This window comes from Chenopodium quinoa, unplaced genomic scaffold (assembly GCF_001683475.1).
Source record: "Chenopodium quinoa cultivar QQ74 unplaced genomic scaffold, ASM168347v1, whole genome shotgun sequence".
In the NCBI taxonomy this organism is placed as follows: domain Eukaryota; kingdom Viridiplantae; phylum Streptophyta; class Magnoliopsida; order Caryophyllales; family Amaranthaceae; genus Chenopodium; species Chenopodium quinoa.
Window position 1 is genome coordinate 5,365,221 of NW_018742309.1, and position 72,089 is coordinate 5,437,309.

General features: G+C 36.6%; 2 protein-coding genes and 1 long non-coding RNA gene across 3 annotated transcripts; 2 read left to right on the plus strand and 1 right to left on the minus strand.

Annotated features, from left to right (window-relative positions):
• Positions 1-11,650: 11,650 nt before the first annotated feature.
• Positions 11,651-35,835, minus strand: LOC110688553 (nodal modulator 1-like). The gene is made up of 27 exons (XM_021865325.1): positions 35,571-35,835; positions 35,341-35,406; positions 32,350-32,436; positions 31,766-31,822; positions 31,607-31,671; positions 31,314-31,483; positions 29,859-29,920; positions 29,667-29,750; positions 29,248-29,407; positions 28,353-28,468; positions 26,682-26,810; positions 25,035-25,106; positions 24,462-24,557; positions 21,782-21,859; positions 20,824-20,952; positions 20,317-20,487; positions 18,893-19,096; positions 18,665-18,778; positions 18,317-18,564; positions 16,495-16,567; positions 16,179-16,427; positions 14,857-15,087; positions 14,293-14,384; positions 13,344-13,572; positions 12,553-12,909; positions 12,378-12,451; positions 11,651-12,257 (listed from the first exon to the last, which is right to left on the minus strand). The coding sequence occupies exons 1-27, from the start codon at positions 35,748-35,750 to the stop codon at positions 12,161-12,163; spliced, it is 3,690 nt and encodes a 1,229-aa protein (XP_021721017.1). The 5' UTR covers positions 35,751-35,835; the 3' UTR covers positions 11,651-12,160.
• A 1,913-nt stretch (positions 35,836-37,748) lies between these two features.
• Positions 37,749-39,302, plus strand: LOC110687382 (syntaxin-125-like). Its single transcript, XM_021864030.1, has 2 exons — positions 37,749-38,227; positions 38,402-39,302. The coding sequence occupies exons 1-2, from the start codon at positions 37,749-37,751 to the stop codon at positions 38,835-38,837; spliced, it is 915 nt and encodes a 304-aa protein (XP_021719722.1). The 3' UTR covers positions 38,838-39,302.
• A 20,097-nt stretch (positions 39,303-59,399) lies between these two features.
• Positions 59,400-61,633, plus strand: LOC110687392. The gene is made up of 2 exons (XR_002504434.1): positions 59,400-60,745; positions 61,394-61,633. It is a non-coding gene; the product is annotated as an uncharacterized LOC110687392 (long non-coding RNA).
• Positions 61,634-72,089: the final 10,456 nt, after the last annotated feature.

Here is a 72,089-nt window from a genome sequence, read left to right on the forward strand (position 1 = left end):
TCACAAAAAAAAAACAGAGCAATTATTAATTACAGATATTCTCTCAGAATTCGAGAAGATACTTTACTTTCCGCACTCTTTACAGTCTCCTTACACGTTCTAACTTGATCTCGGAGGCGGAACTCCACCCAACCGGAGTCTCCGTTGTTTTGCAGGTACAGGCGTCCTGAAACCAGTCTTGGAATTGTAACTCTCCCGCAGGATATCAAAAAACCCCGAAACAATATCCTTAAAATATTTGTTTACCTATATGCCTCTATTCATATGATGCTAATTTTCTCTAAGATTTTCCTTGTGTGATTTAATGATTTAACTCTTATGTATATTATTTGGATACTTGTATCCTCTAAACTGTTTATTTACTTATTTTCCCTCATTAATGTTAATTGACTTTTTTAATACTCTTTAAAATAGTGTGCTGACATCTATATCCTTAAAAAAATTGTTTACATTCTTGTCCCCTTTAGGAGATTGACATATAACCCCTACACCACAACCGTTCAAAGTAGAGCTCCCGTCTACATACACTTTCCAAACCTGGTCAAGATTCTCCGGCTCAGCCGGCCTTGTCATTTCGATAATGAAGTCGGCAAACGCCTGACTCTTCACTGCCTTCCTAGGTTTGAAAGTGATTTTAAGACTTTGCATTTCAATAGCCCATTTGAGCATCCTACCAGATGACTCCAAAGTTGTCATTGGCCGCTTGAGAGGTTGGTCTGTATATACCACAACCGGATGTGCCAGGAAGTAAGGTTTTAAATTCTTGACTTCCATGAAAAGAGCGAGGCCAAAAGTTTCAACCATGGGGTACCGCAGTTCAGCATTTCGAAGAACACAACTAATGAAATAAACCGGAAGCTGAACACCGTCTCTTTCAGCCAAGAGTACAGCTGACCTTATTAACGAGAGCCTACAACAGAAGAGTACACAAACGACCCTTGAAAGTAGGGGACTTTGTGTTACAAAAAATGGAGGCAACCGGTAAGGCCATTGAACAAGGGAAGTTGACTCCTAACTGGGAAGGCCCCTACCGGATCTATGAAGAAGTAAGAGGCGGCACCTACCACCTGGAAACTCCAGAAGGCAGGCAGCTGGCCAGAACTTGGAACGTAGACAACTTGAAAAAGTACTACTTCTGAGACTTGTAAATTTTTTGTAAATAAAGTTTATTAATGAAAAAAGCTTTATTTTCACTTGGTTTTTGCTTTCTGCATATTTACCGTTTGTACAATGTACAGACGGGCTTATATAAATTGTTTGCGTCTGCTTCAACAAGAGCAGACAACCGGCGACGCTCATCCAGGTGAATTCGTCGAAGAGAACATCTCACATTTAGGTGGTACATTGTTCTATAAACTATAAAAAATACGGCGCTACCGATTTTCTAGATTTAAGATAACTCGCAGTTGTTTAAATGATCAATTGAGTCCAAGATATAACCAGTTATTGCTCAAAGGCAATACAAACGGTAACTAAAATCTTGGTTGGATATAACTGGTCATTGTTCAGTAAGAATACAAACGGTTACCATAATTGAAGATTTACGTTAAGTCAAAACCTATGCAGTAAAAGCATAACTTGGTTATGACACCTACACACAGTCAATGGCCGCTTGCTATTAGACAATTGTCAGAGACTGACTAACCCAAGGGGTAAGTCACAACCGGTTCATTCAAAAGATTTAAAGTTGGAACACAAGCGCCATAAAGAAAACTGCCAGTTATTCTAAGTTAGAATTAAATATTAAGAGTTGTTTCAGAGACGTCAATAACCACTTGACGACCATCCGGATGTTTATTGGACAACTGTTCTCTTGGGTAGGGACAAGTGCCAAGCAAACACCCGTCCAGGGGCAAAATACGCCTGTTGTACCTGATGAGCCGCATGCATTTTGGCACTTAACAAAAATGCCAGAAAACAAAGTGCACATCCGTCCAGGGACAAATTAGCCTATTGCAACCAGTTAACCGCCTGGACTCTGGTACTTAACAAAAAATAAATAAATAAATAAACCGCATGCATTCGGATACTTAGCAAAATTGCAAGAATTGAAATAAACCGCATGCATTCGGATACATGGCAAAATTGCAAGAACTGAAATTTTGAGGCGAGAGTGGACAAATACCGACACATCAGCCGGTAGAAAATTTCATTAAAAGCAAGCCAAAAGGCCGGGAGAGTAAGTGTTAACCGGATCCCCATCTGGTGGAAATACATAAAATACACGGCACGCAGGCCGGAAGTACGAATAGCATAATTACAGAGCCAGGGAAGAAGCCGCATCCTTGGCAGGCAGGGCTGGACCAGAGGTCTCTTGGACTTCCTCGTGATCCTCCTCCTCTCTCTCAAAGTCCGCCTCTTCCTCCTCCTCGAGGGCTGCGGCTTCCTTCTTCAGCTAGTCCTGAAAGGGCTCGGTCTCCGGCTGGTTCTCTTCCTTAGCCAGAATAGCGAGATCATCATATTTGTAAGCACGTTCCCGGGTGCTGTACTCCGCCTCTGGACTCAGGAGGGACCAGGCCATCCTCATGCGGTTTTCACAGTCGTGCTCATTCTCCTCGATGAGCCGGCTCTGATCAGCCTCTAAGGTGGCCCTGAAGTTTTTCTCAGCAGCGGCCATTTCCTTCAACAGGCGGTCATTGCCAACTTTTTAAAGAGATGTTCTCCTTCTTGGTTTCATCCGAGGACTGGAGAGCATCGTCTTTCTTTTTCAGTTCAAGCTCAGCATTATCAACAGCCGCCTCTAGATTATGGATTTTGGTGTTGGCCTCATCGAGGGATTTTTGAAGCCACTTGAGGGATTCCGCCTGTTGCAAAAGCTCAGACTTAGTCTCGAGGTCATGAATAATCATTTGATACTGAGCAACATCAGACGTGTCGATAGCGGCTCTTTTTGTCCGCCTTACCTCTTCATGTTTCCGGGCATACGACTTCTTCAGCTCCTCCACCCGCAGCATCGTCTGTAAAATCAAAGTGTTAAAGTGCAGCCGGCAAATACTAAGAAGTCAGAAACTAAAAGTGAAACATTCATACCTCTGCCAGCTGGGCCAGGATGCGGTCAACATTGAACGCATGTATACCCGGGATGGCCTCTTTGTCTTCCTTGGAGACGGATTTCAGCATGGCCTTGGAAAATTGCTGCACATCCGGCCATCGAGGAGACATATCTGGACCAGAAAGAGACGGTGAGAAAGCAGCATGACCGCCTCCAATAGATTGGCGACTGCCAAAGGAACCCTCTGACTGAAGACGAAAAATGAGACTTGACCCGCATGGGCCAGCCAAGCTTAAGAGAGTTGTAAAATTCAGCAATACCTTGGTGAGGTGGCTGAAGGCTCAAATCGCCTGCAACCCAAGGGGGCTGGACGCCAGACGGCGCCGCAGCAGCATCCGACTGGGAGACAAGGTCTACGTGTATTTGTAGACTCTTTCCTCCAACAGTTGCCCGGGAGGCCGTCTGAGTAGACGAGGTCCTCCTGGACTCCTCACTAGACCTTGGTCTGATGATCCTTGAAAAGGATCTAGGAGCCCTATCTTCCTCCTAGAAAACAAGTCAGAAATTAGACATAAAGTTGGGACCAGGCACAAACTATACAAGCGGTTTATCACCGTCTGTACACCAAGAAATAAATTAGTAAATTGAAAGTCAAGTCAAGCGTTAAATACCTTGTTTTTAGTCGCCTGCGCGGCTCTTTTCTTCTCCGCATTCTCCCTGCGGATGTCTGCAGCGAACTTAGCAGGCGTTTTGTCCACTGGAAGCATGTTAAGTGTAGTTTCTGCAAAAGAAAACCGTCTGTTAGATCATCGAGCAAGAAAAACACAAGTTACAAAAGATAGAGACGACAAAACGTTGCCGGGAAAACTATCAACATACATCTGTTAAAGTGGGTGCTCAACCCATAAGCGGACAAAAACGCCTCGTCCCTCAAAAACTCGTGTTTAGGTACCTAGTTTTTGGGTACATTAATTGATTCTCCGGTTGAGAGGGTAGTGGTTGTAAGCTCAAAAAACCCTACCTCTATTATTTTTTCGTAATCCTCATCCGGGATTTGAGGCAACTTGCACTTCTGTCCCAGAAGGTCTGGTTTTCGGTTGTATGTGCGAAGCTCAAAGTTTTCCCGCTTAGTGGGGGCAGAAACCAGATAGAAGCGAGTTTTCCAGTCTGACCACTAAGACGGTTTGTCCAGGGTCATCATGTATTTCGGGTAGGTGGTTAAGGTGTACCATGCCCTCCACCCGCCTGGACTTTGGCTTAGATAGTGCATCTTGGTAAAGGCCTCCCAGCCGGGATGGAGACCCTGCATCTCACAGGCGATGTAGCCCCAAATGTTAACCCAGGAGTTTGGGGTTAACTGCCACACGCCTAGGCCATATCCTCTAAGGATAGCCTTTATTGCATTATGAAGGGGGAAGTGGAGCCTCGCCAAAAATGTCGCCTCATAGCAGCCGAAATATTTATTGGCGCCTGTCTGGTCGTCATTTCAGGCTATTGTCCCAAACTCAGGCGACACCCGGATGGTGTAACCCGCACCTAAAGGACGCTTGAGTTTAACCGTCTCTAGGTGCCTCTCCATATTTGCCCTGTCTTTGGCAGAAATATAGATTTGAAGTGGATTGCTTTATTATTCCATGTTGGCCTCTCCTCTTCCTCGCCATCCACATCCGGAGTTAGAGAGCTGCTTGAGCAAGAACCAGAGGCGGATTCACTACCGTCTCTCTCAGAGGCACTTCCACCCGTCTCTTCCTGACCAGACACAGAGGCGGCCTCTCCACCGTCTCTATTTTCAGACTCTAGATCCCATCACTTGGTGTGATGGGTGTGCCCATGGAGGATCCTCTTGCCATCTCAGCCTAATCTCCCTCAGGTGGCCCTTCTTCGGTGCTCTCCTCCCTATACTCCAAGAAGACACATTCAGAAATATTCATACAAAAAAAAAGAGCAATTATTAATTGCATATATTCTCTCGGAATCCGAGAAGATACTTTACTTTCCGCACTCTTTACAGACTCCTTACACGTTCTAACTTGATCATCGGAGGCGGAACTCCACTCAACCAGAGTCTCCGTTGTTTTGCAGGTACAGGCGTCTAGAAACCAGTCTTGGAATTGTAACTCTCTCGCAGGACATCAAAAAACTCTGAAACAATATCCTTAAAATATTTGTTTACCTATATGCCTCTAATATGATGCTAATTTTCTCTAAGATTTTCCTTGTGTGATTTAATGATTTAACTCTTATGTATATTATTTGGACACTTATATCCTCTAAACTGTTTATTTACTTATTTGCCCTCATTAATGTTAATGGACTTTTTTTAAAACTCTTAAAAATAGTGTGCTGACATCTATATCCTTAAAATAAATTTGTTTACATATTTTCCTTCACTATGTTGCCAAAAAAAAGATCTCTTCGGAAATGGCTAACTATGGTGTCGTATTGCGCAGCATTAGCCACCCTAGTTTCATCAAAAAAATTTGTTAGTTGGGCCCACATCTAACAATTTGTAACCTAATTAAACTTAATTACACTCATTTTATCACATTAGAACCCAATTTAAACACCTCAATACTAAATTTTGATAATTTAAACCATAAATTAAAGCTAACTTTTAAAAAATAATTGATCCCAATTTAAAGTTTGTTTTTCCCTAATTTAAAACCCCAATGTAGATTTAGTTTTTGGATTTTTTGGACATCGCTCAGAAAACTACAATCAAAGATGCAATAGAGCGCTCGAACCAACTTTAAAACAATGCATATTCTAGTAATATTGCCTATAGAGTGAAAGTAGGGAGAAGTAAGAGCTCTTGGTTACTTTGCCTTGAATGTTGTAATGAATGTAATTTGTCCCATCAATAAATGATTGAAGTATTAATAATGTTTCGGAGTGCATGCTCCCATGGTGTTGTGATAGGCCGTCGTCCAGCCTACCAAAGTTAAACCTATCTTGGTCTCACTAACTAATAGCAAGGGTCGAGCCCAAGAGAGGCATTGAATCATCCACAAAAATACTACCGTTTAAATAAGCAAAATCAAGTCAAATTTGGTTTGGTTTTAAGTAACTTCTACTAGTTCAATTCAATTAAAGGCTAAGAGGAGATTAACAATATTAAGAGGGATCTAGGGCTCAGGTTATACCACTCAACTTCATCACAAAACACAATTAGCATGCAACAATCAAGGTAAATTAGGGGATAAAATAGGGGAAGTAATTAATCTAAGGCACCCAACTACTCTCTCAAGCTAGAGGGATTACTTGAATCATGAATATAACCTACTCTCGCGGTTACAAAGCATAAAACAAGTGTTAAAACATTATCACGATGACATAAACATTCCTTGACTGGAAATTCCTATTCTCATGACATTTCACGTCAATTAAGCATAAGGGAGCTAACTCAAGTTCATCTCTCGATCCTTCATTGAGAAAGCTTGGATAAATAGTCCTAACATTGGCCAAATGCAAGAACTAACAAGGAAACCACTTAAGCTTAGCTAATTAACACCCTCACAATTACCAAATTATCACATGCAACAAGTTATTAGTGACTACATTGAGGGTTTTACCCAAACCCTAGAAAATAGACTACTCACAATCCATGGAAATTAAAGCAATGAAAGATTTCAAGCAATTCATGAACAAATTTAAACTAAGAATTAAACTAATTAACAATATAAGCATACAAGAATTAAGCAGGTAATTAACAGCCAAGTAGAGAGAAGATAGAAGAAAAGAGTAAGAAATAATTACTAAGAAGCTTTAAATTGAGTAATAATGGTGGAACTTGTCTTCTACAATGATTTGGATTGAGATTCTAAGCTAAGAATTTAACACTAACTAATGATTTGCATTGAAGAGTTTTTGGAGTTCTAAGACTACAAACTAAGAGAAAATCTCTAAAACTTTGGATGTCCGTACAAAAGAACCCCCGAAACTATTATATTGCCCTAATTACATAGTAAACTCCGCAAAAGAAAATTCGTAGGATCTATTAGGCATGGCCGCGCCAAGGCTTGGAGAGGTCGTGCCTTGCTGGGTTAAAATGGTGCAGGAATTCCAGCGGTGGGGTGGAGAGGGCTCTCCAAATAGGTAGAGAGGCCGCACAGCTATGTTGGAGATGCCTTCCTGTATTCTTCTTCCATTTCTGCCAAGGGGAGGTAAGAACTTCAGCAGCAGGGAGGAGAGGGCTCTCCAAATAGGTGGAGAGGGCGCGCCAGGTGGAGCAGCCGCGCACCTATGTTGGAGAGGCCTCTCCTCGCTATTCTCTTGAATCTGCATAAGGAAGGCAGTACCTACAGCAACAAGGCGGAGAAGCCTCTCCACTCACCTGGATTAGTACCTGCCCCTCAATCATGAGAGATCGCGCCTTAATTAGGAGAGGCCGTGTAATCCCCCATATTTTTGAGTAATTATAAATATATTTTATTTTCAGTTATATGATTATTTTACGATAATTATATATTTCTTAAATGTTTTTTAAAAAAATTATTCTAAATCATTCGGTCATTATCCCTTATTTCAAAATTAGCCTACTAACTATTATCAATGATTATTCTACCCATACAAGTTAAAAGCCTAGTCCAAACTAATTCATTGCCCAATTTTATATTTAATTCCCAAGTTTGGTATGCAATTGGGCCCAAACATACAATCCTAATTTTATTTGGACTAGGAAACCCCAAAATCATTTACTAATATTAAATCCCTTTACACCTTACTTTTCTCACAGAAACCCACAAAACTCTTTCCCCTCTAATCTCATGTATAAACCCCCAACTCCCTCATAATTGTTGTTGCTTTTTTTTTTTTCTATTTCCATGTTTCACAATCAACACCAACAAAAAACGAAAAAAAAAAAAAATTGTTGCATCGTACACTGCTGCTGTTGCCGGCGCACCACCACCACCACCGGCGACCACCTGTTTCCGCCCCTGAACCGCCGCACAGCAACCACCGTTTGCTTCTCTCTCTTCTCTTCTCTTCCTTCTCTTTGATTAAATTTATTCCAAGCTTTAATCTTTATTAAATTCTTGTTTTTGAATTGTTATTATTATTGTTTAATAGTGTTTAATCACTATAAAAGACTAAAATATATGAGTTATATTATGTTTAAATTATTAAATAAATTTTCAGATTTGTTTAATTAAGAAAATAAGGGTTTAAAACTTGATTTTTTCATGGTTTTAGGGCTTAAAACGTGTTGGTCAAGTTACTTAATCATATTATGTTTAAATTATGTTAAATTCAATTATTTTGATTATAAATTAATTTTCAGATTTACTAAAGTTTTAATTTTGGGTTTTACTTGGTAATTTCATCTTTTCATGATTCTAGTTTCTACAAATAATTGTTGGGGCTATTTTGTGAGTATGAAGCAATGAATTTTGAAGATTAGTTGTAAGAATAAATTTTCAGATTTTTGTTTATTTTTTTGAAGCCTCTAATAACATTGAATTGGTGAATTTTTGGGTTTAAAGCTTACTAGCTTAATATATAACGTACGTATGTAGTTTCAAAGATTACTATAGTTTTAAGAATTCATGTATAAAATAAATTTTCAGATTTTTATAAAGTTTAAAACTTGTTGTAATTTCATGTATAAGGGTGTATTTTAAGGTTTTTGTGAAGTAAACTTAAAGAACTATATATAAGCTTTTGATTTTAATTAAAGGAAAGGTTTTAAAGTGTTGTTTAATTGGATTTTGAAGGTTTTAAAGTAAGTTAGTATTGCTGTAAATTTGATTGTTTGGGTATTGATTGAAATCTTATTGTTTAGTTTAGGAGAGGAATTTATAGAAGGTGATTTGTAGTTGGTAAAGTGGCCAACCAATTCATTTACTCAAGGTACGTACAAGATTACGAAAATCTTGAGTTTAGAAGCATGTTTAAGGACTTGGAAGGACTTAGAATCATGCTAGGAACTTATGGTTGATTGAAATTGTATGGTAGCAAGTTTCATTGATGATTAATGTGATGATTAGTTTTGATTCATGTGTAACATGTAATCTTATGGAAGCTTGTAAGTATGTTGATTTATCTTGTAAGTAATATGTACTAACTTGTAAGATGGGCTTTGAAGCAAAGGTAAGTGAATATGTGGATTTCACAATATGGAAATTTTATTACCCGTTCATGATAATTGTAATGGAATGAGTAAAGGGAAAATTGAAGTCTTGAAAAATGAGGTTTAGGATTTCGAGGTGCTTTATGAACTTTAGGTGTTACACACTGAGGTAGTTTAAAAAGGATTTAATATTTAATGTTGTTTGTCACTAATAATTCAAGAATTTAATTGAAATTGTGATTTGTATGAATGATTGATGTTTGGGTTGTATTGTATATATATGAGTCATCACTAAGTTAAACATGTAAATCACGTAAGTGCAAGATAGATGAACAATAAAACTCTGGATTTGTGCACATCTAGAGTATTGACAAATTGGGGTTGGGGTTCACAGGGTATTAACCGTGTACTTTTTGGAGGCCGTCTGATCTACGAGTCTCTTATTTTCAAATACTTTTTAAAACTATAAGGAGTTAGATGAGATCTCATACTAGCTATGGCCACGGAGTCGCGTCCATATGCATTGTTTATTGATGTTTTCGAAAGGAGGCATGGGGTTTTTCTTTTATTGATGTTCCAAATTGGAGCATGAGGAGACAACCTTGTCTATTGCTTAATCCAATGATCCAATTTTTACACTTGTAATATTGGGGAGCAGATTAATCACAGGTGTTTGCATAGCTGGACTTGCATCAAGTGGTTGGAATTGAGTAGAGAGTTGGTTACTACTTGTGGTTTATTTCTGGCATGTATATTAAGCTTTCTTAAACCTTGGTTGATTTATTTACTAATTCGATAATTGAGTTTTGAATAAGGGCCTTGATGGTTCCAATTTGTAAGACTCAATATGATTTTCCGTATTGGTTTTGAAATTTTATTTTAACTGAGCTGGTTTTTCCGCTGCTAAATTCTGAATTTGCCTTAACGTTTGAACACGTGGCGGTAACACGTCGGTAATTCTCTTACATTTTATTAAAGGTATTAACAGGCAAAAATAGAGAATAATTGGGGTGTTACAGGCCGCTCCTCCTAATTTCTTCACTTTGTAAAATTGAGACATGAACTTCTGACTGGGCTTGGAGAGGCCTCTCCACTGATCAGGAGAGGCCGCGCTACTGCTATCTCCCATTTATCTTCATTTGAATTCCTTTTCCTTTTCTTTACTCCATCCTCATCTTGCTTCCAACTTCGGTTTATCATCCATAGGCTTCAATTGGTTGTCTTTAGACCTAAAATCTTAACAAAAATACTAACAACCCGTGAAGCATAGGGTATACAAAATTGCATAAAAATGGAGTAAAAGTGAACCAAAACACCAATTTATCAAGAAATCAAGGTTCAATAACACCCTAAAATAATCATAACAAATAAAAGTTATCATTTTGTGACCTAAAAACGTGCGTAGTGATTGGTTGCCCTTGTGAGTGACATGTGTCTTGGGGTGCTCTGTTATACGAGGTTGTTTCGTGATTGTGAGCTTTTGAGACTTTCATCATCAGGTATCTCCCTATTGACACGTGTTATACTTTGAGTGGTCACTTAAGACTAAGCTAGTCAACATGAGACTGGGCCACTTGTCGTCTTCATATTCATCCTCATGGCTTGGATAATTTACCCTAATTAGCTTTAAAACCATTAATTCCCTCAACAAATTTACTTTTCACCGTATCTTAAGGAATTGAAAATTTCTCAATGATATACATGAATCATTTACTATTTCAATTTGGCTAATTTACACATATTACTATATTAGGGTTTTATCAGGGGCGAATCGAAAGGATTTAAATTTTGAGCTTAATTAATAAAACTCGAACATGCATAAGTATGTTACTTCCTTCGTTCCAATAATGTTACAACAATTACCATATTAGAAATTAGCACAAATATTGCAACATTTTCCAATTTGCACATATTTTCTCTTTGTCTCTCTTCTCATTACATGGGCACCTATTTTAGTCTCTTTCCTTATCTTAAAGTTTTTTGTCTCCCCCTATTATTGCAATATTTCTAGAACGGACGAAGTATGTTGTTTCAATTTTTTACACCCTTTTAAATATATACTACTACCGATTTTTTTTTTAGTTGACACATTTCTTTTATTACGTTTGCTAACACACAATTTATGTGCTTATATTTTATCGTAGCTATATATCACATTCGTTAGTTAAAGTGTAGCTTAGATATAATGCAAAAGCCAAAGGGTGAAAACTAAAAAAAGGGAGGAATGATAAGTTTATAAAATCATATTTTTCAATTCTTTCTCTCTCTGTTGGTTTTTTTTTATTTATTTTATATATATATATATATTATATTTTTTTACTAAGCCACAAGGGCAAATAATAAAAATCAATTTTAGAATCCCATGAGACCGAGAAGGTAGCTAAAACCAACTGAGTTGTCCTTCACTCTCTACTTTTCAATTCTAAATTTTAAAAAAAATAAATAAATAAAATAAAAAAATAAAAAATTGGTTCCTTGACCCATCTACATGATAGAAAGGGTATACTGTGATTTGTGAGAAGGGTAAGGTACCAACTACCAGGGGAAAGTGTTAGATGGTTAAAAAATAATGGAACACATTTGCAATATTGGAAGTATTTTCCTTTATTCCTCCTGTTATCACAAACAATATGAGAATAAATCAAACAAGATTAATCAATTCATGGCACCATAAAACAAGCAATGGATTTTTTATATTATTTTTTTTGGGTTGGCTCAACCATCAATTACACTATGGCTACAGCCAGAGGCGGCTAGGTACAGAATCATCTAACCTCTACGGTCCCTTGTTGGCAAAATGGCTTGGGAAATAAGTTATGTTACAAAAAATGTCTACAGAATCTAACAGAACTAATTCTATAAATCTATTGAAACAAAATCCATGTTTTTGGCAGGTCCCAAGCTTTCATATTTTCCCTTTGAGGTCTTCGGCTACTTAGCCGCAACTGAGTACCTGAGTACTTCTCTGAGTTCATTCTTTCGAAGAACTTGTCTGCTCATCCGTCTTCTCACCCAAGGCAACTCTTCATCAAACCAGGTTGTCATAATTCTTTATACGTATATTGCAGTTGCTTTTCAAGGATAAGGAGAAAGAGTTATCAAAATGTCTTCTTTCGCACAACTGGCTTCCTTACTTCTTTCTTTGCAGTTGAAGTGGATCCCGGCATGGATATTCCTGAGACTAAATCCTTTATTCTGTAGAGTACAAGGAAATAAAAAAAAAAAAAAGTTACTAAAGATGGAATTTCTGGACAATGAGTCTCTAAGGAGTGAAGGGAGAGGAATTTGGGAGGAACACCCGGTGGATAGCACTACCTAGGTATACTCATGAAAAGAAGTATCACCGAAACTCCAACAACAAGAGGGAAAACTGGGGCTGCCGTTAATTCCTGTGAAAAAAAAGTACCAAGTAAATTGTAAAAACAAACATTAGTTCCCCAGATATGAAACAGAGCTACAGTCTCAAGAGTCCATTAAGCTTGGCACCAACCTGTATTTGAATATCCTCTTTTATTCTGTATCGGAGAGGGCCAACATGTATATGTCTATGCTTCTCTATGTCGACCTCAATAACGTCTGATATAAATTTGTGGGTGCTTAAAGGGAGAGCAGATCGAAGCTGCAGCAGGTGCTTACTCTTGGGCAAGTCTTTAACCTGGAAGAAGCGTGATAGTGGCAGGGGAAAGGAAGACTTGACTTTTGATGGCTCACCAGCTGACTTGACCTCCACCCAAAGATGAGAATCTAATTCAACATTTCTTTCACCCTCGACATGGCAACTCAAAATGCTTCTCTCAGGCTCTTCAAAAACTACAAAGTCCAACCCCTTGATGTCCTCAAAGCCAACCTAAGATCAAATCAGTGGAAGAAAATCGATACATCAATGAATGTAAGAACAAATATACTACGTACATTAGATAAAGTCTCAAGGAAAGCTTATTAGTATAAAACACGTGCTCTCCTTACGATTTCAGAATGGAGATTCACTTGTGCTATACTATAGGTCATAGGCAAATACAATTTCAACAAGAAACCCAAGATAGTATATCTGTTGGTAGGAGGAGGTGAAGTCAACACTAAAGCTGTAAGAGGATCATAGATTTCAAATCCCAATTTAAACCATAGCAGCATATACTCAAGTCAACAAGAACGAATATCACTTTGCATAAGCATAATCAATAATAAAGTGTTCATTAGTATAACCACACAAGAGAGGTGGGGTAGGTTTTTCATCCATAACAAAGGGCTCGACTTACCAGTTGCAAATGATATAAGACATACCTTCACAGTGATAGATTCTGGAGATGCGCGCTCAATTCCAGCCCCGGGTAAATCATTCTTTTTAGCTACCTTGATTATATAGGTCATGTCTGGTAGAAGTCCTCGTAATCGATAGAATCCGAATGAATCAGTAGTTGTTTCCTCATAATAGCCTTTTGATTCTGCTTGTGCCTCAATTGAGATACCTTCTCTAGGTTGGCCGGACAACAAAGTAATCACGCCCATAGCACTACAGGAAGAAAACTTTTAGATCCAAGGGAATGTAGGTACTAAAAGTAGAAATGAGATAGGATTTTAAGGAGTGCAAAACCAACACAAGTAAAACGCAAATCGAATTGCTTGGTAGAGCCAACCTCATCATCTTAATAAAGAAAAAATCAGGTTATTCTCATAGGTGTTACGATAAATTGCTAACCAATGTTCTAGTTCAGACCATATAAAAGAAAAACTATCATCTGAAAGAAGCATGTAAAGACCAATATTGAGATTCTTGCACTCGCTATGAAGACCTTTAGACTGCCCTTTTCTGTCCTCCAGAACAAAGGATATCAAATAGGTTAGCTTCCTTTGTGTCTACCCATCATGCAGGCATGCTGATCCGCATGCAGCACATACAAAGAGCTCTCCTACTTCAGAAGGTTTTCACTGGTTAGGTAAGATCTTCTAGCGCTCATCATTCTATTTTATTCAGTCTCCAATGATTATCAAATTCTTCTGTTTCAAAATTATCATATTTATGTCCAAGTTACCATTTTTTTATTAGAACCAACAGGTTATTTAATTTAAGCTAGTGAGACACACACTAGTGTTTTGCAATCATAAATGTGATTGGTACTAGAAATATATATTTACATGGACTGAAGGGCAATTTACCATGAATAATAAGCACCCCCTCTATCAAAGTGTTAACTAAACATATGATGCAAATCCACCAAAGATAATGTCAAACCTGTAAGCAACACGAGTGGCTTCAAAAACAACTTCTTTAGACTCTCCTGATCCAAGTTCAATTGGCTGTGCACGTGGAGAGAAAGCATATTCCTGCAAGTGACTTATTTTTTAGTAGACAGGGGCAGAAGGTTGCATAAACATAAGCCTCAAAGAGCAATGCATACAAATCAAGAAACCAGCAACCAATTGTCAAGTTAGGAACAGCCGATGCAAAAAATTATCATTCCTATAATGACTACGTCATTGGTTTTCAAGCATAAACCATAATTCAATAGAACCCAATGACCCCATCCCACCCCCTCGAGATGAAGTTACTCAACAGAAACTAGTAAAGGAATAATCTCAATATGAGAAGCTTAAGTCCTGACTAGAAAGACTCTCAAACTATAGCATATTTAAAATATGCCACAATCTAGTTGAATAGTAATAACAATAAAAAATATTTTATAAAAAAAGAAAAGAAAAAGATCTTAACAGATCATTTAAGTTTTTAACTGCAACCACTACAAAGACTTACTCATAATTATTGCCTGTAATAGGTGAATGAGCTTCGAGGATGTACCTTTAGCAAAGGACGAAGATAGAAACTTCCAGGGAACAAGTTCTCAAAAGCAAAATGGCCACCAACTCCTGTTATGGAGTTGTTCCTGTAGCCATCATCACCACTTAGTGATAATAAAGCTGAAGGAAATGGCTCTTCGGTGACTTCTTTAGAGTATATATGCACAGATATTTGACCAAGCTTCTGACAGGAAAAGGAATGAGGTCCAACAGCTTTCAGATGATAGCCAGGCTGCAAGGAATAGGAAACTCATTATGATCCGCCAAGTAGGCAAAAGATAATTACCCAATAATGAATACTCTACTAATGAATAAATAGGCAAAACATAATGTTTTAACTATTAAGTAAAAAACTGTCATCTTTTAATGTTCATCATGTCTTTGAATTTACAATTTACAAACAGTAGATGACTAAATAAAACACAATGAAAACATGGGATAGCATCTTCCTCAAAGGCCAATTGTGGGAGATAGTGCGACTCGTGCAGTGCTTGTTATTTTGTCTAGTGTTAAGATTTAGGTCAAATTAACACTACTTCACTCACCATATTCCATATTCTGTTATCCCTGTGTCAATGTTGGACTTTAGACCTATTGTTTGTTCTGTACCATATAAAGCCATTACTAAAACGCTAAGCATGAGGTTGAATGCGGAGTAAGCAGTGGTTGTTTCTCAAAACCAGAGTGCATTTTTTAAAAACAGAACTCTCGTTCATAAAAATCAGGTCGCTGCAGGATATTGTCAAAGTGTCAAGTATTATAATTGTGTTTTTCGTTTTCAATCTAATAAACAATTGGGTTTGCCAGAGAATAGTCTAATGAGTCATGAGACTACAAAAATAAGCACACATTGACCATTCCAATCCATCATTCATATTCTACCCAGGGGCCTGATTGATGACCTCAAGAAACCCTTATAACAAATTCCACAAAACTCCTACCTCAACAATAAAGGATTAAAAGTGGATTAGTTATTCATTTCCTTTCTTTATATTTTATTTTATTATAATAAGAAACTAAGGAGGGTGTCACTCATACAATCCAGGATACTTCAGGCTATCATGTGTAATATTATCCATGAAAAAAAGAAGATAGGCAATTGTCATCTTAGCAGCACACGCACCAGCATCAAAACGCAGATGATTCAGACAAAATTAACCCAAAACAAAGAGGATTATCATATCGGGGTAAGAGGTGTCACACAGAAATATATATCTAAAGGTAATTACAGATGTTAGTGTTACAGATTCATTAAACACGACATTAACTTAATTACATTGGTTTCACAATTACAATAATAAATCACTATAGGAGATAACTAACCTTTGAAGCTTCCAAGATGTAACTTATATCATCATATAAAGGACCCCCTACAAAGACACCATCAGATCCAGTTGAAGTTTCAAGAGCTAATTCACCCTTCTTAAGTGGAGCATTATAGCTATCTCCAGCAGCTATTATCCTGACACTTACACCAGAAATAGAGGGCGAAACAGATCCTTCAATATAGAGACCCAATCGACCGGTGAATGAAGGAACTGAGCCTTGGCAACCATCATGTGTAACTGCAATCTGAAAAATATAGGTGGTTAGGAAGCCATGAAAGAGAAATCTTTATAACATACCACTCCCAGCTTACCTGATGTTGTCTAGGGTAGAACAAAATTTTCTTTAAACCATTTGTACTCGAAGATGTGGCTGAAGTCAAGGTTCTGCAGCAGCAAACACAAGTCAATCAGAAACAAAATGGTTTTGAAGGAGCAAAATTATAACAACAGAGGAAGGAAGAATAAAGGCAAATGATGACTGGTCAGAGACCTTTTTCATGAAGCTTACAGAAACATAATTAAGGTTAAAACATTGTTTGGAACCAAATAAGTTCAATCCAGATTAGAATTATGTACTTTGTATTTTAAATTACACTCACTCTATCCAAATCGCCCACCTTTTTATTTAGGTTTATCCCATATATTATTCTCTTTGGTCATCAATGAACATGTACCCAAACAACATTTTCTACACTAACTTATTTATGGTAAATTTATTCCTACCCATTTAATGTACATTATAATATTTATGATAGGTCAGAATGGACAATATCTTTAACAAGAGCTAAACCCTGGCCTTCGTAAAAACCAGTCATTCTATGATTCCAATCCAAGGACAGGTCATGCTCACTATGATAATGTTCTCTTCACCTTTAAAAGGTAAAAATCATTTTTTTTTATTATTAAAAATAAATTTCAGTCAGTAAAAAATCTGTTTGAATTATTAAAAATAAGTTGTATTTGGTACAATCAATAACTTCAAAGAACAAATTTAACATTAAATCAGTAAAAAATCAGTTCCGATAAGTAAAAATAAGTTTTAGTCTGTGAAAATCGGTTTCAATCAGTACAAATAAGTTTTTATCCATAGAATCAGTAAAAATAAGGTGAAGGTGTATGGCTTAATACTAATGTATATAGTTATACTAATGTTTCAAAACTAAAAACTAAGACGACACAGTTTCTAAGGATATTCAGTGCACAGCTTAGCTTGATGACATGGCATTCTAATTTCAAATTGGTGATTCAATAGATGGAATCATGGCAAACAAACTGCATTAGAGTAAAACTTCCTTTTCTTTTTTTTTTTTTTTTTTTTTTTTTTTTGAGGAAAGACGATAGCAGGATTTTACTCCAAATCAAGATCCGCTAAGGCTAGGAGGCCTTGTGGTATGCTTCCAATACAAACATATTCAGCACAACTACGAGTATTCCATCTTGCCACTAGTTGGGCAACCGTATTTCCTGCTGTTTTGTGTTATATGGTTTACAAAAATGATGCTTATCTCCATACAAGATATCCTGAAGATGCATACCTAAAAAAACCCAAAAAAAAAGGTTTCTATCTTACCATGGAGATCAACCCCATTGTGGGCCGAAAATTTGAAAAGACATGTGCACATGTCATATATGAAAGAGATAGAAATAGCTTTCTAAGAAAAAGTTGGTGGTTCTTGGCCAAGAGCTTTCTAAAGTGTCTCTCTATTGATAACCGCATAAGATATTGTTGGGATAGAACTAGCTCTCCAATTTTTTCCTTATATTATATTTTTTAAAAAAGTGAAACTTTTGGACCAGAAAAGCTCATGAATATTAAATAGACCCTTTATCAGATTCACTTTTACCAGCACTTCCCAAGTACAAAATAATTATCACCTTCAGCCAGAAGAGATTTCTTTAATTTCAATATTCTTACCTTCATGGCTCGTCTAAGGAGCTGACAAAGCAAGACACTTAGTTTAAGTAAGAATTATACATAAGGTCACAAATTAAGACATAACACATAAGCCTAGTTTGAATTTACACACACACAAAATAAATAAATAAAGAATCTTACAAACATACGACATTCCTAACCATAAACAAATGCATGGGAATGTACATGCCACATATACATTGGAATGGGAGATATACCTCAAGTCACTTGGAATAATTGTAATTTTCTGCCCAGGATTTACCCACATAGAATATTCATATAGAGCAACCTCTGTTTCATCACTTTGATCAGGTAAAAGCTTGGCAATTGTCCCATCAGCAAGAACATTGCCATTTTCAAAGACATCAATAACAACGCTCTCTGGAAGTTCAACAGATGTCACTGAGGTACGATCAACATTGATTTGTCCTTTCACAAGATACTTCTCCCCTTTCAAGTGAACAGGCTGCATATAAAGTTGATTAAAAAAAAATGGTCACAAATAAAATTTGAGCAGAAAGAAGTTAAAAAATCACTTTAATCAAACAGTTAAATAAGCAACACACCATCAGATTTGCTGTATCAATGTTGATGGAAGAGCTCCCAAAGAAAATGCAAGAGTTGACAAACTCTAATTTATTTAACCCTGGAGACTCCACACACAAGCGCTGCAAGCCTTTCTGTAGGAGAAAATTTTAAGTTAACTATTTTAGGTTACAGTAAGTCAATGACCAATCAATGAAGGCTTAAGACCTCTACATAAGGGTATGTGGCTGAGTGCTCATAACAACAACCTTAATTTTCAAAGGCAGAGACTCTCCATCTGGCTGAATCATCCGAGCATCTACATCATGTGAAGAAGTAACATCAACCCAGTAACCTCTATGAGAAAACAAAATCCCTTCAACATCCTCTGTGCCAACATCAACATCAATAGAACTCTGCTCCCAACACCATCTATCTTCTTCTATGGCAGTATCAGCAGGAGCATACTTGACCTAGTGTATAGATACATTACCAGAAAGAAAGAATTCCAATTAAATATACAATTGGAACACATCTGAGTCAAAATCATCACAATTACAATTGTCCCACACCTTAATTGAAAAGGTTATAAATTTATAATTAAACAGCATTTGTTTGAAGTTTAAGTACCACATAAATTTTAAAAAATGAAAAGATATAAAATAAAATAAATACGTAGTATAAAAAGCCTTGAACATGAGTTATTTTGTGATGAACATTCCACCATAGTGGTTTAAGTGAAATAAACCATGTCCATACTAAATAATTTCAAAGGGATCAGGACAAAGTAATGCACAGTATGTGCGTAAAATGGATATAGTATGACACATGAGCATAAACACAAAACAATTATGGAGAAAATCACAGCATGATCTCATTTCAAAGTAAATCACTAGTTCTAGAATGCTAAATCAGGTATCAGCTGTGTCATGTAGTCCTTGCAGACCATGCTACACAATTACGAAATAACCAAGTAACACAGTTTGGATCTGCAAGTTATAATAAAAATATGGAAAGAATTGCATCCATGCCAAAATGGAATTTGAGAGCACTTCACACACATGTGTTCCAAGGTTGGAGACAGATACGTTACGAATCTGACATTCTTCAACCTAGATTATAACAACTTAGCACAGATACATGCATGGCTTTTGTACAGTAGTTAAAATAGAATTTATTTTACCATCAATTCAAGGTTCTTGCTTTCAATTAGATATCTACATTCACCTGAAAATAATAGCTTTCTTTGTACGAAGTCACTAATATTGCATATGATAGGAAAAAAAACAATTAATTTTAAATTAAAATAGCATTTTGCTATCTCCAAACATGAGAGTGTGGATCTTTGGCATCCCAACAGCCAAACAAAAAGGAAAAGGAAAAGAAACCTTTATCACTGTAGAAATATGAGTTATATTCACATTATTCTGAATGAATAATCATTGAAAGCACTAAATAAAATCTAACAAAAAATTAACAGGTACCCTAAAAATAGCAATCTGCTTCACCCTCTTAAATAGTTGAAATATATCTTCACCAAACAAATCACATAGCATAAATTAAAAGCAAAGTGTGAAACAAAAACATGAAAATACGTTCTGCATTAGCAAGGAGTGAATTCAATTTATGATGAGTTTTAGTAATGATGGTTTCTAGACTTCACAGGATGACAGACTAAATGCAAGTAATATACCTCAATCCTGTACTTTCCAGGGAAGACATCCGAAAAAGTAAATTTGTTATGCTCATCAGTCAATCTGACCGTCCTCCCTTTGTTACTTTTACCCAGTCTCACAAGTGTGATGGAAATAGATGAGCCACATCTCTCCTTACACACGACCTCTCCGTGAATTTTCACTTTTGCCTGAAAGTTTGTTAATTTGTAAATCAGATAATGCCGATAAAACATTCTATTGCTTAATAAGAGCAGATTTACTCAAATGAAGCAGGAACTCAAAGCAGAGGTCATTTAAATGCATCACTTGAAAACAAAGTGGACAAACTTCCAATGAAATTTCATACTTGCCCCTAGCACTCCAGCCAGCATCAAAATTGCACTTATATGTGTTATGAGGAGATGGTTAGAGCATAAGTTAAGCTCAAATAATTAAGCTAAAAGCGTAAGTATATATTCAGGGAAACAAACCAAAAGAAATCATATACATGTCATATGACTAGAAATTTATGGAGAATGACCTACCTGAGAGAATTCAATATTCAGAAGTGGACTTCTAACACTGACATCAGTATAAGGAGGCAAAAACACAAGTTCCGGAGCATTCTCCGGTGTAGATGCCATGGCAGACAGACGATAGTCACCTGGTGGAACCTACATAACGTAAAAGTGAGATATGATTGTTTAAAACAAGTCAGTCAGATATAATAGGTCAAATCAGAGAAAATCAATTTGACTTTAGCCAGAAGATCAATTAGGAGTTTAGGACTGCAAATATACAACGATGAATGGTTCATAACCAGACAGCAACAATAAGACAAACAAAAGGTTAAAAGCTACATATTACAGATAATAGACATAGTTAAGTTACCATCAACATCATTGCATAAGCCAATCAGCCACATCTTAGCATCAGAACCAAAGCAAAGAATTTTTATTGGCCCAATATCCTAGGCAGTGGCCAATTTATTTCACACCCAGTTACAAGAAATTTTTTTGTAATGGGATTTTACCAAAAAAAAAAAAAATATACAACAGAAAGAATTTTTTTTAAAAAATACTGAAATCTTCACAATTATCATGAAACTCCAGGTTCCATCTGCAATTGGATCAAATTCACAGATAATAATTTCCTTTCATAATTAAACAAGAAGAATATGGCTAATTTCCAGCAAAGCTATAAAACAAGAATATTCAGACCACTGATTACATTACTGTCAGTCAAATTTCAACCTGCAGGGCAAAAATCAACTCTAAATGCCAAGTAGAGTTATAGCTTCCATTTTCTGTTACTGGAATGGAATGAAAGAAACTGATGCCACACATAAGAGAGTGAAAACAAGCAACTATGCAGGTTCATGCAATAATCAGGTTGCTGACAATCCATGTTGCATAACCATTAGGACTTCTCAACATGTTACATCTATCAGGAAAGATATGCTTAAAATACAGGTAAAAGGAAGTTGAATCATTTCAAGCATACCTGAAAACAGAAATTTCCATTTTGATCTGCCTGTCTCACTTGAGGTTTAACATTCTCTGGTCCATGGGTTAAAGCTACCTACAATTTAATAAATACAATAAGTAGAATCAGCAATTTGAACAATTGTAATGATAGACATTAGTAGGATACCAATACATGCTCAATCAGAACGGATGATACAATTTCCTGACAAAACAATAAAAGAACCAGGTGTGCCCACATTAAAAATATGAAGAAAAAAAACATAAAACCCTCTGAATATCTCTATTCCTGAATATTTCAAAGCCAAGGATTTGTCCAGTAAGAAAAAAACTAGTTAAAGGGCCAATAGGGGAAAAACATCCTCAACCAAATAAGTTAAAGAGCCAATAGGGGAAAAACACAAAAATATGATATCACATTATCACACAACTATTACCCATGTCATGAGGTCATGACATGATATGACATTATTATGCAGCAAATGCTCTGAACAACTTGTCATACTCCCTCCGTGTTTTAATAAGTGTTACACTTACCAAATGCAGCCGTGTTTAATAAGTGTTACACTTCCTTTTTTGGCAAAAAACTACATTTTAATATTATATCTCTCTCCTCTCATGGTCTACACCAAAACCCACTACTACTTTTTTATTATTTCTTTCCTCTCACATTCATTACTTTTCAATAAAATATTAACCCTACTATCTCTCTTTTACAATTTTTTATTACTCCAACTACCCACTTACCTCTTATTTTAATTAAGTCAATTAAATTGCCTAAAACTATGTGGGGTCATAGTGTAACACTTATTAAAACACAGAAGGAGTAGAACAAGTGGAACAAGAAATGTTTTTTTTTTTTTCTTTTTTTGAAAGTGAAGAAATGCTTTGAAAAGGTAGGAGCTTTAAATTCAAGTCAAACCATAAGTATAAACAGGAGCACCAACAAAAAAGCTGATGTTGAAAATGGTTCAAAATGCGGGTTTGGCCAATATTGTGGAAAAAGTTGCGGTAATGGTAGACACAGTTAGGATCACGATTGTCGTGGTTCTAAATACTTCTAATTAAGCCTTAGAGTTTGATTACAATAAGTGTGTAATACTTGTACTAATGTACTTTAAGAAAAATTAAATTTTATTGAGAGGAAAAAAATTTAGTCCTTGAACAAATTAAATATTGTGGAAGTAAACTCTCTGAATACCATGTATTAAATGATCTCATACACCCGAGTAATGTGTTCTTGAAAGAAGAAAAAAAAAAAAAAAGGTTCAATGGTCAAACTTGAAAGTGACACTAACGGTCTAACTGCTTTTGCTATTTCCAGTATAACAATTCATTGGATGTGGAGAGACCTGATTCTGTGAAGGAAAGAAATCCCCACCAGGTGTACAGACCAGAAAACCTCACATCTGGAATACTCTTTGAATCACAACCTTATTCTCTCACAAGATAACTCATTTCTCTCTCTCTCTTCTACCCAATAAAGCACTGGCCTTCATCTCCACCCTTATTTTACAAGATGAAGCCATGGAAGATAAAACTAGAGCAGGCGCTTCACTCCTCTGAAAACCATACAAATCTGGATTCGATCAATTCAGGTGATCTAACGCCTTGGTTCGGGCAATTCAGAGTTGAATCGGGTGAATTAGCGAAAAATGCATCCCTTATTAAAGGCCGTTACAAACTGGGAAATTTTATATTGGCAAACTTGAATCCCATTACAAACCAGTGTTGACAGCTTTCAAGGAGATGCAGATTTACACAATCTCACTCTAGCTAGTGGGAACCAGTTGATAGAACTTCTAAAACAGCCACAAAATCGAACACAATACTTAAGGAGAGGAGAAAGAAATTGTTGTTGGTTCACATGGGTTAATTTATCACCCTTTGAGAGCACATAAAAGATTGTCCTCGTATACACTGTATAAGGGTAATTCAGTTAATGCGACTACTAAAAGCTTACCAAATAAAGTATTGGTCATGTAACATGACACTTCTAGTTTAGGAATGTCAGTCAAGTAATTAAAAATGGAGGAAGTATTATTTAATAAGGAAAGAGTTGCCTTTAGGAAATAAAGAAATCTTTGGCCATTTAGAGCATTCTTTGGAATTGGGTGCTCCAATATATCTTCAGATGTGATGCCCAACAGGTTTAGCCCAAATCTCCTCCCTCGTATAACTTTAGTGTCCGTACATACGGTATGATTCTTTGCTCATTTAATCCTGACTATGCTCTCCGGTCTCCATAACAAGGAGCATAAAGGCTACAAAGTTCCAGTTTCAGTTAGCTATGGACATAATAGTCTAGGATGTTAAAGATTACAGTCACATATATGCCTCCTTGAATTCGTTTACTTTTCTCGTTTGATTAGCAATATAGAGTAACTGTAATGGACAAGCTCAATTGGCAAGTCGATGAAATGGATGGTTTTGAGACAGCAATGAGAATCAGTGATGGTAGGAGCTAGCTACAACAGTTTTCCATAAAAATTGCACTCATGGGTGTCTTCAGGATAAAAAACACTCAGGTATTCACATAATCAATCAAATCAGGAAAACAATGAGGACACCAGAGGAAAAAAGGTATGAGGTTTTAAATCAAGCTAATTGAGGAACGCTAGCAGAAAAGTGAAGAGAGTGAATTTCCAGCAAAATATCAGATAAGATGAGATCTAAAAAGGTTCCAAAATACCACCTACCTTAGCCTTGTATCCAGCATCAGCCATCCGCACGTAACCACAAACATCATAAGAAACTGCTCTGATATCAGGGATAGAAGCCATATTGGGTAGAACCTAGCATTAACATAAGTAATCATGAAACCTGTTAATCATTACCCCATAATCATGTATTATAAAAATTAAATTGTGTTTCACCCAGATAAGTAAAGAAGGAAAAAAAATAATAAATAAAGGTGTTCCGCTCAAAACAAGCTAAAAAAAATTAACAGCCCGTTTAGTAGGTGTTAATTGGCAATGGATCTGTGCTTAATTTATGTAAGAAAAAGTAACATACAATGTCCATGGCAATGAAATTCCGACCCAAACATGTGATTTTCTTCATATTTTTTTTGTTAGCACTTAATAGTTAATACCAACAATAAAGCGATGATGAATGGTATTAAAAATTTATGATGAAAAAGTGATATTTGGTGGTGAACAAGCATTACCATGGATAAGGACATGGGACTTTCTTTACAAAATTATATATAAATCTATTACCATTACTGTCATTTATGAACTCCTACCAAAAGGGTTGTACGAGTTTCTTACCAAGATATTCCTTAAGATTTCAAACTTGTAATGCTTCTTGTGGGCTTCAATTGCATAATGATTAGAAGTAACCTGAAATAATTATCATAAAGAAGGTCTTAGAAATTATATCAAACACATGACCATTCTTTGCAGCATCAAAGAATATAAAGCAGCAAAGAGAGAGCAATAGCTTAAGGTTCAAATATGACTTAAACTGGAGTCTAAACATCTACAATCCCTGTCCATTATTATTTATCACACTTTTTTTTCTTCCCCTTGAACATCATTTATTTTGAGGTGTCAAAGATGTTCTGCTAAATCATTATAGAAACTTGCAAGAATGTTAACAGACATCCAACTTAGGAAATAATAATAGATAGTGGGAATAATACTTGTTAGTATATATGATAACTGTTAGAACTGTAGCAAGAAAATGTGATAAAGCATGGTTTGAAAGAGGAGAGGGGGTATTATCTCTATTATATAAGTGAAGGTGGGGTTGTGGTGTCCACCTAAAACACCCCTCTTCCATTAAAATTGGAATAAAGGTAATAAAAATCAATCAATCAATCAGCAAAGATAAAAAATAAAATAAAAAAACAAATATATCAATCGGCAAATAAAAAGGAAAGATTAATCAACTAGCAAATAAAAAGGAAAGATTAATCAATCAACAAAAAATTACATAAAATAAAAAATAATTACTTGAATTAAGTCCAAAAATAAATATATAACTTTATTTAAATTATGTCTTTACCATCAATCAAAATTTTATATCAATCAAGTACTTTTTACAATCAAAATCATTTTCCATAAATAATCAACTTAATATATGATTATATATTAGTAAATTTGATATTGTTTTACAAGACCCGCATTAGTATTTGATTTTCATACACCAATGATGAAATACTGTCAATCCAATTCATACCATCTACATTGTTAGTCGGGGCACTAAGCCCAACTATCTACCATCATCCTTTCATATTTGCAAATTAATATATTTATTTTCATATAATATTTTATCTTTGACACTTTTTCCCTTATATATGTGTGACAAAATCGTAATAAATAGTTAAAATAAATATTTTTTTTAAACAACAACAAAAAAAAAAAAAAAAAAAAAAAAATAGCGTCATGCGTGCATGTAGTGCTAGTATTACTTATAAAACAAATATCCAATGGCAGCATAACAAAACGCAGCATCCAACAAAAGTCAGCAAATTTGATGAAAAACAAAAATAATTAGTAACATGAGCAAATACAAAGCTAGTAGCTACTAGAGAGCACTAAAGATACAACAAAGCATATTATTGTTAAGGCAGGGGATTGAACCTTAGAAAACAAGTAAAGGCCAAGTTCATGTTCAGCCAAATGAATGAGAAAATTATAGTGTGAGGAATATAGATGAAACACATTAAATTTCAGCTAATTTTTTGATGAACATGTTAGTGCAGACTCATGTCTATTCCAACTAAATCTCAACAACCACTAGTCTATAACAATTTAATAATAGAATCTTGAACAATATATCATACAAGCTCTGAAAAAAAAAAAAAAAAAAAAAACAAAACCGCAGCTGGACATTTCAAGCATACTACTCAAAAAAGGGAAAATTAACCTCCATATGAGAGGTATAATTATCATGTTACTTGCATGAGATACCTGATCAAGAGTAAAATATCCATTTTCATCAGTGAAAGATCTTTCTTGACCATCTACAAAAACTTTAGCACCATCCACTCCAGCACCATTTCCATCCACTACTCTGCCGCCTATTGAAAATCCAGTCACCTAAAGAAATAATATGAAAACCACACATTAGTTTAGAATCCTGTACAACTGAACCAAAAAGTGAAAAGATAAAAATCATAAATCAAGGATTCAAGGATTACAAAAATTCAAGAATATTCATCACACAACAAAGCAGATGACGTTTAGCCTCGAGAGATATTCATAGTTCTAGTAATTGACATAAACTGACAATATCCCAATTTCCTCTTGCTAATCTAATGTATTTCTCCGTAACACGTTATTATGGAGACCTAAGTTCTCAAATCTGTCTTACAAAAATTAGCACGCCCTCTATCAACAAGAGTACCAAAAAAAAAAAAGGATATTGGTGGCCTACAAGGCCATGAGATCTAGGTACATGTAAGATCACTTCACAAAATGAAAATAGTGATACGGCATTATTGTAAATAAAACAGGTTGTTATGAAGTTAATCAAACATCAAAAACTCAAAATCCCCCTAAAGCTCAGTTCACATAGATGCCCTCACATTCACCTTCAACACAAGAACCAGCGAGGTAGCTAAGCTGCCAATGCAGCTGCCAGAAATAAGCCATTACCAGTTGCATAACCTAATCATAGGTAGCCTACATCTGAACCAGGAAACATTAAACATGGTGATGACACCAGATTTTCAACATTCACTAGCATTTTAAGGATCCATGAAATGTTTTTGTGTCTTCAATCCAATCAGTTTTAAGCTTTTCCACAATAATACTCAATCCACAATAGGTTAATTCAACCCTAGTTAGGGTGTTGGTTGTCTAATAAATTTTTTTTTGAAATATGAGTGTGTATAGAGAAGAGAAAATTAAACAAGGCATGAGATTGTTGTGGGCTGGCAAGGGTTGGAGTGCCCAAAGTCCTAGTTCTTCCAACACAAAAAACTGATTTTGCAAGCAATACATTCAGAACTAGACCTAATATTCACTAATCCCCTCTGCAAATTTCTTTCTACATCATTGAAACTTCAACACGTCAGCACACAAAAAAAAGCTTGAAACTCATAAAAGAACAAATTTTAGAACACACTTCTTAAATTCATAAATCAAATACACATCAAAGCAATATAATAATAACACTGCATAATCTCCGATTATAGACCCAAGAAAAATCAGGTACATAGAATAAATCAAAAATGCAACTCTTGTAGTTTGGTGTGGATTACTTTTCTTGTAAAGTGATCATTTCTTTGGTAATAAAATTTTCTTACTTACCAAAAAAAAACAAAAATGCAACTCTTTTATGGAAGCAAACATGTTCAGAAAAGAGGGAAAGAGTTTGCAGGTTTAGGATTTTAGGACAGATATTTTGGGTTATATAGATTGAGACAAATTACAATACTGCCATTCACGTCCAGGAGGCCAGACCCCTTGAAAAATCCAAATTTGTTTCTGAGCTAAAAATATATCTGTAAACACACGCATATACCAGTAAACACTCACACACATCCATGCATATATGTGTGTGCGCGCGCGCGCATGTGTGTGTGTATAGAACTGTAAACAACTAAAGATACACACATGCCATCAAAGTCATAGTACCTGGAACTTCTGCTGTAAAGTAACATGGGAATGCTCAACAGCTATAGCCACAGTGGGTGGTGAAATGTCAAAAACTGTGTTTTCCCCCTTGTAATAAGGAACAAGCTCATAATCCCCTGCAAAAACAAGAGCAAAATGACCATTGACAAGAATCAAAATCAAGGATAACACTCGTAGCAGTCTCCGGAAGAATAGGTATAAGAGGCAGTCTGGTCAAATAATTGAGATCAATAATAGACTATATTGTTCCTACTACTGAAGGACATACTTTGCAATAAACTCACTGTTTCACTCTGTCTCTGGCCTTTGACTATGACAATATGAGTGTCTGACAGAGAATAATATTAACTGTAGTTGTAGACAAGTATACTAGTAGTAGTTCCATGTCAACCATAACTTGCACTTTCCAAATTTACCTTCTTACTAATGCAAAGGTTATATTGTTTAACCTTTAGTGAGGGCATATATGGAATCATCTACTAAGTATAAAAGTGAAAAGGAGCAAACCAATTGTGAGATCCTAAGATGGGAAAGGGGGGCAACTAAAGTGGAAAGAGTGATACTATTTGTTTTGTAATAATTTTTTAGGAAACGAATAATTAAATATCACTGAGCTTCACTAAAATCCAAAAACCTAGCAATTAGAAACGTGAAATTCAAAAAAGGAAAGAGGGAAACATCAACAATAAAGCTAGAATAGGCATGCTTCACTCTAATCTCTTATAAACCTATACATTAGAAATAATAAGTCGGTATTTCAATCCCACAATTAAAGATGATAAAGATGCATTTTCAGAGCTCAAACAAATCACTGGAGGATTACAAGCAAAGTCGACGTGCTGCACCTATTAAAGAACAAAGCCATATAAAAGACAACATGAAACACGAAGTTTACCACATGGTATGGACTTAAATGCGAACTTTCCATCTGCATCAGATACAGCATGACAGAGGGCTTTCCTATCCCCAGGACCATGACCAGCACCTTGGGGACATTCAACTTCCAGAACATCATCTGAATATAAATAAGTGTGGACTCCCAAGATTGGATTTCCCTAGAAGCAGACATAAGCATGCAATTATAAGATTGCAGAAGTTGATTAGACAAGAAACAAAGAAAATACAGAAATATTCAGAAAAGACATTCATAATAACTGAAAAAAAAAAAAACAATTATTACAACTGTTATGATACCACTTATGCCTCAATGTAGTAACATAGTTTTGAAGACAAGAGTCCAAACATCAACTAAAGAAACAAAAGATTAACTCTAATTTAGGAACATCTAGAAGTGCCAGAGAAGAAATTATCTACCTGAGCTACAACATGTCCACGGATTTCATATCCGGCAACCGAGAAAATATCACCAATGACACTGTTTTCAAACCCCACCTCAACCTGCATACGACAAGGACTTCAGTAAGTTTATTTCTGATCTCTTCTATCTGTAGGCTGCTGGAAGTAAGGAATGGAAAACTGAACCAAATAATTGAGGAAGCATATTACCTCAGTAGAACCTCTAACTTCCACATTCAAATCAGGATGGGAAGCTCGTAATCTGTACCTCCCTGCTCCAGAGACGTACATAATTTGAAATTGTGACTTGGTCAATATGGTCATTGTAGACAAAGAAAGTTTGTTCATTTAAATTTGTGTTTAAAGTCGTAGAGCAAGATGTCTTATAGTCAAGATGCTTAGGATAAGATCTAAAACATTCATCTCCAGCCACAAAAGAAGAGCTTTATGTTACTTAAATATGGAACAATGGAATAAATATATTTTCATTTTTTAAATGACCAGAAGATTCAATTCTGTGACTTTAAAATCCTTGGACTTAAAGCAATGACATAATAATAGAGGTTTCTAGACTTTAAAATCCTTGGACTTAAAGCAATGGTATAATTGAATTGGTCAAAATACAAAAAGGATTTTTTTTTTTTTTTTTTTTTTTTTTGTAGAGGAAATAACAAAAAGGATTTGGAAATAGCTTCAGAAAGAATGTCAGATTAAAATGAAGAGATTAATATGCAGAATAAAAAAAAAATAAAGAATAAATAAAAAATAAATATATAAATAAAACTCTGTTCCACGTAAGTTTTGCACGGAAAAACCAAGATTTATTGAAAAAACAAAAAGATGCACCTCCTTAACTGCAGATCTAAAATACACTCCCTCCACTCTTTCTTAGGTCATTGCAAGTTATCCACACATATTAAGAGCATGTTAGTCATCTTGTTGCTATTCAAACAGAGAGATTGTATTGCATTGGCATATTAAAATGAAAAGTAATAGAGCATTGTTGTGTAAGGAAAGAAAGGAAATATTGAATAAGTTACTTAAGTAAACGAATACTGGCGAATGGAGAGAATAGAGTCAGTAAACTTAAAGCTGAAAAAAGTGTCAAGGATTTGCATGATAGTTAGTTGCAGATGAGTTATTGACGTAGTGATTTAACTAAACTACAATTTAGGGATAATAGATTGGAGCACCACAACCACAACGATCAGTCTTTTACAAAACTCCCAAATCATCATCCACAAGAGATGTTATATTTCCTTCACGACAAACACATCTGCCAGTTGAATAGTTCACTCGAGTTGTTCATCTCATTAAGAGTTGCCACACTTTTATGCAAAAAAGTTCGTTCACATAATAACATATCTCATTCGTAAACTTCCATCTTTGCTAACTATAACTATTTAAAGAATAACTAAAACAAGTGCTTCTCCGACCAAAGGCCATTTAGTCGGCAATTACAATGTATATGATTCCCTTTAAATTCCCATGAAAAATCAACACCCATGATGCAACATATTGCTAGAGCATCAGTAATATAGCATTACACAAGGTGAAACAATGTTCAGTTAGCAAGCCAATATTATAGCTTGAAAAGTGGATATTAAACATAGATAGCAGTTGCAGAGAGAAAAAACATTACACATAGCTAGGAAAAGTACAAACCTGGAATTACATTCTTGAAAGAGTAATCTCCTGTCGTTGATGTTGATACAGAGGAAATGAGATCATCTGTTGAAGATAGAAGCTCCACAACAACATTTGATGGACCTCCTTTTTTTAACCGGCAACTCTGACCACCAACAGCCCCTAGAACTCTTCCAGATAGGGAAAACCTATGACAGGCCAAGAGAATCACTAAGAATTTCCAGCTAAACTCTTAGATAAGCTCACACATGCAAAAGAGAAGTACTAAAATAAACAGATGAAGACAACAATGTAACCAAAAAGGGACCAACCCTGTGAACCGAAAGTTGATATCTTCATTTGCATTGCATCCCCTATGGTCAATTGTTACAGGAACCTACAATTTGAAAGATGATTGTTAAAGAATCTATAAACAACAGAGAAACTGCTTCAACCAAAATTCACTTTAAATGAGATCAAAATTAGATAACCTTTTCTGGCTCCCATGCCCATCCTTTTGGCCCCCGGACCTTAATTATGAAGGATCCCTGCATGAAATGCGTAGTATAAGAAGCAGAAAATATTAACTCTTTTAGTGCTTTGAGTTGGTCTTTTAGTCAGGTAGAAAATCCTAGAAATATTATGCCTCTGTTCTTTCACTTCATATATACTTATTTCAAGAGATTAAACTCCAATGAGGGCTACCTTAGTCCAATTTGCAACAACAATAAATTTAAACAAGTTTTGATGAGGTTTAGTGAGTTCAGATAAATTAAGACAAATGCAATAAAGTTAATTTCAAGTAAAAATAACAAACCCTAAATCAGAGTTATAGAAGAAAATTCCAACAAACAGCCATATAGCTAAATTTCTCTTCTAAGAAACTTAGATGACAAGTTCAAACTTCAGATTGAATAACTAAATTAGCTGCCAACAATCTGCAAATCCTTAGATGTACCCTTCAGCAATTACCAAAAGAGTACAAAATTTACCAAATATGAACCAAATGTTTTTATTTTTCACCCCCTGACCCTCCCTTTTTCTTGTTACTATCACAAAATTGTTTTAAATTCACCTTATCATAAACAGGGATAAAATAGTAGCCATTAGGTGCACACTGAGTACTGTCCTTCACCAACCCATCCAAAGTTTGTAGCTCAACCTGAGAAGGCAAAACAAAGGAAGAATTTCCTATCAGGTCATTAATACACCATCAAAAGCTAAAAGATCACAACAAGAAGTCAAGTAAGCATTCATATATGTATGTAACCTATAAAAATAGGTACCAAAAGTTAAATCTAGTAAAATTATAAAATTGAGAACATGTAAAGTATCATATTTCAAGATAAACTCATTACTAATAGAAGCAAAAGCCCTAATTAATTTAGGAACATTTGGGAACAAAAACACCAATTGTAGAAGCAAGAGTTCAAAACTACTCCCTCCGTATTTTATTACTTGCTCCATCTCTCCATGCGTGGAGTTTAGGAGAAATAGTAGAAAGTAATAAAACATGAAGGAAGTGGTGTTGGCGGAAGAATAAAGTATGATAATAGTAAAATATTGTAAAAGGTTTCCAAAAAAGGAAATGGAGCAAGTAATAAAATACGGCCGCAAAAGGAAAGTGGAGGAAGGAATAAAATACAGAGGGATTATAAAAAATCAAAACAGGCCATTTTCTCCCTTTGTAGCAAAATATTTAGTATGACCAATTAGCTAGTCAAAAATCCAGACAATCAACATATATGCATGCATAAAATTGGTACACGACATTTTACACAGCATGGATAAGTGTGCCGAATAAGGCATGCAAGTATCAACTATTTACATACATCCCACTTACAAAAAGAACGCAATAAAATCAGTTCTAGGAGCACCCTGTAATTCGATTAGGTAGAGTTTGGATACAAGTATATAATTTCAAATGATTTTTTTTTTCTGGGAGTACAATTCCTCACATCAGTTCCAAACTATATGTTTGGAAATTTGAAGATTTAATATCCATCATTCAAAATTCAATATGTAGTTTGGAAAATCTTTGGAATTCCAATTGCATAATTATAATTTAACTGTTTACTTCTGAAATAACAATAAATTGAACATCAGAAGCAAAATAAGAAACTAAAGATAGATCAATGATTCGATATTTCGGTAATAGTATTAATTAATCTCAAATTAAAGTTTTGGATCTTCATATGCGCTGACGCTAGTTGTTTGTGTCATCTGAATAAAGCCACCGCCGCCGAGGATGAATGTTTCATTCCATATAAGATGCCTCCGTCCAAGTGCTGAGTAGAGAAAAGGTACCTACCTTTGGCATCTATAGCTACCTCTAGCAAAACAAGGAACAACGGGTACAGTTTGCATCTACGGTTACCTCCACTAACTAAAGGAACGAGCCTTTTGTTCCAGCGACAGCAGATGGGTGGCAAATTATTTTGGTGGAAATGGTGCATGAAGGAAAGAGAGAAGGGGTTTAGTAGAGGTTATTGAAGGAGACAGTATATAATTCTGAAGACTAAGGCCAGAGAAAGAATCCCGAATACGGGCCTTGTTAGAAAGAGAACATAAGCAACGAGAATTAATTTGATGGGATGATTGGCAGTTACACATTACATGGCAAAACATCTATATATTATTAAAAGTCAATGGCAAGGCATGCTATCCGCCACATGCACCATTACTAGGCAAATGATATGGCGTCATGTCATATAATTACTAATCATATTTGTTTCCTTACAAAAAAATAACAAACTATACTATCTACTAAAAGGCCATCATAAAATTGTGTATGTACCACATGTATCCCTTCTTACACTGGTATAGCGCCACATCATCATTCAACAACTTTTAGCATCATGCCACATCATCATCCAATGATCTTAATTAAAAATGCATACAAACCCCAAACCTCATTGCATGGAAACCACATGTATTACCATCTTAGCTAGAATTAATTCATGCTTTATTAATACAAATTTATATATAAATACATACATGTATTAGAATGTAAAATAAAAACCAAAAAAAAATCTAAAATAAATTATTGTTGTCATTGTACTCTAATTTACCCACGTTAAAAAAATTAATAAGTCATTTAAAGCGTCAAATTTAAAAATGAAATTATTCAATTATTCAAAGTATCACCACACACTAGTTGTTTACATTAATACTTGAACTCATGACCTTGTGATGGTAAGACCTTTACCACTTTAACTTCACATATTATGTCAATTAAGTCATATTACAAAGAGTTAATCACGTTCATAAATATTATATATTTAATGTCCAACTTATGCATCTATGTTTTTAACAACAATCTATAACAAGTTAAAAACAATAATACAATATTAAAATTATCTTTTTCATTTGCTCATACATATAGTCATACAAGCTAAGTTATAGCTATTTAATACATGTATCCCAAAAATGTATTGTAATTTCTAAGCTAATTTTTCCACATAATACGTCGACTTCTATGAAATTATCTATTATTAATAAAGAACTAATATCCAGTTTTCAACAAATTAAGTAAGCTGATATAAAATTCTGGTTCCTAATGTTTGCAAAAAAAAACTTTACACTTTTTTATAAAAAATATCGTCTCAAAACAAATGTAACCAATCTAAATTAATAGTCACCTAATAGATGTTAATTTTCATAATACATACAATGACCCGTGGCCAAAGACTAGTTTAATTTCAAATCCCTTACTACTGAGCTATTTCAAAATTTATACCAAGTTCTAGATTAGAAATTCTTGGGTATCCAAACACTTGGTTAGTCTAACATTACCATTTCAAATGAAATCATATTTCTCAAACACACCATGTATGTATTGCACATTTGCATATAATGCAATACATGGGACATGATTCAAGCTCTAATAAAAATCGTCAGCGCTACACATACACATACTGTCGAATACCGCCTACTTAGCAATTTGTTTCGATTAAACATAAAAAAGATGATATTCAAAGACTCAATCACAAACATCTCAATCCAGGTAAAACCCACACGATATGCCAAAAACAAGTCAATAGAAAGAGCAGGCAAAAATCTATACCGTGATATGTGAGTAATCCAATTTCACATTACTCGATTTCCTCGACTTTACCAAACTCGAACTCGCCTACAACAACAAAACTAAAATCAGTACTACAAAAACTCGAAATTTAGTGAAAAATTCATCTAAAAAAAATCGAAGTCAACTGATCCAATTCGATTAACAGACTAAAAAGTAATTACAAATACATAGTTTAACAACTAATATTGAACGAATTCGCATTAGATTACCTCTATAAATCCGCCACATCCATGGATTGAATCAGCAAACACTGAAGTGGTATGAGCAAGTAATAATAATGTGATCGAAAATGTAGTTGATATTGAGAGGAGAGAGAAGAAGGATTTCATTGCGGAAGATCTGCTAGGGTTTATGAGATGAGCTTCGATCCCGTTCCTTCTAACTCTCATCGCAATCTTGATGAGCAGCAGATCGGTCAGCTTATGCAGTGCACCGTGCAAGCCTCTTCCCCAATAAGAGCTTTTTTTCTCGAACGTTTTTCCAATTTGAGTTCTAAACGTAAACTATTGACAAAAATGGTTGCGTGGCAAAACTATTTACCAAACTAAGCTTCCAGGGTAAATCGCTGTCTCGGACAGTGTTTTTCCCCTGGTTTTTTTTTAAAAAAAAATTCAACTGGTAAACGCTGTCCCAGACAGCGTTTTACCTTCTGTATTTTTTTAAATTCAGTAGGGCATAAAACGCTGTCTCGGACAGCGTTTTACCGTGGGTTTTTTTAAAAAAAATTCAATGGGTAAAACGCTGTCCGGGACAGCGTTTTATGCCCTGTTTTTTTTTTTAAATGAAACGCTGTCCGCGACAGCGTTTCATGGCCATATATCAGCATGTTCACTTCAGCAGAATGCGCAAGAACTCAACCTCAACCTCAACGCTTTCCCTCCTCCCTCTCACACTAAACCACGACCGTACTCAAACACTCACTATCAGAGCGGCCGTGGGTTGACCCGGTGCTGCAATCGGAGGCATACACGAGCACATACGCGCCGCAATTCTGGCCAATCCCTTGCGAGACAACCTGGACGCCCTATAACGGTCCCAGAATCATTCCCGACGGGAGCATGTTGCGTGGAATAGGGCGACCAAGGTCAAAGCGCATACGTAATGAAATGGATGAGACTAACCGGCCCGCGAGCAAATGTAGTCGTTGTCACGTTCAGGGCCATAACCGGGCAACGTGTCCATCGAGACCCTCAGAGGACCCATGACTGTTAACTGAAATTCGTTGTAATCGTAGATGGAGGAATTATTTTGTAATAGAAAATTTTGATTTAATAACATTTGGAACATTTTGATTTAATAACATTTGGAACATTTGATCGTTAACATTTTGGTTAATTGTTAATGCGTTAACTCTGTTGGGATTTGTTAAATTGCATGTGAATAGATACGATGGACGGTGAAGATCGTACGCATGCAAGCTGTTTGCTGAAGCTTGTTTTCTGCCTGGATGCTGGTTGCTGTTTCCAGCAGAAAAGCGCTGTCTGAGACAGCGCTTTATGTTCAAGCATAAAGCGCTGTCTGAGACAGCGTTTTATGTTCAAGCATAAAGCGTTGTCTGAGACAGCGCTTTATGTTGAACATATAAAATAGTTGTAGTTGAATTTTTTTTTTAAAAAAAACCAGGGGTAAAACGCTGTCCGAGACAGCGATTTACCCTGGAAGCTTAGTTTGGTAAATAGTTTTGCCACGCAACCATTTTTGTCATTAGTTTACGTTTAGAGCTCAAATTGGAAAAACGTTCTTTTTTCTCTCTCTCTTTTTTTTTCAACTTGTGCTAGTACTATTTTTTGTTCACCTCATTTTTGTTTATCTAATACTCGTATGAGAAAGTCTTTGGCAAACAGCACACCAATAAAATAATATTATCCTCCAAAAAAAGCAAAAAGAATTTAATAATTTCTCAACTATTATGCTGGCAAAACGGGAACGAGGTATGTTTTTTTGGGGGAAATTTACCGCCATAAATGTGTGAATGTCATATGTTTGGCAATACGATTATCACTTCATAATTCTAATTAAGCAGCCTAATTAAGGAATGTAACATTTTAAACCACCCTTTGTTCCGATGGGATGAATTTTGTATGGCCCTAAATACCTACGAACTACAATCGTCAATAGTTTTTACCTTCTTCTTACCCCAATACCCCAAAAAGAAGCAAACATTTTAACAAACTTTCTCCATTTTTTAACTTTGGTGATTAATTTTTCTTTACACAGATTTTTTTTCTCTTCATATGGTGAAGAGGCTAATTGTAAATTTTCAATTATGGTTCGTTTTCACCATATTCAATCATTAGGAAGAAGAAAATATATATTGTTTTCTAACAAAAGAATTGTAACATAATAGTGTTGGCTAGGATAGTATTAACTAGGATATATAAGCGAAAATGAATGACCTATTTTCAAACTCGTTTAAGAAGCACTCAGAATTTGATCAACAAGGTTTCAAATACGATGTGGAATCCGGTACAGGAGGTATGAACCTTGACAAGTTCTTCGACGATGTGGAGAGGGTAAAGGAAGACATGAGGGAGGTGGAGAGGCTTTACAAGAGGCTCCAAGACTCGAACGAAGAAAGTAGGGTTGTCCACAATGCCAAGACCATGAAGGAGATTCGTGCACGGATGGACTCAGATGTGGCTTTAGTACTTAAAAAGGTGAAGATCGTCAAGGGTAAACTTGAAGCCCTAAACAAATCTAATGCACAAGCTCGTAACGTGCCTGGTTGTGGACCGGGTTCCTCAGCTGATAGGACCCGAACATCGGTGGTAAGCGGCCTAGGGAAGAAGCTTAAGGATATGATGGATAACTTTCAAGCCCTAAGAGGGAAAATGCAATCTGAGTACAAAGAAACTATGGAAAGAAGGTACAAGTAGTAAACTAAAAATTAAACTATCATTCTTATAAAATGCACAAACTTGTAATAATTATATTCATAAAGCATGTGGTCAAATTTAATATATGAATATTAAAAATTAAAATTACTTCAATTTTAAGGAAACCGAGAAAGTAAAATATTAATGTATTCATCTTCTCTTAGGTACTTTACTATAACCGGAGAGAAGGCAGATGAGAAAATGATTGAGAACCTAATCGAGAGTGGAGAGAGTGAAAACTTCCTCCAAAAGGCAATACAAGATCAAGGGAGAGGGCAGATACTAGACACAATATCGGAGCTCCAAGAAAGGCATGATGCTGTGAAGGAGATTGAAAAGAATTTGATTGAACTTCACCAAGTCTTTCTTGACATGGCTACTTTAGTTGAGGCTCAGGGACAACAACTTAATAACATCGAGAGCCACGTTGCTCATGCAAGCTCCTTCGTGAGGCGTGGAACTGATGAACTTGTGGAGGCAAGAGAACAACAAAAGAGCTCAAGGAAGTGGTACTGCATTGCCATTGTGGCTGGGATTGTGCTTATATTTGTCCTTGTTTTTCCTTTGTTTATCAATGTTATTTTGCCTCATTTAGTTTAATAAAGGAAGATGGGAAGTAAGGGACAAATTTAAGGAAAGCAAAAAGGCACAAACTACTAGATTTTGTACATCAATTCTTAGGGATGAACATTTTTGGATCGTTACCTTGTTAAGTTGGTAGTGATGAGTTTCAAAATTTTAAGTTTGTTACAAAATTTAGAATGACATTTCATGTATGATATACACAATTGTACTTTTATCTTTCTAGGGTAGTTCAAAACTATAAGATGTTTATAATTGATCTTGAAAGTTATGTATACCTTGTATATCATAACCTCTTGTATATAAGCTATAAATCGATTTCATTTTATATGAGCTTTTTTGACATCGAGGAAAGTGTTATGACAGATGAAAGAATGATAGATGAAAAACAACAAAAACACACTATGTATCTAAAGGAACATAGAATCAAATACTCGTAGCTAATAACAATGTAACACTCCCATAATGAGTCATTTACAAGGGAAAAACAATTCAAGACCCTAACAGAAAGGAAAAAACAACCTCACCAAATACAATTAACAGCAAGACTCGTTGATTGAAAAGGAAGAAAGAGAATGTCCTAATAAAAATTCAACACAAAATTTCAACTAAATATGATGTTCAAATTAGGTGATGATAATTTGTACTCCATTGATGTAATAATTTCTTTTAGATACAATGTAGTTCTAAGGCTTCAGAATTTTGCAACTTAGGGTTTTCGAATTAAATAGCTTTATTCTGAATTCGACCTTATTTGAGTTTGAGTTTGGTTTTGGTATAATCTAGAGGTGATCATTGGACGGGTCAGGCCGAGGTCAAAAAAAGTAGCCCATTCCTCGGGCTGGGCCGGGCCAAACTTCGGCCGGAAAATATGTGCCCAAACTAGCCGGGTCGTTCGGGCCGGACAAAAAAAAAAACAACTAAAGTTGCATAAAATCGCTTTCCCAAGCCGCCCAATATTTTTTTTTTAAATCGGGCCAGGCCAGGCCAAAAAATTCATCCCAAAATCGGGTCGGGCTCAATTTATCAGGTTTAGTATAATCTATATATACTGTATATTAAAAGGCGTTTCGAATCAAGTCAACATGCCACGTGGTACTCTCCAAAGCGTTTCGAATCAAGTCTACATGCCACGTAGCACTATCCCGTGCGACTTTCTTTAACATTATTATTATTATTATATATTAAAAGGCGTTCCTAAATTTGTGTATGTGTCACGTGTAATCCACCAATAGTATCACTCCCCATCATCATTCAACAACCTTTAGCATCAGGAATTCGACGTTCCTAACAACTTCTATGTGCCACGTAGGCCCCTCAATACGCCACGTCACATACTCAATTTCTCAATACACTACGTCACTAACTCAATTCTTCAATATGCCATGTCACCCACGCAACCAATAATACTCCATTTTATTTTAACTAAATTTTAAAAAAAAATGGACGAGAAGGTTTGAACACTCAACCTCTTAGAAGAAAGATCATTGTTTAACCATCTAGGCTAATTGTCAATTATGCTATAATTTAATTTGCACACAAATAAATTAATACTTCCTCTATATTTTTAATTGCACCATTTGACATTTCACGCTTGTCAATGCAATACTTTGGCCATTAATATCTTTATTATACTTAAATTATAAATTTTAAAAATTTGATATTTGAAAAGTAGACATCGAGACGAATCTAACGAGATCCCATATGACTATGTTTTTTCTTATGGATAAATCACAAAAGATGGTTAAAAGAGGTTGTGTGAATAGTGTAAAATCCCAAATGGTGCAATTAAAAAAAATGGAGGAAGTACTAAACTAAAAAAGTATTGAAAACACATACAAACAATTAAATGTTTTTTTAAAAAATTAGCAGTTGCACAACTACAAAAGTAGAAACCTGGGGAACGCCTGGGCTATTCACTATCATAGAATAAAAACAAAAATAAATAATCTAAAATGTTGTCATTATATTCTAATTTACTCACAACAAGCTTCTAAATAATAAAGATATTATTCATAGTATGACCTAGAGCAAAGCTCGGGTCACACACTAGTTGACTATTATTCCATGTTATTCTACATCAATTAAAAAAATTTAGAAACATGTATATATAAGGTTCAAACTCTTGATCTCAAGGTTAATTGATAGTAAGTTAGCAAAAAAAAAAAATATTATGTATTGTAATACATGTCTTAATATGTATCTATAATACCATTTACAATAATGTAATAAATCTAATAACTTGGGGCATGGCCTGGGCCCTAAATCTAGTTATTTCAATTATTGCTGGTATGAAAGGTTGAATTGATACAAATCACTATGTTTACAACAATTTTGGTGGTTTTTGTACAAGTAGCATTTGATACAAAAAGCATTTTTGAAGTATACTTAGCTTACACAATTACTAGGTTTAGTTTTTAATCCCTTGGTGTATTGTTTAATTTGTGTTTGATTTACATATAGGACCTTAGGCCGTGAGACAAAATATGAGTGTATATAGGTACCAGACTTGTGTGAGTGGTTGATCTTATCATGTTCATTATTTATACAAACTGGAAAAACTAATAAATGATATGAGCTTTACTTTATTTTCTAAATTGATATTGTATTTAATATACTCTCAATACTATTTAATTTCTAAATTGATGTGTATTCTTTTGTCTTTTTCATGTAAAGTTGAACCCCCTACACCAAAATTGTCTAATGGCCTTACTTGAACTTTTTTTAGGAAGCATGGTTGAATTAGCATTTTTGATAAATTACTAATAATACATAAATGCCTTAACAATTGAATGGAACTTCAATAATAATGTGCTTATATTTCATTTATGTACATGTGATGTTAAGATAATGGGGGGGGGGGTTGGCAGTCTAGCGAATTTGGAGCTTGATCATGTTGTGATTTTAAACAATGATGAGGAGGGTAGTCCCTGGTTACACTCAAAATTAAAATTACTTGACTTTATGTTGACTTTGATATTTGACCAATACAAGCTGATTGTAGAAAAGTGTTATTCTTTGAGAATGACATGGCCCAACGATAAGAAAAGATAGTAGATAAACATCAAGGCCCAATAGAGGAAGCCCAAGAGATGAAACAAGACCGATTTGAGCAGTCAAGAGTATTTATATTCAAAGGGAACTGGCGCCAAGAATTGTAACCGTCTTGCGGTGGAGTTAATGGGATGAACCGCACTATATTTGCCTATAAATAGATGGAATTCATGGAAACGTCCAATGAAGAGACATCAGCAAATCAATCAACAAAAGCATTTCATTTTCCTTAAGCTTTCTTCTTAGCTTTCTTAGTTTTCCCTTGACTTAGTAGCCAAGAGGTATGTTAGTTTTTTAGCATGTATTGAAGATCAAAAGTTCATTCCAATTGTATAAACATGGAGGTAATCTTTCCATTAATTTGTATAATTGTAGCCTTGTCTTTATCTCTCGATTAATGGAAAACATTTGCATTTTGTGTCATATGTTCATCTTTTCGTTTATTTAGCAATCTAACTTGTTTAATTTCTTTGAGGATAGTTTCAATTCTTTACTATTGTTGTGTTACGTTAGCAAGGTTATCAATTTTTTAAAACCAATAACAATTCGGGAAACCCCTTAATACTCTTAAACAAGATAGGGTTTTTGACTTGTTGGTAAATAACAATGTTTGGCTCAACAAGTTTTTTGGCGACCACAATGGGAGAAGACTAAAATAAATCCACTTTAAGTATTGGAAAGTTATCCCATGGCTCCTAAGCGTTCACCACGTAAAGGAAATTGTAGGGAATTTTTATCTCACCCTATTGTGGGTTATGTTTTTAGGCATGCCGGCAATCCTATGAAAGAAGCTAGAGAAAAAGAGTCGCCAACAAGTTTTAGGAACTTCTAAACTGTTCACAATTGTGAAGGTTACACCCCATTCACAATCACAGAGATTGTTAATCTCCATAGTGGTCTAGAACCATGACTGGATGTTTGGGATGATGGTACGAATTTGACTTTCAAAGAGGTCAAACCCGCCCAGGCCTCTACTTGATCCTTATTGACATTCATGCGCGCTTTTCAATTAACATACATACATCAAACTAATCTTAAACCGGTTTAATCTATGTTGGTTGACTATTAATGCACAATTAAATCTAAAATATATTTGTGATCACTTGAATTACAATCATGTTAAACCTAAATTCGATTATTTATTATCTTATTAGGCGTGATTTCAACTACAAATTCCCTTTAAACCGGCAAAAAAGGGTGTGATCAAGCAATAGCAACAAATCGTTGATAATCAAGCAACATATAATCAACATAATAATAATCATCATAAAAACATCGTTAGTAGTAAGATCCTATGCATGATACTAATAAACAGATTAATAACAATCCTAGCATGTTACTAATAACAAAATTAACACGCTATCCTAAACATGATGCTAGTAACGAAATCAACACATACATTATCCTAAATATGACTTCTATTCAAAAGGGATTAAATTACTTACTTTGATGCCTTGACCTTCTTGCTATTAAAACAATACACACGTTAGTAAACTTCAAGAAAGTAAGATCAATAAATTAATTAATAAACTAGATTAATTAGGAATAGAAATATAGATTTAGGACCAAACCCTCAGAAATATCACCCTTTCACGTCGAGGTCGAAGACAACGTTGAGTATGGTTTGGAGTATTCGAATAAGGCAAAGGAAGTATTGTGAATGATAAGGCCGTTGCGACGCGACAAGTCCATCGCGACGCGTCAAGCTCTGACGCATCGTGTCAAAAGTTGTTCTATTTTGTTTAAAACTTCTGATCTTTTCTGACTCTCTTTGTTCCTATAAATAGAGGTCGTTTTCCCCGTTTTCAAATCAGCTACAACCACCTAGCCATTAGCTACAACCATCAAGAATTCTTATCTCTGAGCGCGGGGAAATTATGTCGTTGACTAACCTCCTCACGGCCAAACAAAATTTATTATAATCCTAAACTAACCCCTAAACAAGTCTAGTGGTAAGTTCGGAGTCGAACCACAAGGAACGGTAATGTTGGATTGTTCTCGATCTAATGCTTAAGCTACGCCGAAGTCGGTTTATGCATAGTGGACACTACAACTACACTAACACACATATAAAGATCAAGATATTACAAAGTCTACTAGGGACAAAGATCCACTTTGAACAATTAACAAGTTAATGGGAATCGATTTGATAATCAATCATGCAAAGAAAGAATTAAAATGGGAATTAATTACTATCAAGAGCAATCTCTCAAATTCCTAGCCTAGATCCCTCATTGACTAGGTGCATAGAAGAAATTTACCCAAAATGCAATCAAATATATAAATTCTAATTCACAATCCCTTGTCAAACTAGAACTAACATGCAATTAAGTTTGCTATCTTGGGAGATCAATCCAATCTAAAACAAACAACATGCCATCATCAATTCAATCAATTTAATCACACAATTATCATCAAATTTATCTCAAATAACTCAATTAACCATAACAAAGCTTCACTCAACACCTAGTAGAAGGAAATCTACTCAAACATGATTAACAAAGCAATTAATAAAGCATAAAAAGAGAAGAGAGTAAGAAATGCTCATTGATATAAAATGGAAATCTTCAAATCATCAAATTCCTCCTTTGATTATCCAAAATCCATGAAAACCATTGTTTCTCTCACTTTCTCTCTCCAAAATTTGAGAGTTTCTCTCTCTAAAAACCTAAAACTACTGAAAATATGAATTCTCTCCTCTAAAATGAGCAAAAAATCTATTTATAGCCCTTACTAAATTGCCTAGGAAGCTCCGCAAAAAGTCGAGCAGCGCGTAGAGGAGCGGGCGTGCACCCCTCAGGAGCGGGCTGTCACGGGTCATCTCCCACACCAAGGATGGGCGTCAAGAGGGTCACTAGGCAGAAAGGAAACAATCGGGGCTAGGGGGCTTGCCTTGGTGCTCAGGTAAGCACTTCCCCCTAAAGAGCTTTATATTGCACCTTGCTTAAAATCCTAGTGAACACCCACTTGACAGTAACACAATAATGGGTCGTTTGGAGACCCAAATGAAGTCCAAATGGGCCCAAATTTGGGGGTCCACCGTATTTTGGGCCAAGGAAGACGATGGTGGTGTCAGTTTTCCCGAGACAAGGTCCCGAAATACGAGTTTTGGCAGCAGGTAGTCCGGAAAACGCGAGATGCTTCTAGAAGGTTTCGGAGCTATCTACGAGGTTCTTTTGAAGACTATTCTAGAGTGGATTACTCTAGAATAATCAAGGAAGGTCTGGTACATATTAGGAGTCTTTTAGGTCTCTCTACATATGTACATAACTCTTGTAAAGTTCTAGAATGTTCTAGGGTAGTCCTTAACATTCTAGATAGGAAGTATGTAGAAACCTCCTTGTATGTATGTTCCTTTGGAGGTGGGAACTCTCTAGATTGTTGTAGTCTAGAACCCTCCATTTGAGGAGGTTAGGAATTTTCTAGAGAAGCATGTAAGTAGGATGGAGCACTATAAATAGGCTCCAAGGCTCATTTGTACATTTAAGTTGGGAGATCAACAAGTTAAGAGCTATAAGTTGAGAGCAATACAAAAAGCCTTTCTTAAGCACTTGTGGTCTCTTGCAACTCAATCCTTTCCTTCCAACACTTAGAGAGTGTGAGGAAAACTAAGGCACGAGGGTGCCAAGTGAGTGATCGGGCATACCAGCAAGGGTGATAGCTTGGGTGCTCAATTGTCTACGACACTTAGTCGTAAATTCGGACTAAGGCACTAAGGGTGAGTGCTTAGTTCAACCAAAGGGGACTTGTTAGCACAAAGGGATCGTGCTAGCAAACTTATACTAGCAGCACAAGGAGTTGTGCTACGTGGGCACAAGGAGTAAGTGCCAAGGAGAAAGCCTGACTCGTCTTACGACGGACTGTAAGCGGGTGGCGCACGGTGCGTGACTAGGGCAAAGCAGTCGGCACGTGACAGGGCGCTCCAAACTTTCTGCCAAACCTTCTGCCAAACTTCAAAATTGCACACCCTGTGAGGAGCGGGCGTGCGGCCTTGAGAAGCGGGCGCTCCTGGCTGCGGACTGGGCAAACGGCTCAGCTTCAAATGAGCATATCTCCCACGTTTTACATCGGAATTGAGCATATGACCTGTCGTTGGAAATATCTCAAGATAAGCTTTCATCTCCAATTGGAATCGCCCCAAAATGTTTTGTAGATCAAAAGATATAGGCGTTTGAAGTATGATCTTTGCAAATCAAGTGCACATTTCTTCATTACTTGTTCTTTTATGCTTTATATTTCTTCAATCTTGAGCAATGAACTTATCCAAGTGTTCCTAAACATAAGAGTAAACCAATAAAGTTTAATCTAATGTCATAAGCCACCAAAATATGCAAGAAAAGCCAAAATTGAGCAATAACGACATTTCACACATAAACATGACAAATGTAGTAAAACGTTATTAAAACCAAGTAAAAAGATAGAAAAACTATGAAAAACTAACTAGAAAACTCCTAAAAATAGCGACATAAATGACACTTATCAATCTCCAATCATCATCTACACACAAATTCCTAAATTTCTAATTTTCTTAGCCTTAGCCTAAACACATTCTTGATCAATCTTGATCATCCACAATACCTCCTTTGCGAGATTAGAATACTCCAAACCATACTCGACGTGAAAGGTTGATAGTTCTGAGGGTTTGGTCCCAAATCTATATTTCAATTCTTGAAGTTTACTAACGTGTGTATTGTTTTAATAGAAAGAAGGTCGAGGCATTAAAGTAAGTAATTTAATTACTTAATTATTCTTTCGATTTTGGAGTAAAATTCATGCTTAGGATGTTATTTTGATTTCTAGTATCATGTTTAAGATGTTGATTTTGGTTGCTAGTATCATGTTAGGATAACACTTTGATTTTGTTATTGGTGACATGCTAGGATTTGTTATTAATCTGTTTAGTATCATGCCTAGGATCTTACTACTAACGATATTGTTATGATGATGATTGTTATATTAATCACATGTTGCTTGATTATTCATGATTTATTGCTATTGCTTGATCACTCCCTCTTCTTGCAATTTTAAAGGGAATTTGTACTTGAAATCATGCCTAATAAGATAATTAATAATTGAATTTAGGCTTAATATGATTTTAATTCAAGTAATCACCAATATTTGATGTGATTGTGCATTAATAATCCACCAACGTAGATTAAACAGGTTTAGGATTAATTTGATGTATGTATGTTAATCGAAAAGCACGCATGTATGCCAAAAGAATTGAGTAGAGGTCAATTTAGGGCGGGTTTGGCTTATCTTAGGTCAAATTCGTACCATCATCCCCGAACATCAAGTCATGGTTCCAGACCACTATGAAGTTAGCAATCTCTGTGATTGTGAATGGGGTATGACCTTCACACCCGTGAACGATTTACAAGTTCCTAAAACTTGTTGGAGACTATTTTTCTCTAGCTTCTTTTCCTTGGAGCGCCGCCATGCTAAAACATGAACCATAGTAGCGCGGAGTTAAAATTCCCTACAGTTTTTGGCGACTCCACTGGGGAGGATTTCTAAATTAATTCCTAATTTGTTTAGAAATTGGTTTAGAATGAGTGGATGAGACTTGAAAGATTCTTGATATTCATGTGCGTAATTTTGATTAACATTGTGGCGTAAGCATAAAAAAGGTACACATTGGAAAGACTATTTCGTAATGCGTCAAAAACATAGTACATACACGTAGGAAAGGCCGAAAATATTTTTCACAATTAAAATCGAAAAGACACTGCAAAAAATCGAAAAAAATATCGAAAATCAAAACTGCCGCAGAGCATTACAACTGCTGTGTGGCGAAAACATCTAACGCCGGATGACAGCCTTGTCATTTTGCGACAAGGTTGTCGCCAGACAATGGCTTTTTCCGTCCAGTGACAGAGTCTGGTGATTCTGCGCCAGTCTTTTGTCTTCTTGTTTAGCCCGTTCTAGCACTGTCTCGACGATTTTACTTCCTGATTAAGTTTTTTCAACCTTTCTGAACCCATATGTGTTTTACATATGGTTTTAGCCCTTGGGAATTCACGCTCCGTTCACCCTTATAAACGCTCCATGCAATAATGGGTGCATCCGAGTTTGTGAATTCACCAAACCATAGAGTTGAGTTTAACTCGCAGGATCTCGTCCATCGTGCCAACCCTTCTAAGGTAAGGCTTTCGTGCGATGCATCCGGACTCTTAACCATGGATCCAATTGGACACCGTAATCTTTTACCTTAGAGAACTAGAGCCATGATTAGGTGGCAAACTCATTGCATCATATTGTGACTACTTGACTACTTGTGCATCGTTTGTATGTGATTAAACTAACCCTTTGTGTTGACTTGTTTCTTGCACATATGTCTATACATACAAACCCAAAGCTAAGAGGACCTTGCTTAATTAATTTGGTTAATTAATATGAACCTAAAGTATAAATATGCTCAACCTAGAACACTTTTAGGCTTAAACCTTTAAAGGAACGACTGAAAAACAAGTCATTGTGATGTTCCATGTATGGCGCACTGCTATAAATTTGTGACGCGAGACGATTGTAACCATCGCAACACGTCAGGCTTGACGCGTCGCGATGGAGCCATCGCCACGCGATGGTTCAGTCCTTCTTCTAAGTCTTCACATCGAGTCCCACTATTACGATTAACCAGTTTAACGCCAGTATATGGTCTTTCCTTAGTCTTGTTTGAGTTAAACCACATGTCTAGTCACATGGTCATGACACAAGTCTTGTAAATATCACTTACACTCATGAGTCTTCACATTTTTTCACACCATGACCATGTCTTAGGTCCATGCATAAGTCATCCTTTCCGTCATTTGAGTTGAGGGTCCATCTTATTCACTACCATGTCTTCCCACAAGTACATAACTTTCCATACATTACATACCTCACACTTTCCTTCTTAAGAACTTTCCTCACTCATATACTTTTCCTATACACATATGCGTTCCTACATACCTTCTTCCTACATGCTTTCTCCATGCATATCATTCACCACATACACTATGCTCTTTCCCCATCTATGCATGTTGAATCGATCATATACTTTTCCTATACACATATGCGTTCCTACATACCTTCTTCCTACATGCTTTCTCCATGCATATCATTCACCACATACACTATGCTCTTTCCCCATCTATGCATGTTGAATCGATCGAGTTCGAGTCATGTGATTGACGATAAATGTCCATGGTTTTCCTTTCCACATCGTTTGGTCAAGGAAAGAGGGTCGATTCGTTTGAGATAACTCCTACATACAAGATATCTTCTTGACCATCACAGTTCAAAGAAAGAAGAAACCAATGTCGCTGTAGACACCTAATTATGTCTCCCCAAAAACCAAACCTAGTGATGAGTACCTTTCACGTCTTTGATTATTGAGTTAGGTGAAGAGTTGAAGAGTCTCGTGAATTTCCCTTTAGCCTTAACCATTTCTAATCTTTCTCTAAATGTTTAACCCAAAATAATTCATTTCGTGTCCTTTCACTAATAGAAAAAAGCAATTGGGCAGCTCCAAATAGGCAGCGATTATTGAAATTCGCTTCAAAAAACCTACAAAAACCCATCCAAAAAAAAAAAAACTGAATGGGGAGCGGTTTTGAGTGAACCGCTTGCAATATTACAATTGGAAGCGATTTAAACCGCTGCCCATTCTCAAATACGGAGTATCAATAATAGAAAACCCTAACTATACCATTTGTCGCTTTTCCCCCCCCCCATTCCCTCTCATTTTCTCTCTCCTTTCCTCTCCTCTCTCCTCGATTTCTCCTCTCTCCCTAGCAGCAACACCGGATTTCTAGGGTGGCGGCAACGCGCCTCTATTCACTCTCCTCTTCTTCTTGGTGTCCAGATCTACCCATTCGAGGGTAGGGTTCTCTTCTGATTGGGGGGTTTAGGGTTTTGTTGAATAAAGTAATGGTGGTGGTGGTTGAGGAGGAGAGGTGGTGGCTGCAATCACATCGTCAGCTTTGTTCTCTCTCTGTTGACCGTCTTTGGCATGTCGCTTGGTGCGGTTCTTCCTCCTCTTCTCCTACCATCGAGGTTAGTCTCTCTCCTTTTTTTTCAATTTCATCTAAATCCCGATTTTTTTAGGAATTATGTTCTAATTTGATGATGTTTTTCCGAATTTTATCTGGAATTTTTAGTTGACTCTGCTTAGTTTGATGATTTAGGATGATTTTGCGCTGTTAATGTTGTGGTTTTGTTGATATTCATCTAAGTCTTGACTCCAGAGTCGGCCCACACACTCTCTCTTTCTTCTCCCTCCTCATTCGCTGATGGTCACGGTGGTGATGGTGGTCGAAGATAGATAACTATAATGTGGTTCGATTTCTAGGGTTTCGATTGGTGTTCATGGTATGAGCTTCTTTAAACTTTCCTTTTTCTATTCCAAATTCAGGGTTCTTTTGCATAATTATTAGTTAAGATCTTTGATTTTGTTCGATTTCTAGGGTTTTCATTTGTAATTGTTGGCGGTAGTAGAGAGTAGTGGTGGTGGAAAGCAGCGATGGTGGGTTTCAATTAGTAATTGTTGGCGGTGGTGTAGAGTTGCTGAAACTATCGAGGCTCAAACTCTAGCTTCGTGCCCTGTTCTCCAAGGTTAAGCCTTCTCTCTTTATTTTTCCTTTTTCTTCTTTCTTGCTCCCCTCTAATAGGGGTGGTTATTGAGCGGGTCAGTGCGGGTCATTAGCGGGGCGGGTCGGTTACGGGTCATGATGAATATTTTGTGGGTCAAGGTCAATGCGGGTCAAGGTCGAGTTAAAAGTGAAACGGGCCATTAACTTCTACTTTCTGCTATCAATTCCTGTGAATATATGATTATCTAGTGAGGTCAAGTGACCTAATGAGACCATTTTGTTTTCTTCCCTTCCCCTAACAATTACTGTTTTATTTCAGGTCTTGAATGCTGCACGAGATGTGTGCATACTAGTTGCTAGTGAGAATGCTCTTACTTGTTATGACAAAGAAGGCTATAACAAAATATTGGAAAATGCTAAGCCTCATGATGATGATCCTGATGGAAAGCATCTGTCAGCTTTCACATATCTCAGACTTAATCCTGAATTAATGGAAAAATACAACTTCATGGAGTTTGAAAGATTTGTCAAGAGAATGCATGGTACAATTACAAATCGCTTCATGCGCATTTCTTTATCTTCCTTTTTTTTAAAGGAAATGGTGAAACCAATGCTTGAAATGGTCTCTAAAAATAAGAGTTTAAAAAAAGTTATGCCATAGCAGAAGCACATAGCTACCCTGACTATAGCGGGACAAAGCAGCAGCAGCACCCATAAAATGGACAGTAGCAGCAAATAGAGCTCAGCTACAGCAGCATAAGGTAGAACGACCAGCAGCAAAGCAGGAACAAGTAGATGTCAACTTTAGCAACCTGGAAAAACAGAGACAGTAGCCTAGCAAGAAGCATCCAGCAGCATCCTAGAAGCAGAATTATCAACACCACTGCAAGCTGGCCAGCAAGCCAATCAAATAAACCCACCAACAAGCACAAATCCCTAGTAGCAACACCAATTCAGCAACATTGCCAAAGAAACAAAGGCAAGCAGCAGGAGCATCAAGATAGGCAGGGAGAGCATACGTAGCAGGGAAGGGAAGAAACCACCAGAGAACAGAAGCAACCACCAGCAGAACCAGCAAGGCTAATGTACAAAACCAGCAACACTACCAAAAATAAGAGTATATACAGGAAATACATCATAACAGAACAACATTTATTGGCATCCTTTCCAGCAAAATCATTATCAGGGGTCAAGAATAGCATGCAGTGGCACTAAAAAACAGAAATATAAGTAAAATTGTCCAGTTCAATTACTAGGCTAGAGAAATGAACAGGAGAATATTACCTAGTAGAAAGGGTCTGCATCATCATCCTCTTCTTCTTCAATGATTTCATCTTCAAGTTCACTATCAACCTCTACTTGATTTCTTTCACGATGCCAATCTTGTCTACATACTAAAGCTTAAATTGTTTTTTACTTAAATGAACTTCGCGATGCCGAAACAGTCTTTCCTCTAATACTAAAAGCAGACTCCGAAGCTACAGTACTTACAGGAATTAGTCAACAAATCCCGTGCCATCTTAGATACCACATGATACCTCACAAAACTTTGATGCCAAAACTCCAAAATATCTAATTGTGAATTGAGATCTAAAGCCTCATCATCTAGGTACATCTCAAGTTGTGACTTTCCTACTTGAGACCTTGCATTAGTACGACAAAATGGTCATAATCATCAAAGTAGTTTCTAGCTCCGGAAGTACTAGGAGGAGAAGGAGCAACTACAATAGGTGAACTACTAGCATATTGCAACTTATAGTCCTCAAACATTGACTTCATAGTTCCTAACACCAAGTTAATAAGTCTTGAGGCCTCTATACTTCCATATAACTTACTAAAACAATATTCCACAAATTTTACTTTGTACCTCGGATCAAGAATGGCGGCACATGATAAGTACAAATTGTAATCCGACCAATACTTGTCAAATTTTTCAAGCATAGGTTTCACCATTTCCTTTAAATAATCATAAGGACCTTTCTCCGCCTCAAGCAAATGGCGATGCACCATCCATGCACCTTTAAAATACACATAGCAGTAGGATAATTCACCGCCAAAAACATACAAGTAACCTCATAAAACAACTCCAAAAAATTGTGAATCACGCTTACTTTTTCCCACTCATCCTCTAAAGGAATATATGATTGAAGTGAAGCATGACTAGATTTCAAGTGAAGAAAAACATCTTTGAAGTACAGAGAAGTGTCAAGCATTTTATACGTGGAATTCCAACGAACATGCATATCAAGGTTCAATTTCCTTTTTACATCAAGGTGAAATATCTTCTCCGCACAATCATAGAATTCTTCGCTTCTATGAGAAGATTTGATGATCAACTTTATAAATGAACGAATTTTATCCAAAATTCCACTAATACAAGTCAATCCTTTTTGCACAATAAGATTAATAATATGGGCACAACACCACACATGAAACAATGTCTCACCACAACTTAACCCTCCTCTAGGAACAAGACGTCTCTTCAAACAAGATATCATTGCATCATTATAAGTTGCATTATCAACAGTGATAGAGAGTATCCTATCATCTAATTTCCATTGGCAAAGAAACATACAAATCTCATTAGCAATACTTATCCCATCATATGGAGGAGCCAAGGCCCTAAACCTAAGAATTTTTTTACAGAGTTTCCAAGAATCATCAACAAAGTGAGAAGTGACAAAAATGAAATGTTGTCTAGTATGAATTGATTTCCCATTATCGGTTGTTAAACAAATTCTAACCGAAACATTAGACAACAAATCTATCAATTTATCCCTCTCCAATACATAAGCCTTCAATAAATCTCTCTTTGTGGTTGCACGGCCAAATGGTATAAACTTAGGGGTAGCTCTTTTCATCATTCTCCTAAATCCTTGTTCTTCAACCATAGTGAATGAATGACCTCCCTCAACAATGAAATTAAGAATCTCATTTCGAAGTTCATTCATGTCAAAAACAAAATTTTCTTCATCATTATTTTCCTCAAATGTATGTCCTAGAGGCCTATTTGCACACCTCTCTAAATGACGCTTCAAATGAGAGATACCACTATCACGATTGTAATACCCCGTATTTTTATACGTATTTTAATTTAAATAAGTATTCCTTAAAGTATTTAAATAATTCGAAATGAATTATTTATGGTTTTTATAATTTTAAAAAGAATTATTTTAATTAAAAAGTTTTTTTTAATTATTTAATAATCTTGAAAATATTTTATTTTATGATTTAAAAATATTGAGGCATAATATTTTATAAAAAGATAATTTTTAAAGTCAATATTATTTAAGGAAAGTCAAAATACTATTTTGACTAAGAAAGGGATCATTAAGGATAGTAAAAGAATTTTAATTAGGAGGAATTTTGAGAGGGGGTATAAATACTTATCATATGCCTGAGGTGGAGTGCACCCGAAGGTAAACTCTCTGTCTCTCTCCTCTTATTTTCTTTTCACCTTGATTTTTCCCCTTCCCCTTAATTAATTTATTTTATTTTCAATCACCACCACACGCCACCACCAGCCGGCAGCCACCACCACCAGCCCTCGCTGGCAGCAACAACCACCAGGCGGCGCGGTAGCAATGTAATCCCCCGTATTTTTAAATATTTTGTAAATGAGATTTTATTTTATTTATAATATTTATTTTTCCAGAATTTAATTTTCAAATTATTGATTTGGGTCAAAAATTATTTTAGGCTAAATTATTTTATGAACATATATCCTACAATCCATTGTTATAAAAACAAAGCCTAACCCATTTGTTTATTTAATTGGCCCATTATTTTCGTGAGGCCCAATCCTACCCTACAATTCTCTCCTATAAATACCCCATTAATCCCCAAATTTTCCCCCACGCAAAAAGGTTAGTCTTATTTTCTTCCTCCTTTATTTTCTATTATTATTTTCATAAAACTTATGTAATTGATTTTTGGGTTTTGGTTTTTTATTGCTTGAAATTAGTTTATGTAGTATCAAAATCATGTTTTTGATGTTTAAACTAATATTCAGATTATAATTGTTGTTTTAATTTTCAGATTTTGTAATTTTAAACCAAGGATTTTAATTTAGTTAAATTGTGATTTTAGGGTTCTAATGATCAATTAATTTGGGGCTTTTGTTCCTATTGAATTTCTAATGATTAATTAAGCATAAAAAAAAATCTTTTCTATAATCAACTTTGATCTCCGTTCTTAATTTTTTTTATCACGTTTTAATCACGTTTAGATTCTAACTCATCCTAGTTTTACAAAAAAAATAGTCTTTTTCGTGTGTAAACGACGTTTTAATTAAAACTCACTACCTTTGGTAGTGAGCACCGCCCTTTTATGGCCAAATTCAGCTTCTAAATATGATTTTTGGGCGATTTTTGATTTTTAACGAAGGTTTAATGTTTAAAATAAATTTTCAGATTTTTATAAAGCTCTAAAATTGCTGTAAATTCATAAATAAGTATGTATTTTTAAGGTTTTTATGTAGGAAATTTTAAGAATAATATATAAGCTTTTAATTCTAGCAAAAAGGAAGGTTTTAAAGTGTTGTTTAATTGAATTTTGAAGGTTTAATTGAGTTTTTATGAAACTAATTGAATTCTAATGATATATTTCAAGTTTAGATTATTGTATTCATACATTCTACTATTAAATTAAATTTTCAGATTTTTAATCTTGGTTTTAAAGGTTTTAAATCATGGTTTATGATGGATTTTTAGGTTTTTAACATACTAACCTACTCTATAATGATTATTTCAAGTAGAGATGTTTATGAGGTTGTTTTATATTCTTAAACTAAATTTTCAGATTATAATTCTTACTTTAAAGTTGCTGGAATTTACGATAGAAGCCATATTTTCATGATTTTAACATATAAACTTATAGTTGAATTACTAAATTATTAACTTTGGCTATTGGGAACAATTTAAAAGCATTATTTCAATTATTTAAGGGGTTTTAAAGTAAGATTGGTATTGCTGTAAATTATATTGCTTGGGTATTGATTGAATTATTATTATTTGGTTTAGGAGAGGACTTTGTAGAAAGCGATTTCTAGTTCCTAAAGTGACTAACCAACTCGTTTACTCAAGGTACGTACAAGGATACGAAAACCTTGACTCTAGAAGCATGTTTAAGGACTTGGAAGACTTAGAATCATGTTAGGAAACTTGTGGATTGGTTGGAATTGTATGGTAGTAAGTTTGATTGGTGAATAATGTGATGATTGGTTTTGTTTCATGTATGAGAATTGCGTATTAATTTATCTTGTAAGTATTATTTATGCATTAACTTGTAAGATGAGCTTAGAGGCAAAGGTACGTGAATATGTGGAATGAATTATTTTAATACTCGTTCATGTTTATTGAAATGGAATGAGTAAAGGGAGAATTAAAGTCTTATAAGACGAGGTCGAGGATTTGAGGTGCCTTATGCACTTAAGGTGTTTATACACCGAGGTAGTTAAAGGATTCAATACTTAATATTATTTGTCACTAATAAATCAAGAATTGAATTAGAAATTTGAATTGTTTGAATGATTGATGTATGATTGGTTGTATTATTTTGCATTTGAGTCATCACCAAGTTTAAACTGGTAAATCACGTAAAGTGCAAGATGGATGAGCAATAAAACTCTGGATTTGTGCACATCTGGAGTATTGACAAACAGGAGTTGGGGTACACGGGGTATTAGCTGTGTACTTTCTAGAGGCCGTCTGATCTACGAGTCTCTTGTTTACAAATGTTTTTCTAAACTATAAGGAGTTAGATGAGATCTCATACTAGCTATGGCCACGGAGTTGCGCCCGTCTGCCATTGGATGTTTATTAATGTTTACGAAAGGAGGCATAGGGTTTTCTTTTATTAATGTTCCGAAATGGAGCATATGGGGACAACCTGGTCTATTGCTTAATCCAAACAATGAATGAAATGAATTATTTATTATTAATTAGTAAAGTTTTAGTGATGTTAACATTTGAGACATGTGTCTGAGTAAGTAATTAAATTGTGTGTGTTGACTGCTTATTAGTAGTATGTTAGGAATTCATTGTCATGTTTCGTAGCTTGCATGTATTCAGCGTCAGCGTTGCTGATTGCGTGCTTTTGTGTGTCTTTTCTTGGTCATGGCTTTCGCCCTTCAATGATCCTGTAATGATCCAATTTTTACACTTGTAATATTGGGGAGTAGATTAATCCCAGGTTTATACATAATCCCAGGGTGTGGGATTTTGAGTGGAGTGTTGGATATTTCCACAGTATATTTCGTTTCATAAGTTTGGATTTAATTAAACTCTGGTTTGATTTATTTACTACTTTTATTGGGTTTTGAATAAGGGCCTTCATGGTTCCAACTTGTAAGACTAAATTTGGTTTTGATTACTGGTTTTGGAAACTTATTTATAACTGAGTTAGTTTTTTCGCTGCTAAATTCTGAACTAGCCTTAACGTTTGAACACGTGGCGGTAGCACGTCAATAATTCTCTTGCAAATTGTTAAAGGTATTTACAGGTTTTTTTTTAAGGGAGAATTATTGGGGTGTTACAAGCAGCCAGCCATGGTGGCTGTGTGCGCCGGTGGTGTTCAAAAAAAAAAATTATTATTGTTTTTGTTTTTAATTAAATCTACCCTAAATTTAATTATTGTTTTTGGGTTTTGTGATGATTTTATGATGTTTGATAATAAGTATTTTGTATATAAAATTTTAGATTTAATTTTGAATTAAAAGGCCCCAAATTGAAAACCCTAGGTTTCTAAATTAATGTTTATTGATGGAATTTGATTGTGGTTGATTAAAACTATTGAAATTAATGTTTTGAAACTAAATTACAGCAATTTTATAAGTTTTAATAATGCTAGAATTTTAAATATAACCTATAATTATGTTTCTTGAAAGGATTTTTAATTACCCATTAATTGGGAATAAAAGTAAGGGTTTTAAATTAAATTTCAGATTATTTTAGAGGGTTTATGAGTGATTTAAAGAGAATATATATTGCTGGAAATTTGTGTGAAAGAGGTATTAATACTTCTTCGTAATTTTGGTTTGTAGGAGATTTTCAAGTGAGTGATTTTATTTAGTCGTGACGATTTTGAGATCATATTCAAGGTACGTTCGAGTACTTAGTAATTACTTGAATATGTAGAGGCATGCTAGGCTTTGTTTAATTAGTTCCAAGTAGTATCATGATAGGTTTTGGTTGGAATTTGTTGATTGGATTGATTTGTGAAATATGAATTAATTGAAGTGAATTGTTGATTGGAATTAATTATGTTGGCATGTTGGTTGTGAACCATACTTTTATTATTGGCATGATAGAGAGCATGTTTAATTAAACTAAGTGTTTAATTTGGTTTGGATTATTGAAAAGGAATTTTATTATGGTTCATATAATTTTTATTGATGCTATAAGCATGAGGAAGGAGCTATTAAAGTTTCTATGTACACGAGGATTAAATTTTATTTTTGGTGCCTAAGTGCACTTAAGGTGTTCTAAATACAGAGGGATAGGATTTGTAGTACTTTATGTGCTTAAGGTGTTATTTAAAACCGAGGTAGATTAAAAAGGGTTCAACAATTAAATTTATGTGGTCACTAATTATTCAAGAATTAAATTGGTATGTTTGATTGTTTGAATGAATTATAATGTTTGATTGTGTTATGATTTGAGAGTCATCACCCAGTCTTAAAATATGTAAACAACGTAAAGTGAAAGAGATTACGCACCAAAACTCTTGGAACATATATACCTGGAGTATGAACATATGGGGGGAGTTATGCGGCTATATATTTGACCATAACTTCTACTAGGAGTACAAGACGCTGTATTTTCCTTTTTATTATGCGCAGGAATGCCGGCCACTTACGAGTGGTTTATTATATACTGGCACGGTTAGCTCCCGTGTTAGTACCCCTTTATTGGGGCAGGTTAAGGGGAAACCTATTCGATGCGTAATCAAAATTAAATGAACATAGGTATTGGTCTGGTTAGGTTTTGAATGTTTTGTGTGCTTGTAAACAGGGGCAACACGGTAAGTTGTGTGTTGTTAGGATGAAAACATGTTAGTGTGTTTTATTACGCCTATGTACTCAGCTTTGCTGATTGTGTGTTTGTTTGGCCTTGTCTTTACCTTGGCCTTACGACGACCCATTTTTAATGGCGAGTAGTGGGGACAAGTAGAGAGAAGCTTTTCAGGTGATGAATTAAAGCATTTTCATGAAGGACATGAGTGAAGAGCGAATCATGCTTAGTTTCCATAGGAATATGATGTGTTTTATTTGCTTTGAATATTATTTATATTATTATGCTCGTAAGACTCACGCAAAGGTTTTTAATATCGTTTGGTTTTAAGGGCCTACAATGGTTCCGAGTTGTAGGTTGACTTTGTTTGACTTTATTTTTGTTTGGTTTGACTTTTTAAAGTTGATTTATTTTAGCCGTTTTCATGGTGGCGATAATGTCTTAGATTTTCCTTTAACGTATTCTAAAATGGAAAAATGGGTATTTCAAAGGAAAGGAATTTCTAGGGTGTTACAACGATGTGCAGATAAAATAGAATTACAATTTACACATGTAGCAATTCTCTCACCTTGAACATTCTTCCCTTCAATAAGCTCTCTCCAAACTTTAGACATCTTCTTTCTCTTTCGTTGCGGAGTGATGTATTCATTATATCCATCATCACGTGTCGTAGAAGTAGTAGTAGTAGTATCATCATCCATATTAAGGAACACACTGCACAATTGCAAGCTTAGAAATATTACCAACAGTTAATGGGAGTTATTAGACCAAATGCTTACGTATTGATGATTACAAACCAAGTCTCAGATCATAGAAATTTACATAGGTTAACAAAATTCTTTCAAATTGATCATATGCTCTGAATTCAATGACAATGTTCATATAAAATCAAATATATTAACAAATTTAAACATCAAAATCACCAAAATGATCAAAAATTATTCGAAAGAAACAACTGATATTCAGATAAAAATTTAGAAATCGAAAAATCACATAAAAAATAGCGAAAAACGCGAAATGAAAACTATGCCGATGATCAAATTGAAGCGATAAATAAAATAAAATAATCTCATAAGTAAATAAAAATGCTGATCAATTAATTAAACCTCGAATTGCAAATTCAAAGAATTCACCTCAAAAGTATCACAATTTGAGCCAAAATGCGCAACAAAAAAGCAAATGCCGACGATCAAACATTAACAAAATGAAAACATGAATCAAAATTGAAGAACAGATTAAGAGAGAGAAAATGATGATACATGAGAAGCTGAGAAGCGACTTCAGTGGAGAGCTCTGAGTGCGCTTCAATGGAGGAGAGAGAAAGGTATTTGGATTAATTTTAATTTTTATTTTTTTAAATTTGGGTTTTTGGCCCTTTAATTTTTCTTTTTGGCCCTTTAATTTTTATTTTTTTTGATATTAATGAGCTGTCAATAAAAGCCCATTATTAACCCTATATCTTAAAGCCCTTTAGTGACCCTGTCCACTAAAATATTAGGGTCAAAACCCTTTAAATTTTGGTCCGACCCTATTATCAATGGGCAGCCCTGTCCATTAACCACCCCTACTCTCTAATTCATCTCTTCTGCATTCATAAAGAGAAAAATCTGCTACAAAACAACTCCATGTTTAGGCTTTGATTTATACGATTTCAGATTTATGCCTGATTTGGGGAATTTATCAGTCTACTTAACTATTGTTGCCAAGTTGTGTGATTTTGATTGCTTTATTTTGTGTTCACTGGAAATGTTTTGATGTTTATTTTCAAATTTTTTGAGTTATCAGTTGTTTTCTATGTATTGTAGCTATGAGAATACGTCTGATTAGGTTAATTTGTGTTAAATTATATGTATTGATTTACATGTATTGTTCATTTTATTGTATAATTAAGGTTTTAGTATTTAGGTTATGAGTTGATTATCAATTAGTGTTAATTTTTGGGGTTTGGAAAAAGTTGATGAAGATGAAGATTATTCAAGTGGTTTTCACATCTTTGCAAAATTGTGCTTATTGCCCTTGGTTTTTTATGAGTATTTTCTAAACTGGTGTGTGTAGTCATGTAGGTAATTGATAACTGGTGAAATTTCAGAAAATATGCCAATGCAGAAGATTTATCTTGTCTCTTTTTTTCCCCCTCTTCTGATAAGTGAAAAATAAAATCGTTCGTGAGGCCATCGAGTTTGTAAAAGCCCATCCTTCTCTATTTGACCGGGCTTTGCAAGAAAACATTTTTGAAGTTGATGACTTGATGATGGAGCTTATTAATTCTGTTGGCATATTAAGTAAGGTATAATACTCTCTTTTGACTATCATTGCTTCTCTAAAATGTCTTAGCACTATGAATCAAAACAAAGTTGCCTTTATACTTCAAGATTTTACTTGTAGTGGTGTGTATAATATTCCTGAAACATTTGACAACTTTTTATTTTATTTTGATCTTTGCCTTGACTACTAAATACTTATGTAACAAACGAAAGGATGCACTTTTTAATTAGTGTTGTAAAATAACCATTTCTTAATTGATGAACCACTATGTCATATTTGCAATGCTCAGAATACTTGCAGTACAGGTTCTCCCCCCCCCCCCCCTCCCCTCTTCCCACCTATTGCCCACGTTTTCTTGTATATCCATCTCTTTTGGAGTTTGAAAAAAGTTGATGAAGATGGAGATTATATCATGTTATCATGTCGCTTGACATTTGTTTTACTTGCCTTATACCCTGCCTACTCTTACTGTATGCGAGTAGTATAGTTTCTTTTTTATGATTCAAATAGAATTATGATAAATAAACCTAGAAGCAGTCTCTTATTTTTTAAAAACTACACTGGTATGTGTTGAAGTTGGGGTGTTGTGATGTTTCTTTTATATTTTTGCACTTAATTTACTTGATACATGCAGATACACTAAAATGGTGTCATTATTTGATTTCAACAGCTTGATACTACATTGGTTTATGAGCAACATGCTATGTAGAATATGTCTACTTCAGAACATAGTTAACTGGTTCTGCTCCTATGTTGTTGTTCTGCTTCTAAGTTGCTACTGTTGCTGCCCCTGCCACTTTGCTGGAGCTGTTGTGTAAATCCAACAATTGTATTTTTTTGTTATTTTTTTTTTGCAAGTGTAAAATTACAGTTATTAATGAAAATATATGAGGTTTATGTTTATTACTTATATGTATAAGTGTTTGGCGGTGAAAAAACAAAAAAAAAAAAATTGTATTAAAGGGCAGCGGTTCAGTGGGCCAAACCGCTGCCCATTATGTCTTATAATTCAACTGTAAACAACAAATGGCCAGCGGTTTGGAGTGTGAACCGCTGCCCATTCCCTCAAAATAGGAAGCGTTTTGAACCGCTGCCCATTACAAGGGGGCAATGGGTGACCCCCTTAGACCCACCGGTTCAAAACTGCTTCCCATTAAGGGTTTTTAACCGCTTGGCAATTGCTTTTTTCTACTAGTGTTTAAATCATTCATTTCGTGTCATCTTTATAAAAACGTCCAAACCATTTATTTTGGTCCATAATCTGGGTCCAATGATTATGTAGATGGATGAGTCTTGAAAAGAGCTTTCCAACGATATATAATAAGCCCAACTCCGAGTTATAACGAGGAAGTTATGGACAAAATAAAACCAAGCCCAAACCGAGCCTTACCTAGCTACGACCCAATGATCATGTGGAGGGTCCATTAACCTCAAATCATTCCTAATCCCAATAGGATTTATTACAAGCTTCTAGAATTGTCTAGAAGGTTGTTCTGAGTCCTAAATCCCTTAGGATTTGTTATTAGCTTCTAGAATTCTCTAGAAGGTTCTAATTTATCCTTTTTTGAAAAGATAAAATTTAGGAATTTTACTTCGGATAAAACACTTGTTTATAAGATTTAATTCTGATAAAATAAAGATAAGTACGGATATTCGACTAACCCAATTTGATTGGAAGTCAGATTCCGTACGAATCTCATCTTATGAAAGCATCGCGCAGCGATGGAATTGTTGCACAGCGACGCAAATGTCGCGCAGTGATATAAGCATCGCGACGCGATGTAACCATCGCCACGCGATGAAAAGCGTTTTATTCCGAGTTGGATTCTGACTCTTTTTCTGATCTTTTCCCTCGTTTTTCCTTATAAATAGGGTCGTTTTCCTCCGTTTTCATTCACCAACAATCATCATCTAAACTCTCCCTCTCTATAAGCTTCTCTCTCTCTCTTTCTTAGCCTAGCCTAAATACATCACACCATACGACCTTTGCGAGACTTGAATACTCCAATCCCTTCTCGAAATTGCCTTCGACCTCGACGTGAAAGGTTGATATTTCTGAGGATTTGGTCCCTAATCCTTATTTCAATTCTATTTTGATTTATTTGTTTGGTTTATTTCTTTCTTGAAGTTACTAACGTGTTTATTGTTTTAATAGAAAGAGATACGAGGCATCAAAGTGAGTAGATCCACTATCCTTATTCCTTCATTTGATATAGAAATCATGCTTAGAATATTATTTTAATTCCTAGTATCATGTTAGGATGCTTTTATAATTCCCAGTATCATGTTAGGATGCTTTTGTGATTCCTAGTATCATGTTTAGGCTAAAGCTTTGATTTTTATTATTAGTGACATGCTAGGGTTTGTTATTAATCTGTTTAGTATCATGCCTAGGATCTTGCTAATTATTAGATTGATGATGATTATGATGATGATTTGTTGTGTAAATTATTATTACATTGCTTGATTATTCTATGATTTATAGCAATTGCTTGATCACGCCCGTTTCTGCAGGTTTAAAGGGAATTTGTATTTGGAATCACGCCTAATAAGATAATTAATAATTTGATTTTAGGCTTAATATGATTTTAATTCAAGTGATCACCAATAATAGATTTATTTGTGCATTAATAATCAACCAACATAGATTAAACAAGTTTAGGATTAACTTGATGTATGTACGTTGATCGGAAAGCGCACATGAATGTCATAAGAATTAAGTAGAGTCCGATTTAGGGCGGGTTCAATCTCTTTTAGGTTAGATTCATACCATCATCCTCGAATATCCAGTCATGGTTCTGGACCACTATGGAGTTAGCGATCTCCGTGATCATGAATGGGGTGTAACCTTCACACCCATGAACGGTTTACAAGTTCCTAAAACTTGTTGGCGACTCTTTTGCTCTAGTTTCTTTCCCTTTGGACGCCACCATGCTTAAGTGCATGACCACAGTGGGGCTCAAAGTTGAGTGTTGAAATATTCCCTACTGTTTTTTGGCGACTCCGCTGGGGAGGATTTCTAATTTTGATTCCTAAAATTTATTTTGGCAATTGACTTTAGAATGAGTGGATGAGACTTGAAAAATTCTTGATATTCATTGTGCGTAATTTTGATTAACATTATGGAATAAGCATAAAAAGGTCCTCATTAGAAAGACCATCTGAAATGCGTAAAAAACATAGGAATTTTACATGTAGGAATATTGGGAAATATCTTTCACAACTAGAATCGAAAAAATACTACGAAAAATCGGAAAATTTTGAGAACATAGAAAGCTGCCACGAAGTGTAGGAACTGTCGCGAGACGACAGTGTCCATCGCCATGCGATGGCTTCATCGCGACGCAATGGAGTCATCGCTGTGCGATGGACCCTGTTTTCTCACGCCGAGTTCTTCCAACATCGAGCCAGAAATCTGTCTTCTTATTTTGACCGATTCTAGTACTGTTTCGCCGATTCTACTTCCTGATTGAGTTTTTCCTTCTTTCATGAACCCATTTGTGTTTTACATATGGTTTTATCCCCTAGGAATTCATGCTCTATCTACCTAATCGAACGCTCCGTGCAACGACGGGTACATCCGAGTTTGTGAATTCACCAAACCATGGAAGCAAGTCTAACTTATGGGGTTCCATCCATACGCGCCAACCCTTCCAAAGGTAAGGCTTCCACGCGATGCATCCAAATTCGTAACCATGGACCCTCTTTGACTACCATAATTCTTGAGCTTTAGAGAACTAGAGCCATGGTTAGGTTGCAAACTCATTGCATCATGTTGTGACTATTTGACTAGTTGTGCATTCCTTACTTGTGCATACTTATTTGTGATAAACTAACCGTTTGTGTTGACGTGTGTTTATAAGGTTTTAACAAACTAATTAATGACTAAAAAAGGACTTTGCTCAGTTTATTAATTAATTAATTTGGACTAATAAAGTCTAAACATACTTGACCTACTAAGACTATAGGCTTCCCTTTTGAAAGAATTACCGGAAACAAGTTAAACTGACATTCCAGTTCTGGCGCGAAAGTCTGACTTGTAACGCAGAACGTTAGTTCTATCGCGACGCGATATTTATATCGCGTTGCAATAGAACCAACGCGATGCGATGGTTCCATCGTTTCGCAATGGTTCGGTTTTCCTTTCTGAGTCTCTACGTCGAATCTAAACTTTTTTGGTTAATTAATTTAAATAGCCAAGGTCTTAGTTTGGTTTTTGATTGAGTCTAATCACATAGTCCCATAGTCATTACATGAGTCTTGAGCCTGTCACTTTCACTCACTAGTCAATGCACACACTCTGTATATGTCACGACCATGTCTAGAGTCTTGTGTGCGCTTTTCCATCATTTTTTTAGGAGGGTAAGTCGGATATTATCCTCCCAACATAAACCATGTTGCTTGAAACGAATTCCCCATACTTGATTCCCAAAATATGCACCCAATTTTTGCTTTTTTCAAACCAATGAAAATAAAAGTTAATTCGAGTCAAGTCATTAAAAGAGTCAATGGTTTAATTTTACATCACTTGGTCAAGGAGAGAAGGACGTTTAATCAATGACAACACCTTCGTTCAAGTACTACTCTTTGATAGACCGATTCGACACAAGGAAAAAGTTCAGAACAATGGTCAGTCAAGAAGAAGTTGACCAACTTAAACAAACCGTCAATGGACCCGCCGAGATGCTTAAAGGGCTCACTACTCAGGTTAACGACCCTAGAAAGCAAGTACCAGTCGAGACCATTAAGTGTATAGAAGAAAGCTTGAGTCAAATATCTAATGACTACAAGTACCGGGATTAGCTCCAAAGGGGTCTTAATGGATAAGGAACTTCTTCCGCAAAAGTTCTCTGCCAATGACATCCCTAAGTTCAAGCCAACTAACAATCCTTACTTTCACTTAAGAGCTTTTGAAACAATCATGGACATCAAGGGAATTGATAGAAGAGTTTTCCCTTCACTCTTCCCGTTTTCTCTTGAAACAATATGTTAGCAATGGTTGTTCTCTATAGACAAAGAGAAGATCGCTACTTGGGAATCCATTACACATGCTTTTATTGATAAATACAAATTTAATATCTAAGTAGAAACTAATCATAGGGAACTTGAAATACTTAAACAGAAAGAAAATGAAGGATTTACTGCTTTCTATAATAAATAGAGGGAAACTTCCGCTAAAATGATCGAAGTTCCAAGCGAGAAAGAATCTGTAAGGATGTTCATTAAGAACTGTTTCGGGGTTTTCTGATGTCCTGCGGGAGAGTTACAATTCTGAGACTGGAACCGGACGCCTGTACCTGCAAAACAAACGGATGCTCCGGATGATCGGAGATCCGCCTCCGATGGTCAAGTTAGTACTTGATTAAGGACTAATTAATGCGGAAATTAAAGTGATTGGGTCTCTCAAGGTGAGAGTGTTTAATGTGCGTAATCTCCCTTAATGAGGATTAAGGGAGGTATTTATAACCTTGGGAAACGTGTCAATCCTAGGTTTAGGTTAACCTTGGGCTGATTGGGCTTCCCTCGGAAGTTGGGCCTAGGTGGCCGGTTTCTCCATTAGGCATGGAGTATGCCACGTGTCATGACATAATAGGTCCAGGGTGGACGAATAAGCGTGTGCCACGTGGCAAGCCCTGACAGTTCCAACTGGGGGACACTTGGCAGGACCTGATTGGCCCACGTGGTGCATTCCGATTGGTGGGAGCAAAATCCCCTAATCATTTGCCCCTCACAGGTGGCACGTGACTGGTCACGTGTTACCTGTGACAGGTGTCGCCCTGTAACAGGCGACGGCCTGCTACAGGTGTCACTCGGCGAAAGGCCGAGAGATTCTCCCGCCCAAATTTGAATTCTGGAAGTGACCCTTCGCCTTCTCACTTCGCCTATATAAGGGAGTGTTGACTTCGGTCATTTTCACACTTGAGAACTTTTTGAGAGAAAATTCGGACCCCTGAACTTGCTCTGACATTATGGACCCTTTCTGCCTACCGCCTGCTCTGACAAGCCGACTGCAAAGGATTTTCAGAACTCCATCAACGTCACTCGTTCAGGTAACCGTCGGTTCTCTTATTCTTAATTTTCTCTTTATTTTATTCTTTTTTTGAAATGGCACCACGGAAGCACACGACACGACCTAGGTTAGTGATCAGCCGGTCACCGGGGACGGCTGAATCTAGGACTAGGAGTGCCGCCTGCCCTTTTCCGGACCCTTCTTTGCCCTTTATACAAAGTCCGACTGTGTCTGTGTCTATGCAGAACATGATGGCCAGAACAAAAAGAACTGCTAGGATTTCGAACTCAGACGGCTCCTCCCATAGGGTGCCGATTAGTGAAACATCGGACCAGGCGCCAGATGTGGAAGTGAACCAGAGCGGCTTGAAAGCCGACAATTCTGAGGGAGGAGTCAAAGTGACCCCTTCCAATTTTACAGTTGACAAGTCTACATTCTCTCCTTCTCCTTTTAAAGGAGAGGAGGCGGGCCCCTCTGGGAGAGGGGAGGAGTCGTCCTCTTCGGACTCGTCAGAGGACGAATCTGAGTCTAGTTCTTCTGGCAATGCTTCTCTGGACACAGAAGAGAAAAACAGTCGCCTACAAGAGGCGAGGCTTTCTCACGCAGTTGAGAAGGGGGACAATTGGGCGGAGCCATCCGCCTCTGACCGAGAGCAAAATACCCCCTATTACTGCACTGTCCCTCGGGGCTGGATCACGGCCATGCAAGAGAAAGTGGGGAGCTTTATTGCAAACCACACAATGGGCCCCGACTTTTTAGTGTTCGTGCCGGATCCAGAAGACACAGTCGTCTGGCCGGTTGGTATTAGCTATGATGGCGCCTGCTTTGGCTGCTACGAGGCGGCAATCAAGGCTGGGCTGCGCTTCCCACTACATCCGGCTGTTCAGCGGATCTTGGATGGGTATGAGTTGGGGTTATGGCAGTTAGCCCCGAACTCCTGGGTCAACGTACTCGGCTATGTGGCCGGGTGCGAACTGCACGGGGTGGAGCCAAACTTCGAGGCTTTCGCCCACATGAATTACCTCAGCCGGACCCCTAAGGCAGGCGGTACCGGCTGGTATCAATTGACAAGCCACAGAGGCTACCTCATGACCAGAGGTAAAGCAAACAAGTGGAAGGACTGGCGAAGCACCTTCCTTATCATTGAGAGTTCAGACACAGAGCTGAACAAGCGCTTCAACAGGCGGAATAGGAATCCGCCTCTTCTTGCAGGCGGCCGCAGCATGCCGCCTATTCCCTCCAAAGCTAAGAAAGAGATCCTAGACAAAGGACTCTTTAAAGTAGAGTCGAGGGTTGACTCTACTTCAGGGGTACGAGAGCAAGTACCCCTGCACTGCGTCCCGAGCTTCAAATGGCTCTACGACGAGTACTTTTTGGCCGCCTGTGGCCTCAGCAGTCGGTGCTCAAAAGGTAGCCGGCCTGTCGAATACTCTGTTTTTCCATGCATTACTGTTATGACTTTTTATTAACCTTGCTATTTGTTTTTGCAGCGGACGCTATGAGCAAAATTACCGCCTCCAAGACTGCGGCGGCCATGTTGCGGGCCTCCATCATGCAACAGTCGTCAACCGACTCCCCCAACAAGGGGGCACCCTTGGTGAGCTTCGAACCTTTCACTGTCTTTTTGGAGTTGGGTTTATGCATATACTGACCGAGTGTTTGTTTTGTTTTTTTTTTTTTTTTTTAGACGGGCGCTCCAAGAGCTTCTTCTTCCCAACAGCCGGACTCCAAGACCCGGAGGACGACTGTTGCGAGCTCTCCTGGTTCTGCCAGGAAACATGCGGCGGCTGAGAAACAGCCGGCCACTCCTTCTAAAACTCCAATTGGGCCGCCTAGAAGTATGAAGTTGTCTTTGTGAATTTAGACTTGCTCCCTTCTTTACTAGGTTTAAATCGTTTGCTTATGGTTGATGCAGCCGGCCCTCAGGAGCCTGACTTGGTCGAGGTGGCCAAGTCTATGATCAAGGCCGTTCCTCCAGCTGAAGGGGAGGCGGTCAGGGGTGTCGGCACCCTTGACCTAGACGGGATTGCAGGGGTCCTTGCTGAGGTATACTTAGCATATTTTTGGTTATTTGAATTCCAGGACGCCTGTTTTTTGTTTGGAAACTGACGCCTGTTCCCTTTTTACTTAGGCCCTGCTCCGAGTGAACGGCCTCCGCAAGCCGCTTGACAGGAAGAACAAAGAGGTAAAGGCTGCAAAAGCTATGGCCGCCTCTAACTGTGATAAGGCAATGTTTCAAATTGCCCAAAATGAAGTTCTGACAATTGACATTCTTTATTATCAGGCGCAGGCTACTTCTGCCATCCGGGCTCAGTTAGAGGCGGCCCAGAAGAAAAATAGCGAGCTGGAGGCGACCATCAACAATCTCAAGGCCGAGCTGAGACCTCTTCGCCAAAAAATGTCCTCATACGACACCTTGGAGAAATCCTTGGCGCACGTAAAGGAACACCTGGTGACCCAGGAGAAGAGTCTTACTCAGGAGCTCTCGGAAAAGGCCGAGCAAGAAAAGAAAGAGCTGGTCCGGGAGATGATGGAAGACTCTACTCAAATCCAGCGCATGACCTGGGGCCGCCTCTTCCCCAATGCCGACTATTCCTCCTGGGAAAAAACGTACCGCCAGTGTTTTGATAGATATAATCAAGAGATCCTGGCGGCTGCTGAGGACAAGGCGTTGGAGAAGGAGGAGGAGCCGGTAGTGGCGCTTGTGCCGCTTGGGGGTAATGCATCGAAGAAGGATGCAGCTGAAGCCGAGTCCAGCAAAAAGAGTGCTGACCAGGCGGCAGCTGCTAATATTGAAGATCTGCCCCCTTCTTAAGCTTAATGTCTTCTTTTCACGGCCTGCGTGCCGTTTGTTTTTATTTACTCGGCCAGGGGGCCGGGGTTCTGAATATTTGGCCGGTCTTTAATGACCGGCTTCTTTTTATGCCAAAATATTTCATTTTTGTTTTGTTTCAAATTTGTTTAAGTATCGAATATTTTGATATCCAATTGCACACTATACCGACTGTTTTGCATGGCCGATAGTTGCGGACAGGTACGAGATAGTTAGTCATGCCACCTATGCCCCTGGACGACTGGTTGTCTGTTTCCAGGCTAAGCGATCAGTCAGCCACTTTAAAGAATGGATTTCCTCCAACCAAGTAGGAAGGTGGTTTCCTACCTGCCCTGTTTGTTTTTTTTTTGTTTTTTAAGCTAGAGACTCTAGTCGGTCCAGGCCGACTGTTCCCCGCCACTTTTAATCTAGTGTGAACAGGCGCTGTATGAACACCTTTTTAGCTTCATACTAAATTTTTTAAGGAGTGACCATGGAAACATAATTGTTACCTAGTCGCCAAGTGACTGAGTAGTAGAGGTATCAAGCGGTGGGTACCGGTTGTTCCCCTTTATTCGCCAATGTTTGTTGACTATTAACTCATAAGATACCAACTGTTCTTATCCCAAGTAGTTCATTCGGTCGGTTGACACGGATGGTTACTGCGAACACTTGTTTGACCTGATTAGTCAGTTAAGTGAGAGGTATCCTTGTCCGGGAAACGGCTATGTGGTTGTCTTGGTTAGACAGTCGTATAGGTGCCGTGTAATGATTTTATAGAACAATGTTCCACCCAAAAGGGAGCTGCTCTCTGCGACGAATTTCATCCGGATGGATGCCGTCGGACGCCTGCTATAATGTTGGGACAGGTCGAATTGAATTTATATTTGGATCAGTTGGCTTGGCGCCTGGTCTGATCATTTTAGCCATGAGCCTTTGATAGTTCTTGGTGAACTGTGTTCTGGGAGAGTAATCGGTTGTGTGGAACAAGCGGCGTGCCCCTCTTAAGTGAAAATTAAACATGGAGAGTCGCCGACTGTTTGTCAGTAGGCATGCCCCTCTTAGGTAAAAATGAAAATTAAACATGGAGAGTAGCCGACTGTTTGTCAGTAGGCATGCCCCCCTTAGTACAGAATTGAATGAAACATCAAACTTTTATTAAGTAGCCCTCGACTATTTACATCTTTCAAAAGAAATATTTCTTAAGATTATCTACATTCCAGGTTCGAGGCAACGGTTGGCCGTCTGGTGTTTCCAGACGGTAGGTACCGTCCCTGACCTCTTCATAGATTCGGTAGGGTCCTTCCCAGTTGGGAGTTAGTTTGCCAGACTCATTAGCCCTACCAAATGCTTCCATTTTTCTAAGTACAAAGTCCCCCACTTTGAGTGGACGCCTGTGTACTTTTTTGTTGTATGATCTAGTCACTCTCAGGCGGTAAATTTCATGGCGCAAGACAGCATTGCCCCTCCTTTCTGGGAGTGAGTCTAATGTCAGGCGCATGGCTTCCCAGTTTGCCTCTTCGTCATATAGCATTACTCGAAGAGTCGGCTCGTAGTGTTCTATTGGAAGAACAGCTTCCGCACCATAAGTTAGGAGGAATGGAGTTTCTGCAGTCGCCCCTTTTTCAGTCGTCCTAACGGCCCAGAGAACATGTGGCAATTCATCCGCCCATAGGCCGCCTGCTCGTTCAATATTTTTCTTGAGACCGTCTGAGATGATTTTATTAAAAGCTTCTACCTGGCCGTTTGTTTGTGGACGGCCGACTGATGCAAAGTGGTGTGCAATTCCTTGGTCACCCATCCAGCTTTTGAGAACAGGCGTCTCAAATTGGGGACCATTATCAAAGACCATAGACATGGGAACCCCGAACCGAGTGATGACATTTTTCCAAATGAATGAAATTACATCCTTCGTCTTGATTCCCTTTACAGCCTCCGCCTCCACCCATTTAGTGAAGTAGTCGACTGCAACAAGTATGTACCTCCTTCCGCCTGTAGCAGGCGTATAGGGACCCAGAATGTCCATGCCCCACTTAGCAAACGGTAGTGGGCTATGAATGGTAGTGAGGTCAGTAGCCGGACGGTGAATTAGTTTGCCAAACCTTTGGCACTTGTCACATTTTTTCACCATCTCCATTGCATCTGCTTCTAAAGTAGGCCAAAAGTAGCCCTGCCGCCTTGTCCGTTGAGCAAGCGTCCTACCGCCTATATGGGAAGCGCAGTAACCAGAGTGAAGATCGTCTAGTATCTCTCGCCCCTTTTCTGGAGTAACACATTTTAAGTAGGGTTGAAGGTACCCTCTTTTGTGAAGTTCTCCCTTTATCATTTCAAAACTGGCTGCCCGTTTTTTCAGTGCTGCCGCCTGGTGATGATCATCCGGCTGGGTACCGTCTGTCAGATATGCCCTGATTGGATCCATCCAAGTTGAGCTTCTGTCTAGGATTCCAATAGGGTCTTCCTCGATGCTTCTCTTCTCCATTACTTCCCAAAAAACAGTTCGAGGAGTATCACAAGAGGTGGACGATGCTAATTTTGAAAGTGCAT

Bases quoted from the DNA above. Each gene is read 5' to 3' on its own strand.
- LOC110688553 (XM_021865325.1), bottom strand. From the start codon at position 35,750: ATGAGAGTTAGAAGGAACGGGATCGAAGCTCATCTCATAAACCCTAGC. The intron at 28,469-29,247 runs GTAAACTTCGTG...TTGTTTTTGCAG, and splicing joins ATTTAAGTCCATACCATGTG to GGGATTATGAGCTTGTTCCT. The intron at 13,573-14,292 runs GTTTGACATTAT...TTCTTCCTGTAG, and splicing joins GCCACTCGTGTTGCTTACAG to TGCTATGGGCGTGATTACTT.
- LOC110687382 (XM_021864030.1), top strand. From the start codon at position 37,749: ATGAATGACCTATTTTCAAACTCGTTTAAGAAGCACTCAGAATTTGAT. The intron at 38,228-38,401 runs GTACAAGTAGTA...ATCTTCTCTTAG, and splicing joins AAAGAAACTATGGAAAGAAG to GTACTTTACTATAACCGGAG.